Source organism: Magnolia sinica, chromosome 10, assembly GCF_029962835.1.
Source record: "Magnolia sinica isolate HGM2019 chromosome 10, MsV1, whole genome shotgun sequence".
Classification (NCBI taxonomy): Eukaryota; Viridiplantae; Streptophyta; class Magnoliopsida; order Magnoliales; family Magnoliaceae; genus Magnolia; species Magnolia sinica.
In genome coordinates, this window is record NC_080582.1 from 33,455,403 (window position 1) to 33,527,491 (window position 72,089).

Here is a 72,089-nt window from a genome sequence, read left to right on the forward strand (position 1 = left end):
AAGCTTGTAGCGTATTGGGATGATTATCTTGCTTTGATTCTTACTTATGTTAAACGTCATTGATTTCTAGTTTGCATTTAAGGAATATTTTCAGTTTTTTACGATTCATTATGAGTCAAATTACAATAGACAATGCGATAGCTTTGAATATCTTCTTTTCTATTTTAAGATAGTGAGATTGGTGAAATTTGTGATTCACTCTTGTCTCCTGGACATGGTGGATGGACGAATTCCCTTCCAATCATTACAATACTCTTTCATGTATGAACTAATTCAATGAGAAGTTCAGATTGTCCTTTAGTTGCTTATCTTTCAACTGGATATGATAGGACTTCGATTCCAGTTGTGTTTATTGAATCCAGTGAGGTAGTATCTTAATAGCTACAAGTGGATCCTTGATGCTCTGTTCCCTTTTGATTATTAATAATACATTCATAATTATTCTCAACTATTCCAGATTTCAATTTAGATCTTTTTCTAGTTCTAGCTCTAATTATTTTTAGAATACGTATAAGTTTAGTCCATGTGGATTTGACCTCTATCTCATCGAGTTATTACTATATCGAGACCCTACTCTTGGGGCTGTGAATAGGTTTTTAGCGCCATTGCCGGGGACTATGGCTATGCTTTTCTGAGATTAATTAATATTAGAATTAGGTTAAGATTAGGGTTAATTTCTGCCTTGTTTTTAGGTTAGAATTTTTTGAAATTATTTTTAGAAACTAATTTTCTTTTATGTTTTGTAGAATCCTAACATAAAAACTCTAATCGGGTAACTTCTCACTAGTTCTCTTTTATCTTTTTAGATTTCTTATTTTCTAAAGTTTTTAGTTTTCTTTTTCTTAGGTTTTAGTTGTTTGGAATTTGAGGGTTGTGAGTGTTTCATGCCTGAGTGGGTTCATGATAATACTTTCCATCTCTTGAGTGAAGGAGGATTAGTCGAAGAGTTGCCTATCCATCACCAGATTAGCCACCACTTAAGATCCTTTGAATTAATTGAAGTTATGGCTGTAAATCAACCTCAACATCCAGTTGAGGAAGTTGAAGATGAGAATGAGGTGCATCATGCATCCCTGCCTCATACTCTACAAGATTATTTACAATTGACGGGGGTGAGTACACCTTCCTGCATGATATTCTCATTGAATGTAGGAAACATGGATGTTAAACCCGGAGTGATACAACTCCGTCTTAAGTTTCATGGGCTAGAATCTGAAAGTCTATACTTGCACATTAAAGAGTTTGATGAGATAGCCACCACATTACACTTTCCAAACGTGTTTGAAGACACAATGCGATTCAAATCGTTTCCCTTCTCATTGAATGAGAAGGCTAAGATGTGGATGCATTCCTTAAAGCCATGATCTATCGGCACATGGGCTGAGATGACCTGAGAATTTCTCAAAAAAATTTCTCGTTTCTTAAAACTAACACTTTACGGAAGGCAATCATGAGCTTCACCCAAAAAGAGGAAGAGACCTTCTTCCAATGCTGGAAAAGGTTCAAGGATCTCACGAATCCCTGTCCATATCATAACTACAAAATATATCGAATGATAAGCTTTTTCTATAATGGATTAACTTTATCGATGCACTAGTTTGTAGAGATAATATGTAACGGTGAATTCATGAACAAGGAGGTCTATGATGAGTAGGATTACCTTGATCAATTGGCAGAAAATGCGCAATCAAGAGACACCTCCTCAAGACCCACCACTTCTAAGCCTAATCAATCAAACGAAAGGGGAGAAATTTGTGTTTTAAAAGAGGAAGATGATATGAGTGCAAGGGTGGCCAATCTCACATGGAAATTCGAGGCCATGGAACTTAAGAAGGCAGAACCTATCAAACTCGATAAGGGTGTGGAAGTTGTTTGTGGTATTTGTGCTTGCAACATACAAACAACTAAAAATTGTCCTACTATTCCTACTTTTAAAGAAATATTGAACGAGCAATCAAATGCGTGAACAACTACTAAAGACCTTTTACAGGACCCACCTCAAATACATACAACTCCAGCTGGAGGAATCATCCACATTTCAGTTGGAGGAATGGGCAAACAACTAACCCACAACACTCCCTTACACAATTCTTTAATCAAAAGAGGCCTCAAGAGGATACGGTTAGAAAATTCATGCAAAACCAAGAGCTATTCAACCAGAAAATGGTGCAAGCATTCCAGGATCTCAAGACAATAATGAGAATGTTTGTATTGTCCATTCAAAGGATTGAGTCACACTTAGCGAGTGGGGAGAAAGGGATGTTTCTAGTATAACCTCTCCCTAATTCAAAACCACAATGTGAAATTAGTGACCCAAGCTCTTCAAATCAAATGGAGCAAGTAAAGTCTATCACCACTCTTAGGAGTGGGATGACAATTGACAAATCTATTTTGATGAGGGCTGAAAAGCCTAAAGATTTGAAAGAAGATGCTAATGATAGACCTAACAGTGCTCTACAAGAGGAAGAACCGAAGAAAGTATGTAAGCCGATTGCGCCATTCCCTCAGCGGTTGATTGCACTAAAACGTCTATCTAATTCTCAGGATATTCTAGCAGTGCTTAAGTAAGTGAAGGTCAATATCCCTCTACTAGATGCCGTTAAACAAATTCCTTTTGTAACATCCCGAATTTGTACAGCTCGAGTTCATACTCATGCTTGAGAATTTCGGGTATTAATAATGTAAAAATTGGATGCTTCAACATCGCACCTTGTTTTTTATTTTTTATTTTTTTTTATTTAGATAAATCACATCCGGTTACATTTATGAGAATAAAATTAACTGTATTTATTATTCTATTAGAATAAAAAGCGTACAAATAATTCTTTAATGCCCTCTCAATGGGAGCTTATTACATTATCAAAGTTTATAGCAAAAAATGAATAAAACAATTCATGGTGTTATCTTTCTTCTTTTCTTTTCGAAAGAATCTTCAATAAAATGATTATCGCCCATATCATCAACCTGTAATTCACTTACAATATGTATATGGTTGGAGAGGGTCAATGTAAGGCCCATATCCTAGACTGTACCATTCCGTATACTCATACAGTTTTCCCGGTCGAATTCCGGCAACCCGCGACCTGTAAACATTTGAAGTCCTCATTTCGATAATATCGAGTGAGTTTATTGATAACAGGGTTCGATTTCATCGAACCATGTGTTGATATATCGACAAAGGTAGAAAACTTAAAGTTTTTCCTGATTTTGTAAATTATTTTTCTCACCTAAAACCCTAAGAATTTCTATTCATTTTTAAGGGTTTTATATACTAGGTGTTTTGGGACATGGGATGTGAGGCTAAATTTACCTTTGATGAGTTTGGACACACATCCTGTTGAGGCAGATGCTTGAACAATCTTCCTATGGGGATCCCATGTCTTGCTGACTCAACACTCACAATAATTAACAAACTAGGGCACTTTCACCCACATGTGCCACACGGTAGGGTGGGCCCACCTTGATGGATGTATTCTAATCAATCGTCCGTCCAGCACCAGGTCAGGACGTTGGACCCTTTTAAAAAAATATAAAAATATAAAAATAATATATATATATATTATTGTATCATATATATATATATGTATATATGTATGTTTGTCTGGGATACCTCCCACCAACTGCTGCTGACATGTTGACGTCATCAAGTGGGGTCTGATCATCCAGACTGTCCATCTACGTGGACCCCACGACCATGATGCATGTGGTTTATATCCACACCGTCCATTTTTGGGATGTGTGGACCCCAGTCATGATCTATGGTTTTCATCCCAACTTTTCATCCATCTGGACTGACGTCAACAAGTCCTGTGGGCCCTAGCAACATGTAGCTTGATGACGCTAGCAAGTTCTGGGGCCCCTGCATGATGTAAGTGTTGTATCCACCATCCATTACTTAAACGGTTAGCCATCTTGATGTATGTGTTACATCCAAACCGTCTATCCAAACGGTGAGCTCGTCTTAAGGCTTGAGACTAAAAATGAGGCAGATCTATCATGTGGACCACATACAGAAAACAATGGAGAATTGAATGCCTACCATTGAAATCCTTTAGGGATCACAGAAGCTTTGGATCAACATGATATTTGTTTTTCCTCTTAATTTAGGTCTTTGTGAACGTATGAACAGATTGGATGAAAAATGAATGTTATGGTGGGCCCTGGTGATTTTAAAGGTGGAAATCATTATCTCCACTATTATTGTGGTATGGTCCAGATGATCTTCCGATGTGATTCATTTTTGGGTAATGCTCTAAAAAGATCTCTAAAATAGATGAATGGTGTAAATGGCGAGGCCCATTGGTGCAGCCCATGTGATGAGGCCCACCTTGATGTATTTGTGGCCATTCATGAGGCCCACCTTAATGTATTTGTGGCCCACCTTGGTGCATTTGTGGCTCATTCGTTAAGGCCCACCTTGATATAACTGAGGCCCATTTGATGAGGCCCGATGTGATATATATTAGCCCATATGATGAAGCCCACTTGATGTATATGAGGCCCATTGGTGTGACCCATGTGATGTGGCCCACTTGATTATATGAGGCCCATTGGTGTAGCCCATGTGATGTGGCCCACTGATGTATATGAGGCCCATTGTGATGTATTTGAGGCCCATGGGTTGAGGCCCAATGTGATGCATATAAGGACCATGAGTGAGGCCCAATGAGACATATATGAGGCCTTTATGTGGGGCTGAATGTGATGTATATGAGGTCCATTGCGATTTGTGATTCTACCATGACGTATGTAATGATGTTTATGGCGGGCCATGACTTGGGAGCAATGATAGTTTGACGTCCACATTGTAAGAGCAATGATGGTTAAATGCCCACATTGTAACTCTCCCTAGGGCCCATTGTTAAGCCCTTGTTGTGTGGAGGCCGTCCAGGCCCATTTTCGTTACGAAGATAGTTCATCACCATATAACATTCTTAGTACAACTCTATGATTCATGCCCATATGCATCATATGTATGCTTGATATGAGAAGTGATTGATCATAGCATATGCCATTGGGCAGATTATTTATGAGACTCACTCATAGGAGTTTTTCACATGAGCAGGTGATACGCGCAGGATTGCTGCATGATTGGATAGTTTGATTCATGCATCTCGCATCTATGTGACATGATTAATGTATGCCCTAATGACATCAGGGCTGTGGCCTCTACAGGCATATCGTGGGTGTCATGTTCAGACATTGGAAATACTGTTACTAGCATTGAGGCGCCATAATTGTCCCTGGGTGAAAATCTCTAAACCCGATGGTACCGAGTGGATACATAAGCGCAAAAGGGCCATATATAATTACGCCGCGTCTCTCACTTTATCGGTTAGTTGGAAAGAGGTGTGACCTTATCCACTTGAGTGAGGGAGAAATTTCTAGGTTGAGTTTGACCGGCTTGAGGAATGGTCCGCTATCGACGAGTCGGGCTTGATATTGGCAGGTAAATAGTGTGGTCTCTTCCACTTACCCAGTTGTGTGCTCGGATAGGTACAACAAGCTGGCGTAGAGTGTACTAGACCACGGTGATTGTCCAGGGTGAGAACTGTCCTAATATTTGATGCTTCAGTGATGAGTTGCATGGATATGTAGATTCGGATGAGGATTGGTATTCTTAAGTTGCATCTCACATCGCATGGCCTTGATATGGCCGACATCATTCATGCCTTGCATCGCATGGCCTTAATATAGCTGATAACATTCATGCCTTACATCGCATAGCCTTAGTACAGCTGATGGCATTCATGGACTTACTAGCATTTCGGCATTACTATGATATTGCATACTTGCATTTCCATGGTGTGTACATACTTCCACCACCCTTTAAGCTTTCTATAAGCTTATGTACGACCCTTATGTGCAGGTGATGTTAGGATGCCGTAGCAACATTGAGATTGGAGTGTGCAGCGGACTTATGGAGCTTCCGATTCTGTTAGTGTATTACCCTTGATGCGCATTGTACCTTAAAGGTTTTTATCATAGTGGATTTTATGATGGTGTCTTGGTTATTGTTCGTGGGTTATGCTGTCACAGAATGAATTCATGTTAAAAAATCCTCCTTGTAGGATCCCGGGATTGGAACCTGGTATATGGGTGCCAGGAGCTAAGAATGGGGTATTACGGAGGCTATCGGCTCCGGATTCGGTGATTGAGAATTTTATGCACTCAGGAACCTGGTATATGCATGCCTTTGAGAGTTCTCAAGGTTAATAGGTGCATTTGTTCTTCCCTATAGGACATGCCGCCCAGGAGAGTGACCCGAGTGACTCTTGCTCCACCACCTGAGGCTCTCGCTCCACCACCTACGACTCCCACTCCACCACCAGAGATCCCTGCTCCCCATCTTGAGGATGTCGTTCCTCCACCTGAGACCGGTGCGAATCTGACCATACCCGTGACTGCCTCCCAGTTACGGCAGATGTTGTAGGCTGTGATGGCTACCTTTCAAGGACAGGGCATACACCTCGTTGTTTCACCAGCCCAGGCAGAGCAAGAGCACGCGAGTGCCCTTCTTCGAGAGTTCCGACGGCTCGATCCCTTGCATTTCTAAGGTGAGTCAGATTCGACAGTAGCCGAGAGATGACACTTCGAGGTGGAGAAGATTTTTGATATGATAGCATGTACAACCCAGGAGCAGGTCTGGTTAGTCGTATTTCTTCTCCAGGGTGAGGCCGAGCACTGGTGGACCTCCGTTACCTATGTTGTAAGGCCTAATTTCGTCTGGACATGAGAAGATTTCGTAGACTGATTCGACCAACAGTACTTCCCCGACCACATTCATCGGCAGCAAGCGTTAGAGTTCGAGACCTTGGTGCAGGGAGACATATTTGTGGTGCAGTATACGGCTCGTTTCATGGCACTATCGAGGTTCACGCCGTATTTGGTTGATGATGAGGAGCGAAAGCCTGGCCGTTTCAAGAACGACTTACGTTACGATCTTCGAGGCCATATTGTTGGGCATGAGGTCTTAACTTTTCAGGCAGTAGTGCGGAGGGCTCAGATTTATGAGACTGAGTGGACCGGCACGCAGAGCGATCGAGATGAGAGGAGATACCAGAAGAGGCAGGACCCCTTCGGTAGCTCCCAGCAGCAGCAATGTCGTTAGCAGCAGAGGCGCATAGGCCACCTATTCGCCAAAGCACTAGCAGTACCAGCGACACCCCCGACATCACCTCAGAGGCAGCTTCCCGGTGCCTATTATGGATGTGGTGGGATAGGACATCGTAGGTGGGAGTGTTCCCGATAGCAGCAGCAGCAGTCGAGAGCACTACAACAGCCTCCACAGTAGTAGCTGAGAGCACCTCATCAGCCTCCACAGCAACAGTGAAAGTAGCACCCACCACTGAGGCCCCCTAAGCAGCAGTATCAGCACCAACCTCCAAGACCTCAACAATAGAGGCATCAGTTATGACCGCCTCAGCAATAACAGTAGTAACAACACCCTCAGAGGGGATAGACACCTCCCCAGCTAGCTTAGTCTAGGTTCTACGTGCCTCAGTAGGATCCGCTGTCATCTGGAAGAGTTGTTGAGGATATTCTTCCCCTCTCTGCATGCATGGCACGAGTTTTGTTTGATTCTGGTGCTTCCCATTATTTTATGTCCGAGGGATTCTGTCGTTCGACGAGATTGCTGATAGAGTCTGCTCGCGAGGGGTTGATCGTATCAACGCCCTTAGGGAAGACTACAGTGTTAGGTCGCTTTTGCTTGTCCTGCCCCATTCTGGTTGGTGATATCTTTTTGCCTACTGATATGTTCGTGTTGCCGATGTCTGAGTTTAATGTCATCCTGGGTATGGATTGGCTTATCGAGTATCACGTTATCTTGGACTGTTTCGCGAGGACAGTCAAGTTCTGTATACTAGGCTTGCCGCAGTTCCAGTTCATTGTTAAGCCTAGAGGAGAGCCGTTATCTTATCTCATTTCATATGTAGTAGAGGAGCCCATAGTAGTGAGCATTGATCAGTTGCCAGTAGTTTGTGATTTTCCCGATGTATTCCAGGAGATTCCAAGATTGCCGCCGCGTCGGCATATTAAGTTTCAGATTAATCTTGTGCCTGGTATTGTGCCTATCTCAAAGGCCCTGTATCATATGGCACTGATGGAGTTGAGGGAGTTGCAGCGGTAGTTGGAAGAGTTACGTGAGTTGGGTTTCATTCGTCCGAGTAGTTCGCCATGAGGAGAGCCGGTACTCTTCGTCAGGAAGAAGGATGGCTCGTTGAGGCTCTGCATGGATTACAGCGAGCTCAACCAGGTCATGATCAAGAACAAGTATCAACTCCTGAGGATTGACGATTTATTTGATTAGCTATAGGTGCACAGTTCTTTTCGAAGATTGACCTATGTTCCGGCTATCATCAGATCTGGGTCCAAGAGGAGGACATCCCGAAGACATCTTTCAGGACACGTTATAGTCATTTTAAGTTCCAGGTCATGTCCTCCGGACTGACCAATGCGCCCGCAGTATTCATGCAGTTGATAAATAAGGTTTTCTGGCCTTATCTCGATCATTTTGTTGTGGTCTTCATCGATGACATTCTGATCTATTCAAGGACCCGTAAGGACCACGAGCAACATCTGTAGATTTCATTGTAGACCCTCCGTACCCACCAGATGTTTGCGAAGCTGGAGAAGTGTGTGTTTTAGGAGGAGGAGGAGGTGAAGTTCCTTGGTTACATGGTGATGAGGGAGGGTGTCGCAGTGGACCCCTCGAAGGTGTAGTGCGTTAGTGGGGCCAACCAATGAACGCAGTGGACCCCTCAAAGGTTGCCGCAGTTTTCTTAGTTTGGCGGACTACTACCAACATTTCATTGAGGGCTTCTCCCGTATTACAGCCCTATTGACCAGGTTGACTCGGAAGGGCATAGAGTTTGTTTGGAGCGACGCTTGTGAGCGAGTATTTATGGAGGTGAAGGACTACCTCATGTCCGCTCCTGTCCTCACTCTTCCCTTCAGGAGTGATGGATTTGTTATATTTACTGATCTCCGCATATTGGTTTGGGTGTTATCCTGATGTAGAAAGAGAGGCCAGTGGCTTATGCATCTTGCTAGCTCAAGGTCCATGAGCTGAACTACCCCACACACGATTTAGAGCTAGCAGCAGTCGTCTTATCACTGAAGGTGTGGAGGCATTATCTCTATGGGGTTAGGTTCGAGCTCTTCTTTGACCATAATAGCTTGAAGCACCTATTCTCTAAATCTGAGCTGAAAATGAGGTAAAGGCATTGGATGGAGCTCCTAAAATATTATAATTTTGATCTCCAGTACCAGCCATGCAAGGCAAATGTGGTGGCGGATGCCCTCAACCATTAGCCATGAGGCCTAGTGGCACACATATTCAGGAGTTGTGGATGCTTGAGAATATAGAAGAGTATCACTTCAAGTTTGGTCTACAGTCTTTTATCATTCAGCTATTGAGCCTGTCGATTCAAGCCTCTCTTGTTGCAAGGGTGATCGACACTTAGTAGATAGACGAGTCGTTAGAGGGATACCAAGCACAGGCTACATCCGAAGAGCAAGCAGATTGGCAGATTGGTTCAAATGGTGGACTTCGCTTCAGAGGCCGATTATGTGTCCTGGATATTCCTGAGTTGCGCAAAAATCTTATGACCGAGGCATATCGATCACGGTTTTCTATCCACCCTGGCTCGATGAAGATGTATCGAGATATGAGGTGACAGTATTTTTGGGTGGGGATGAAGCACCAAATTTAAAGTTTTGTTGCCGAGTGTGACACATGCCAGCGTGTCAAGGCCGATCATTAGAGACCCTTTGGTCCATTACAGTCATTGAGTGTCCTAATGTGGAAGTGGGAGCACGTGTCGGCATATTTCATTATGGTCTTGCCGAAGACTCAACGCCGTCATGATGCCATCTAGATTATTGTGGATCGCTTGATGAAGTTGGTACATTTTCTTGTGATTCATTCGACTTGGTCTCTGGACCGGCTTGCGATGTTATTCATTGAGGAGATTGTGAGACTGCACGGCATTTTAGTCTCGATCATTTCTGACCGAGACTCGAGGTTCACGTCTCAATTTTGGAGTAGCTTTTAGAGAGCGATGGGGTCTGTTTTACAGCTCAGCACTGCATATCATCTGCAGACCGATGGTCAGATCGAGAGGGTCAACCAAATCCTTGAGGATATGCTTCGGGCCTACGTGATTGACTTCAGGGGTAGCTGGGATGAGCATTTGCGATTAGCTGAGTTTACATACAACAACAACTATTAGGTGACCATTGGTATGACTCCTTTTGAGGCGCTATATGGCAGACCGTGTAGAACTCTTAGTTATTAGACCGAGGTTGGAGAGCGGCGTCTCTCAGGTCCCTAGCTTGTGCGCAAACATCAGAGGCTATCAATATCATTAAGTAGAGGATGCACACAGCTCAGAGTTGTCAGAAGAGTTTTGTTGATCGTCGGCATCGTCCCTTGGAGTTTGCTATTGGCAACAGTGTATCTCAAGGTCTCGCCCATGAAGGGCGTAGTTTGATTTGTAGTGAAGGGCAAGCTTACCCCGAAATTCATTGGACCTTTTGAGATTACTAAACGCGTTGGCATTGTGGCCTATCAGCTTGCCTTACCATATTAGTTGTCTAGCATCTACAATGTTTTTCATGTCTCTATGTTGAGGAAGTGTGGGTCAGACACCATTCTAGTGATTGATTGATAGCCACTAAAGGTTCATGAGGACGCTTCTTACATTGAGCAGCCAGTTCGTATCCTTGATCGGAAGGAGCAGATCCTCCGTACCAAGTCATTCCCTTGGTAAAGGTTTAGTAGGGTCACCATTCTATTATTGAGGCATCTTGGGAGCGCGATGTCGAGATTCGAGAGCGCTATCCCCATCTCTTTAATGATTGATTATATATTGTATCTTTTATGTTGTCTCCATTTTTATATAATAATGTTATGTTTCATCTTCATTATGAGTTATGTCTAGTTGCAATGATTGTGAAAATTTTGAGGATAAAATTTTTATTAGGAGGAGAGAGCTGTAAGGCCCGTATCCTAGACCGTACCATTCCATAGGCTTCCACGGTCATCCTGGTCGAATTCTGGTAACACGTGACCTGTAATCGGCTTTTGTATGTGACCCTAAGTTGCATCTTATATATTTATGTCAACTTGACTCAAAACTTGTTTCTTAGCCGCCGCGTTGTTGCCACGGTTCCAACGCCGCTTCTCGTGCGCTGATGCGATACCCAGGCCAAGAGTTGTGGACCCACGTATATTTCGAACAAACGCCGCATGTTGTGAATTCCGAGAGAATCTCTACAACCTATCACATCAATCAATCAATCATAAGTCAAGTACATGTCCTATCAAGCAACCCATACCCTACCCATCTCCTCCCATTTCCAAAGTCAATTCTTTCTCTCTCTCCACCCATCCCTTCCTTACACCCATTACCCATCACTCCATCACCTTTTCATACTATCACTTCTCTCCCTCTCTCTCTCTCTCTCATTCTTTCTCTTCACTCCCAAGCAACCAAAAGACCAATCATCCAAGCCTCCCAAGGAGAAGCTAGGTGTGGCCCACTTCCTTACCCCAAAAACTCTCATCTCCACCATCTAAACTTCATCATCCACCATCAAAGATTGAGCATAGGAGCTAAGGAAGCCAAGGGACCAAGAAGGAGTGCAATAGGTGGGTGATCTTCGGATTTCCACCGTTGATTTCTAGTGGGTCCACTTGTGATGGGACCCACTTGATGTATGCATTTTTCTTAGTATAGGGAGGGCCCATAGTGGTGGGGTCCCTCCCCTTCACATCGTTCTCTCTCTCTCTCTCTCTCTCTCTTTCCTTTTTTTTTTATGATGATGATGATATGTGTGTGTGGCCCACTATGATGTATTTTTATCCATGCCATCCACTAAGTGGGACACATGTGCTGTCTAACCAGGGCCCACCTTGCTATCCACCTGTTCCCCATTTTTGGCAGACCTTGTTGCAGGGAAACCACAAATATTAGCTTCATTCAAAGTAGGTGGGCCACACATGTGGATCCCACCCATAACGCATGCGTTTCATCCACTCCATTCACCGTCCAGCCTGTAAGATGGTGGGGTCTATTGGATGCTTGGACTGTCCACACAGCCCAGCTAGGTGGATGGTGGGCCCACCTTATATATATGTGTCATACATCCACATCGTCCTCTTTAGGATGTGGAACCCACCCACACGTGCCACACGTCTGGAGTGGGCCCACCTTGATGGATGTATTTTAATCCAACCGTCCATCCAGTGTTTAGGTCTGGTCACTGGACCCTTTTCAAAAAAAATATTATATATATATATAATTGTATCATATGTATGCATATATATGTGGTGGGCCCCACGTGGGACTCACCTATTGTATTCGATTAGCTGGGATACCTCCCACCAGCTGCTGATGACGTGTTGACGTCAGCAAGTGGGGTTTGATCATCCAGACCATCCATCTACGTGGACCCCACGACCATGATGCATGTGGTTTATATCCACACCGTCCATTTTTGGGACGTGTGGATCCCAGTCATGATGTATGGGTTTTATCCCAACAGTCCATCTATCTGGACTGATGTCAACAAGTCCTATGGGCCCCATTAGCATGTATCTGTTGTGACCACACCAACAAGTTCTGGGGCCCCTGCATGATGTAAGTGTTGTATCCTCCATCCATTCCTTAGAAAATGGTCCACCTTGATGTATGTGTTACATCCAAATTGTCCATCCTAACGGTGAGCTCGTCTTAAGGCTTGAGACTAAAAATGAGGTAGGTCTATCAGGTGGACCACACTGCAGAAAACAGTGGAGAATTGAACGCCTACCATTGAAATCCTTTAAGGATCACAGAAATTATAGATCAATATGATATTTGTTTTTCCTCTTGATTCAGGTCTTTGTGACCGTATGAACAGATTGGATGGAAAATAAACATTATGGTGGGCCCTGGTGATTTTAAGAGTGGAAATCAATATCTCCACTGTTATTGTGGTATGGTCCAGATGATCTTCCGATGTGATTCATTTTTGGGTAATGCTCTAAAAAGATCTTTAAAATAGATGAATGGTGTAGATGGCGAGGCTCACCTTAATGTGTTTGGGCCATCCATGAGGCCCACCTTGATGTATTTTTGGCCCATCCATGAGGCCCACCTTAGTGCATTTGTGGCCCATTCGTTAAGGCCCACCATGATGCAACTACGACCCATTTGATAAGGCCTGATGTGATATATATTGGCCCATATGATAAAGCCCACTTGATGTATATGAGGCCCATTGGTGTGGCCCATGTGATGTGGCCCACTTGATGTATATGAGGCCCATTGGTGCAGCCCATGTGATACGGCCAACTTGATGTATATGAGGCCCATGGGTTGAGGCCCAATGTGATGTATATAAGGACCATGAGTGAGGCCTAATGAGACGTATATGAGGCCTTTATGTGGGGCCGAATGTGATGTCTATGACGTCCATTGCGATGTGTGATTCTACCATGATGTATGTATTAATGTTTATGACAGGTCATGCCTTGAGAGCAATGGTGACTTGACGTCCACATTGTAAGATCAATGATGGTTAAATGTCAGCATGATAACTTTCTCTAGGGCCTATTGTTAGGCCTATACTTATTGTGTGTAGGCCGTCCAAGCCCAGTTTCGTTATGAAGATAGTTCATCACCATATAACATGCTTAGTATAACTCCATGATTTATGCCCATACACATCATATGTATGCTTAGTATGAGGAGTGACTGATCATAACATATGTCATTGGGTAGATTGTTTATGGGACTCACTAATAGGAATTCCCACATGAGTACGCGGTATGCGCAGGATTACTACATGACTGGACAGTATGATTCATGCATCTCGCTTCTATGTAACATAATTATTGTACGCCCTAGCAACATCAGGGCTGTGGCTTCAACAGGCATATCGTGGATGGCATGTTCAGACACAGAAAATACTGTTACTAGCATCGAGGTACCATAGATGTCCCTGGGTGAAAATTCCTAAACCCGATGGTATCAAAGGATGACTCCATCATTGAGATTGAGTGGATACATGAGCGTACGAGAGCTATATACCAGTAGGCCGCATCTCTCACTATGTCATGGTCAGTTGGAAAGGGGTGTGACCTTACCCGCCTGAGTGAGGGGGCAATATCTAGGTTGAGTTTGACCAGCTTGAGAAATGGGTCTGCTATCGATGAGCCGGGCTTAATATTGGCAGGTGGATAGTGAAGTCTTTTCCAGTTACCCAGTTGTGCACTTAGATAGGGGCGGCAAGCTGGCGTAGTGTACTAGACCCCGGTGATTGTCCAGCGTGAGAACTGTACTAATATTTGATGATCTAGTGATGAGCTGCATGGATATGTGGATTCGGATGAGGACCAGTCTGCTTTAGTTGCATCTTGCATCACATGGCCTTGGTATGGCTGACATGATTCATGTCTTGCATCGCACGACCTTAATATGGCCGATAGCATTCATGCCTTGCATCACATAGCCTTGGTATAGTTGATGGCATTCATGGACTTACTAGCATTTCTGCATTACTCTGATATTGCATACTTACATTTCTATTTTGTACACACACTTTCACCACCCTCTAAGCTTTCTATAAGATTATGTATGATCGTTGCGTGTAGGTGATGCTAAGACGGTGCAACAGCATTGAGATTGGAGCATGCAGCGAACTTTTGGAGCTTCTGATTCTATTATTGTATTTCCCTTGATGCACATTATACCTTAAAGTTTTTTAATCATAGTGGATTTTGTGATGGTGTCTTAGTTATTGTTCGTGGGTTATGCTTATGGTCATTCTTATTACAGAATAAATTCGTGTTGAAAAATCCTCCTTGTAGGATCCCAGGATCGGAACCTGGTATATGGGTGCCGGGAGCGGAGAATGGGGTACTACGGAGGCTATCGGTGACGGATTCAGCGATCGAGAATTTTGTGAGCCCAGTTTATGAGTTTGGGGTGTGACACTATCTCTCTTTTTCTTGGTTTGCTGGACCACCCATTGGACATGTAGGGACGATCTAGACCGTCCAACAGGTGGGACAGCCTTGCTGTCCACCTTGCTAGACTGTTGGTCCGGTTGGGCCGTTAGGATGATGGGAAAACATCAATATCGGCTTGATCTTTAGAGATGTATGGGTTTTATCCTCACCGTCCATCCCCTGTTTACCCAGGAAATAGGGTAAGCGGGCCACCTTCTACTGGACAGTCTGTTATTCCAGCAGTAGGCCCTGATGTAGAAGGCAAATACAAATATCACCCTAATCTAAATGATCTGGTGAGCCACACTGATGTGGACCCCACCTTGATCTGATGTATGCGTGTGATGCATCCACACCGTCACTACCAAAAAAACAATCAAAGGCTAAAGACTATGCTAGTTTTTAGCTACGAATATAAACCGTAGCTCTATTGCTACGACTTAAAACCATAGCTAAAAAAATGCCCAAACCGTAGGTAAAAGCTACCACCTTCACATGTTCATCCAACCTGTATAGCCCCATAAGGGACTCTACGAGGCCCATTAAAATTTGTGTGCTCCATTTAATACGTTATCCATTTTGAAAGAGAATGTTAGGGCAGGAGCCCAAAAAGTAAGTAGATCGAACGATCAAGTGGAACACATGTTAGGAAACAGTGGAGATTAATACCTACCATTGATTGATGGTGTGGTTCAATTGGACCTTTGATTGCCTAGATGTTGGGGTCATTCCCTATAAAAAAATTACAAATTAATGGATGGAGTGAATATATCAAATGCATCAAGATGGACCCCACAAAGCCCATGAAAAATCCATCCGTCCAAATCCCGACAAACGTGTGAACGCGAAGGAGCTGTTACAGACGAAACAATAACTATGGCCTAAGGGACTTTTAGCTATGGTTTTAGACTATAGCAGGGCTGTATCAGGTACAAAATGCACAAAACTGCGCTCCTTTTTCTTTTCCCCCTCTCACGAAATGTTTCATTCTTTCCCACCACTCCTTGGGGAAAAACCCCATTCTCTCTCACGTTCGTCCCTTTCTCTCTCACTCTCGATCTCCTGCGCCTCTTTTCTCTGTCTCTCTCAATCTCCGGCACTATTGTTCTCATCCCTCTCTCTCTCTCTCCCGCGCCCCTTTTCTCTCTCTTGATCTCCCGCACCATTGTTCCAAACATAAAAATCATCATTGACATTCATTAGATTTCATTGTCAGAGAGGATTTTGGTATGCTGCAACCTGTTTAATTTCTTCTATTTATTTGTTTTGCCCTCTTTTTTATTTGTTTTTATTTTTTAATACCTGTTTGGCTGCACCTTAATTAATTGCAAATCAAACCTCATCCCAATTAATTGTATAATGAGGCTTGGATGATGATGATGAGAAATGCTGCAATAAGTCATTGGACTGTAGTACTCATCCAACCAATGACATGAGAAAGGAACTGTTCACTCAAACAAGAAGTATTGGTTGACGGGTTATTGAAGACAGAGCCTAGGGAGTCGTCATGAGATGATCATAAATCCAATGGTGGGATTTCAAAGTGGGATGGGGTAAAGAACAAGCAAGCCCAAAAGGTGTTTGATGTGTGGTTTGGTAACGTTTGCAGAAGGTGTTGTTGTTGGTTTTTTAGAACTGGAGTGTTCATACAATGCCCCATTATAGATGGGCCATAACCAACAATCACACAGGTCAGAAGGTTAGGATCATGTAACCGCTGTGATTCTTAGATATGGTCCATTGGTAATGGAGCTTGACGAATGAACGGTCTAGGTTTAGTGCATACCTGACGGGTGTGCCTGTGGAGCCTTTGTTTCTGAATCTTAATTACACAGATGGGTTTTTCGAATTTTTTGCCTATATACACTCATGTGGTGGCCCACCAGATCAATGATTTCAATCACTAGAACTCATATGGAGTGTTCTATATAGCATTTCTCTTTATTTCAATTACTAGATCAATGTTTTCAATCACTTGATTTCAATGAATATGAAAATTTTGCTTATATTCATTCATGTGGTGGTCCACCAGATCAATGAGTTCAATCACTATGAAGCGCTCCATATAAAATTTCTCTTGATAAAAATATGTTATGGGTTCTTTTGTGTTAGTGAAGAACAACCATGAAATGGCACACTTCATGTCTCTGCTACATGGTTAAACCAGTGATAATGAGGGACCCATATTAGTTTCTCTTGTATTTCAAGTTTTACAATACATCCCTTTAATGGGCCATGGATTATATTTATGCAATGTGGCATATGGCCTTACAATTCTCAGAGGTACTCTTGGTAGGATCCGATGATTTTGCATTCATCCCATTTTTTAAAACTGCTCTGCCTTTTCTAGATTCTAATAGTGTCTTGATATGCAGAACCCAGGCTTTGACTTCTCATAAGCCCAGTTTAGTGGAAATTGCCCTGATCCAAGGACATTCATGGGCGGCATACGTTCTGATTAATGAATCTCGAAAAGCCTCCTGGTTAGTCAGTTATCCACTTTTTGAAAGAGATATCCAAAAATTTAATTGACTACAGTTTTCAGACATGTAGTTTAGTAAGTACTGAGTTATATTAGGAAGCTTGATTCAGTAGATTATGATGTTTGTAAGAAACTGAAATAATTCAATTTCATTAAGTTCATGCTGTTGTCTCTAATGACTGATCACTTGTCCATTTCTGCAGGATTAGGATACGATTCCACTATTCCTGATGCTCCAAATGCAGAATCACATCTCTCAACTAAGACATTAGCTGAGAAAGTTAGTAACCATGTTGAACAGTATTTAGAAGCCATGGAGAAGGTGATTTGAATCATTTAATGTATCCTTGGAGTTTTTTATTGCTCTTTTCAAACTAGACATGCAACCTGTAACATGCTCTTTTCAAACTGGATGTGCAACCTATAACACGCACTAGCTTGGTTTTGGTAAGCTTTCTATCAATGATATTATTCAAATCACAAATGTTTGGTTTGTCATTTGTTTTAGGTTAAACTGAAGCAAGGTCTTAGAACTGCAATGAGCATTTCTCGTGAGGGAAATGCATATTTACAAGTAAGCTTGTAAAATTTCCCCCTTTATCTGGGATTTATCTCTCTGCTGAACTGTAACTGCACTTTTAATATGAAATACAGGACAACTAATTCTAGAAGCTTTACAAGGAAGACTAGCTTCCTGTTCCATTGTAATGAAGACTTCAGTTGTGATTGTTTATCTGCTTGCCTCTTTGTTAGAGCCTTTTTTGTCATCTTTCTCTATTGCGGTAATACATCCAGGCTTTGTTAGAAGAAAATGCTCTTGTAGCCATATTTTTTGCACTGTTCATGCTTGTTTTACTTTCTGGTACTTTAAATAGTTTCACTTTCATCTGGCATTTTAAAGCATTTCTTGTTTGTGGATGCCATTTAGGTACTGAAGCAGCTTAATTTGTCTCCTGAAACACAACTCTCAAATTGTGATGAAAAAGGAGATAACCAAAAATTCGATTCTTCCACAATTTGGGAATTTAATGAATCTCGAAAATCTTGATCTTTCCAATAATAGTCTAACAGGTTCTATACCTTTCACTTTAGTGAACTTGACAAAGCTGACAGTCCTCTTCCGCTTTCAAAATCAAATTTTTGGTTTTATTCCTCCAGAACTTGGGAATTTAAAGAATCTCAAAAATCTTGATCTTTCCAATAATAGTCTAATAGGTTCTATCCCTTCCACTTTAGGGAACTTGACAAAGCTGACAGTCCTCTCCCTCTTTCAAAATCAAATTTCTGGTTCTATTCCTCCAGAACTTGGGAATTTAATGAATCTCAACAAACATGTACATGCTTTGTGTGAAGAATCAAAGTTGTGCATCAGGAGGGCCCTGCTGTGACAATTACCTGACCCAAATTTCAGGCTAGTCCACCCACCAAGCACGCCATATGTGCATGCTGAATGTGGACCAGTGGCAATCTCTCAAATAGTCTCATTGCCTTATTGGTTTCATATGTGTGGCTCACCTGATGAGTTGAGAGGCCCGCCTTTCAGACAAGGTCATCTACACAAGTCCACATGATGCATGGCTAAGATGTCCTACAACGATGGCAGGTTAGCAGCCATGGCTTCTAGTGGTGCATGTTTAGAGCTATTTGGGAATCAGATAGATCTATTTAGAAAATCAATAGCCATATAAGATGAAAAGTTTAGAATGCAATTTTAGCCATCAAACAACCTTACTTTTGGGTGTATTAAATTTCCATTGGTGATAGAATGGCAATCGTACTTGTTTCTTATGAGCTCACTTTCCATCCAATGTGAAACCAATGCAAAATGCACCTTCTGCATTTTTCAAACAGCACCTCTCGAATCATAGGTGGGATTTGTGAGTATTGAGTGGCATGCCAGCTGAGCACTTTCAAGATGCAGCCTAACCTGCACACACAAGATGCAGCCCAGCAAATCTTCATGCTTTTTACTGAATTCTTCTTCAATGTTTGAAGAGTCCCATTCCAGGTTGTACTCATTAGCAATTTCCTTCAAAGGTCTAAGCTTCTCATTTCCCAGTAGTGCTTGATTCAAAATATCTGGGCTGCCACTTATGGGCTAGTGAATTGGAAATTCTGTTTCATCATTTCAATTTTTTTCTTTTTAACCATTCTAATATCATGGCTCATGGATTTCTCTCAAGCACAACCTTTCATTTTTTGACTTCCATGTTGGTTTAGCTATGCTTTTTTATGTCTTGAGAATTTATGGAATATTTTCATTGATGGAAATGAAGTTCCTGTTAGAAGCTGTATTATTTTGTATGATTTTTTACTCTTTGTTAGTTTTCTAAGTTGACGAATAGATGATATTGATTTTTTTCTTTTATTGTTCAGCTCATATTTCATCATAGGTCTTTCTTTTCTTTCTGAGCAATCTTCTTTTATAGGGATTTCGGTACTGTAGTGACTTGTGTGGGACCACAATCCTTCATGATGTTGTTGTTCTTCTTCTTCTTTTTGGTTTGTTCAAACTTTACTGCAATTCTGCATAATATTCTCATTCATACCCATCTCTAGAAATGTGGCTGTTGATGTTGGCACGATATTTTTGAAAATTCTATTTGGTCATTTTAATGGTTTTGAGAAATTGAAACCCATGTAAATAGAATAAATATGAAATCTAATGTTCAACATGGTTTTTTAATAAGATACCACAAACTTTAAAAAGTGTTTGCTAGCTCAAAAGATTGCATTATAGCAAAGTCAAATGGTTGCAGAATTTTAGTGCAAGTTACCTCTAAAGATTGCTTATAGCAAAGTCAAATGTTTGTAAAATTTTAGTACCTTTGTCCTTCCACCTTTGCAGATACCTGCTAGATAGTCAGGGTCAGGAAGTCCGTAGTCAGTTTTTGAAGACCAGGTCAGTGTGCTCCACCTGACCATATTATCATTTTGGATAATTGTATGGACAATGGAGAACTCCCTAACTAAAATTTCTTATTTCAGGCACTTGTTGTCCTCATGCATGATAAGGGACCAAACTGGGAGCTAATAAGTGATGCTATCAACAGTACCCTGCAGTTCAAGGTGAAGTTGTATTTGGATCTTTTTCTTTGGTTATACTTCCTTTAGGGCTATCCAAAGCTGTGAAATTGCTGTAATGACTGCTTTAGTTAAAGTAGGAATATGCCAATATATCCTAGAGGGGGGTGAATAGGACTTTGTAGTATTTCATGACAATTTAAAATCCTATCACTCTAATCCTAAATGTAAGCATGCATTAGGATTACTATAGAGTAACTCTACTAGCTTCCAAGCCTTGTAGAGGATCCAATCATAAAACTATTTGAGAGATAAACAATATGCAAGTCAGTTTATGATGGATATGACTGTGTGTGTGAGGTGTGATCTAAGATAATCAAGTATGAAAGTATTTAAGGAAATCACATAAATAATGAAAGACAATAGCAATCACAAACACAATCATTTTTATAGTGGTTGGACTACTTGTCTACTCCACTTCCGGCGGACGCACTTAGCCCTTTAGTGTACTAGATCTCACTAAAGGAGGTTTCACAATAGTTTCACCTCAAACTGGAGGTTTTTAATCAGGTTCACCACTAACCATTACAACCTAAACTCAGGCTAACACAGCGTGTCTACACGACACAGTTTACACTCCCATGAGCAAGGGTCAATACATAGTACCCGACTTTTAGGCCCCACTGGCCAAGGATCCACACAAGGAACCTAATAGAGGTTGCACAACAAGTTCACCTCTAACTGAAGGTTTTAAATAGGTTCACCTCTAACCAGTTTATGCTCTTCACAGAGTAAGGGTTAACACAAAGTACCCCCATGTACATTCCAGCTGGAGGCCTCCAATGAGGACTTGCAAGGGGTGAGAAACACCTTAAACCCAATCTTAAGAAGGAATGATCACAAGGGTCCTTTGAACTCTAATGACTTACAGATAATTAGATGAGCTCCATTTAGCATGTTGATGAAAATCTCCTCCTTTGATGATGAAGAATCTTCAGCTTCCTTGATCCGTAACTCAGGAGATGTACCAATACATGGTGACGGGTTAGATCAAGGTTATGATGGAATCCTACTCTATTAAATGTTTTCCTATAAGGGAGATAGAGCGATTCCAATCATCTATTTATTTAAGGTATCCCGGCTTAATGATTTGCCATTATGGTGGTAGGTGTAGGATCCTTGAATGTCGAAGTTCATTCCCCAATCCACTTTATTGAATGTCAATGATAAGGGTGGATTGGAGGATGAACTTCCATGAGAGAAAAGGCTTAGGGTATATGATGTAAGGTTAAACACTCAAAAGCTGTCACTATTTTCTCTCTATCCAACAACCAAGGGCAAGCACTCATTAAATAGGGAAAAGGTTCCAACGGATATAAAACGGTCACATTTTTTTACAGAGTTCGATATCATCGAGCATATACTCTTGATAGCATCGACTGGCTGCTTGATGACACAAACTCAAATGTCAAACGCTTTTGAAACCTTTTTCCACCTGGTCGAGGAAATCAAATGTGCGTCGATGTCATCAGATTTCGAACTCTGATTTCATCGACACGAGGTTTTCCTTGACATTTGAAAATGTGAGAGTCTCACCTTTGAAAAATTTCAGGTGTATGATATGATCGAGCATCATTCGATATCATTGGAATTTGAATATTGATGATATCGAGGCAGTGTCGATTCATTGATAATTTCAAGGAATTTTCCTATAGGCTTGCTGGACAATTTGTGTCCACATTCGATGACATCAACCATGCCTCGATATCATCAATATTTGAATATTGATTTTATCTAGTGACCCTCGATCCTAGAAAAAAACAACCTGACAAACTTGCTGGATAGAAATGTGTCCTAATCCGATATCATTCAAGGGATTCCGATATCATCGATATTTGAATTCTGAGGATATATATCGAGGATTACATGATTTGCCTTAGCAGAAGTTTAGACACAACAGACCTGATGTCGATTTTATCGAGTCTCTTTGATGGACTCAAGATTCAAATGTCGATGATATCAAACCCTCTATCGATACATCGATAATTTTGTCTAGAGATTTTTGTAGTTGCTAGACATCTTATGTCCTCATTCTGATAATATCGAGTGAGATTTGAGGACATCGATAACAAGGTTCGATTTTATCGAACCATGTATTGATAAATCGACACAGGTAGAAAACTCAAAGATTTTCCTGAAGTTTTGAAAAAGTTTTCTAACCAAAAACTTAAGATGTTCTTTCCAATTTTTAAGGGTTTTAATTACCTGGAGTTTTGGGACATGGGATGTGAGGCTAAGATTTACCTGTGGCGAGTTCGTGCACACATCCTGTTGAGATAATCGCTTGATCAATCTTCCTATGGGGCTCCTCTGTCTAGCTGACCCAATGCTCATGCTAATTGACAAACCAAGGCACTTTCAATCTCCCCCTTTGTCAATTACATGACAAAAACACCAAAACACCCTAGAACATCTTCTAGACGAACACCCTAAATTGTGTGTACATGAACTTTACACAATTTTACAAAGTTTATCTAGTTTGCACACACACACACACACACATCAGTAGCTGCTCCCCCTAACAGCAATCTCCTCTTGTTATCTTGCAGTTGCTCCCCCTAACACCTACACCAGCATCCATGAACAGATACACACAATTTTCCTTTGGGGATATGGATGATTTGTTCTCCCCCTTTTTGTCAGTCATTGATAAAGGATAACAAAACATGTGATATTGACTAAAGTTAGAGAATATGGGCGAACCAAAATTCAGGGAGCATAAGTACAATAGATAGATGTAAAAGAAACATGTCAAGACAGAAGGTAGGTATGCATAGGAGATCAAGTAGAGCAGTAAGAGAAGCAGATAAAATGGAGATAAGGAGCAAGCATCACACACATCAGATTTCATTGTCGATATGAACCAGAGAAAACAGGGGATTACAAAATATGGCAGTAATGATATATGAGATATGAATAGCTAGATTCCAAAATATCCAAAAATATACATGTAAGTGCTATGGTCTCATGCTCCTTTGGTTGTCAAATTTTGTGGTGTCAAAACCTCTATATGTGTCTTGTGTAGTTTGTTGTTATATAGATGTTCAAGAAACTGCATGAATGCTTTAAGTCAATTACGATGATCTACTTCAAGAAATGTAAAGTCATGTACTTGATCCTCTTCTGTAAGCTTCAATGTTTAGAACTACGTCAATTAGAAGAGCGCTTGTTCAAGTCTAAAGATGATGTTCAAAAATGAAGTACATTCTAAGAAGACAAATCCAAGCTGTAGAAGATCTCAAGATCAAGCTACATCAAGTAGAGATTTTAAGCTTCATAAAGTTCAAAGGTCAACCTTCATCTGATTGAATGAAGTTTCAATGTTCATACTTCATGTCTTAGGTATGATAGACCTTAGATTGACCTTAGGGTAGGTCATTTTGAATACATAATTCATATTGAATCACTTTATAAGTATTTGGTCTGTTCTAAGACTAGTCCTGGACCTTGTTCGACTAGTCCTAGCACTGGTTTGACTAGTCCTAGAAAATCAAGGACCAGTCCTAAGTTTGTTGCAATTGTTCAGAATTTTCTGTTCATCTACGACCAGTCCTGGACTCTGTTCAACCGGTCGTGTGAACAGTGTCGACTAGTCATCCGACCAGTCTTAGTTCTTCGACTCAAACTACAACAACGAATCCTTGAGTCCTACGACCAGTCGTGGGTTTTCTACGACCAGTCGTAGAGGTCCCACTACCAATCGTGTAACCGTTTGTTTCAATCCTGTCACGCCCCGAACTCGGAAACCGGGCTCACAAAATTTCCGATCGCCGAATCCGGCGCCGACAGCCTCCGTAGAACCCCATTCTCGGATCCCGACACCTATTCACCAGGTTCCGATCCTGGGATACTACAAGGAGGATTTATAATCATCAGTCTGGTTCATAACGAGCATAACCAAAAGCATAACCCACGAACAATAACCACAAGAACACCACCATAAAATCCACTATGATAAAAAACTTTTGAGTACAATGCGACTGAAAGGGAAAATACAATGTAACAAAAGAAACAAAACTCCAGAAGCTCGACTGCACGCTCCAACTACAGCGAGACTATGGCTGCGACTGCGTCCTGGCGTCACCTGCACGCATCAATCGTGCATAAGCTTATAGAAAGCTTAGAGGGTGGTGTAAGTATGTGCGCAATATAAGCGTGCTCAAAATGCAAGGTCAGAGTAATGCAGAATCATGGTGATGAGTACATGAATGCAATCAGACGTACCAAGGCTACGTAGTGCAATATATGAATGCCATCGGTCATAACACGGCCATGTGATGCGAGATGCAACTCAAGCATGCCAATCCTCATCATGTATCAGTATAGTTCTCATTCTGGATAATCACCGGGGTTCAATACACTCCAAATGGCACTGTCGCTCTCCTAGCCGCACAGTCTAAGTGAGCGTAAGAAATCTCACTATCCGCCTGACCAATAGTCTGCCAATACCTATTCGGCATGTCGATAGCGGACCCATTCGCGAGATGGTCAAACTCAGCTTAGTATTGCCCCCTACCCTCGGGCGAGTAAGGCCACACTCCTTTCCAACCGACCACGACACAGTGGGAGACGCGGCCTCCTGGTATTCGGCCCTCATGCGCTCACATATCCACTTGGTCTCGACATTGGAGTCATCCTCTGGTACCATCAGGTTTAGGGATTTTCATCCAGGGACATCTATGGCTCCCGTATGCTAGAACCAAACATTTTCGGTATCCAACCCAGCCATCCACGATGTGTCTGTGAAGGCTATGGCCCTGATGTTGCTAGGGCATATAGTAACTACAATCACACAAATGCAAGTGCATGAATCATATTATCAGTCATGCAACAGTCCTGTGTGTACCATGCATTTATATGGGCAACTCCGCTTATCAGGGAGCCCATAAACAGTCCGCCCAAAGGCATATGATATGATCGGTCACTCCTCACATCAGGCATACATATGATGTGGATGATCATGAATCATGGATCTATACTAATCATGTATAAAGGGATGAGCTCAGTGCATAACGGAGATGGGCCTAGACGGCTTACTTTCCACAAGTATGGGCTTATCAGTGCGCCTTAGGGAGAGTTATAATGCGAACATTTAACCAACATTATCCATTCAATGTGGACGTCAAACCAGCATTTCTCCCAAGGCGTGGCCCGTTACAAAATCAATACATATATCATGGTGGAATTACACCATATTGGGCCTTGACCCGTGGGCCTCCAGTACATCAAATGGGCCTCATAATATGGGCCTAATATAAATCAAGGTAGGCCTCAACAAAGACCACCAATACATGAAGATGGGCCTCCACAATGGACCTTAAATTATCTCCAAAACAGTTGGACAGTTGGATGAAACACATACATTATGATGGAGCCCACACTAATAGAGGGTGTGGTTTACAATACTTACATAAGTGGGGCCCACTAAAATGCTCATTTTCCACCCAGCTTAAGGCCCAATATAATGTTTATTTTTCACCCAACTTAAGGCCAAACATAATGTTTATTTTCCACCCAACTTAAGGCCCAACATAATATTTATTTTCCACCCAACTATTCATAGGGTCATGTGGACCAGGGTAGAGCCCACTGTATTTTTTTTTATCATCCAATCTATCCATAAGGTCACGTGGGCCTGGATAGGGCCCACTGTATTTTTTTAATTTTCCATACAGCCTGTTGATGGGGTCATGTGGACCAAGGGCCCACTGAAATGTTTATTTTTCATACAACCTGATCACACAGGGCCACGAGGTGGAGGGGCCCACCGTAATGTTTATTTTTCATACAACCCGGTCTGGACCAGGCCCCACAGTAATGTTTATTTACCATTAACGTTGATGAGGCCACCCAACCTAGGGCCCACTGTGATGTGGTCCACAGATCCGGCCCGCCCATTAGGTGAGTCCCACCTAGTTGACGGTCCAAACCAAGTTTCAGCAACGTTCAAAACTCAGGTAGGCCCCACCAAGTGATTTTATATGTTTTGGCATGTCTTCACACGATTTTAAATGGTGTGGTCCACATGAGTTCCGTATAAGTCTGATTTTTGGTATGGACGGATGGTCCATAGGGACCCATCAAATGCACGGTGTGGATGGTCGAAAGGCATCAAGGTGGGGCCCACAACTGGGGCCGTGAGCCCAGTCCGTCCGTCCGTCGTCGGGCACAGGCAGCGCCTGTGGCGCTCTGACAGCAGCAGCAGCGCCGCTGCATGCTGCTTCTTCCTTCTTTTTTTTTGAAAAAAACCGTTTTTCTGTGGTTTTCCACAGACGGGGCCCACATCAACCAGATCCACACCAGCCATTGGATTCCTTGGTCCAAGACCGACCAAAGGAGTCCAAAATTCGCCCTATTTTTGGCAAATAGAAGGGTCACGGTGGATTTTAAGGGTAATACCAATAGTTCCTATGGTATGGCCCACCAGAAAATGGGGTCAGCCTCAATTTTTTCAGCTCAACGTCTAAAGTGATCTGAGGAGAAGGATGGACGGCTTGGATTGTGTCTATACATCAAGGTGGGGCCTGCATGGGCAGCCTACTCCAAAAAGGCTCCCTTAATAACGTTTTTGTTAGCTTGTGAGTATACACCATTGTCAGTATACACACTCCAAGTTGGCCACGCCCGTCCAGCATCCAGTGACGCTGGATGGTGTGGTCAAACACATATATTGTGATGGGTCCCACATGAACGTGGCCCACCAAATATATACATATAATACATATATTATATTATATATATTATACATATTATATTATATATTATATATATATTATACAAAATATAACATATATATATATATATATATATATATATATATATATATATATATATAAAGCATTGGGTCCATCCAAACAATGGATGGTGTGGATCATCACCTGTAATAGAGTGGGCCACACCGTTTGATGTAGATGGACGGGGTAGATGTAACACATATTGGTGGGATCCACACCATTACAAAGAAAGAGAGAGAGAGATGGAGAGAGATATACGGTGAGATAGAGGAACCCCGCCACTATGGGCCCTCTTGATTAAATCACATACATCCAAATGGGTCCCACCAACAAGTGGGCCCTAAATTTTAAAATAATGACAAATCACCCACTTTATCTTCCTTCTTCTTGGTCCCTTAGACTCCAATGCTCCTTAGCTTTAACTTTGATGGAGGTTGATGGGGTTTAGATGGTTGAGATGGAAGATGAGAAGGTGGACCACACTTGTTATTTGGGAGAGAGCTTGGATATTGGAGCTCTCATGGGATTTGAAAAATTGCTAGAGAATGAGAAGGAGAGATAGAAATAATGGATGAAGGGATGGGTGGAGTGATGGTTGTAAGAAAGGAGTGATGAGAGGTATGGTTTAGTTTGAAATTGGTGGAGAAGAGAGATGATTGTGGTTGAAAATGAGAAAAAGAGGAATGGTGAGGTGGAAAGAGAGTAGACTTTTGAAAAAGGAGGAAATGGGTTGTAGTACTTGAGGTATGATTGCATTTATGGTTGATTGATGGGACTAATTGTGTAGAGATTCCCTCGAAATCCGCAACGCGTGGTGTTTCTTCTAAATAAACGCAGATCGGCATCTTCTTGCCTGGGTATCGGTTCGGTGCGCAAGTCACGACGTTGGAACCGCGGCGACGACGCGGTCGCTATGATACAACTTTTGGATCGAGCCGACGTCGGTGCGCGGGACCTGGCTTAGGATCATGCACAAACACCGGATACGGTGCGAAGGTTGCCAGAATTTGACCGGAAGGACCGTGAAAACCAACGGAACAGTACAGACTAGGACACGGGTCTTACAAATCCCGCTTGAAAGTTTAAAAATTTGTTTCATCTACGACCAGTCGTGGAGTACTTACGACTAGTTGTAGGTGTGATTTTTACATCTATTAATAGATGACAAATTTCAGAGATGGATAACTCAATTCAAGTAAAATCAAGGCATTACTCTGAGATAAGTTTGTGTTTATTTTTAAGCTACATTGTGCTTATTTAATATTCTCTTTTATTAGCTTATTTAATTTGATTTTGTTTCTATATTCTAATCTAAAGTGAAAAGAAGAATTGTTGTATTCCTTCTTCTTGGAATCAAAATCAAATATTGTTAGCCCAACTGGTTTAATTTAAAATCAATTAGAAATTAGAACCATATCAAAGTGAGTATTGGACATTGAACTTCACATTCAAACTTCTACTCTGATTGGTTCTTCCGGGCTACAACAAAAGGAGAAATCCAGGTATTTTACATTTATTGTAAATTCAATTATTTTGGTTTTGTTTGAGGTTAAGCCAGAAAAATCTCATTGTGTTGGTTATCTAAGGAGAGCCAGAAAACTCAAAAAGTGGAGTTTTTGAATTGTGTAAGCCCATATAAAAGACACAATTATGAAGGTTTTAGGTGAACTTGTGAAACCTATTTTGATAGTAAATGCTGATATCCCCTGTGTGAGGATATTAGGAGTGGAGTAGCTGTGTGGCTGTTGTTTAACAGTTGGTGTACACACAGGCGAACCACTATAATTCTTTGTGTCTTGTGGTTTGAATGTTCTTTTAATATTTCCTATCTTTTATCATCCAGAATTGTGGGTTGTATGTGTGATGTGAATGTTGTAATATTTACATTTCAAGAATTGTGGGAATGTTGTAATAGTTTAGACTACTTTCTGCTATTTCCCTTTATTATTCTTCTTCAGTTTGGGATATTGATACTTATCGTTCTAGTAAGGTTGTCCGGCCATAAACCCTTGGTTTTTATGGTTTAAGGTTGTCCTTAGAACAACATTTGTATCAGCCTCTTAAGACTTGAATTTGAGGTTGCTTTACATTCCTGGATTGTGATTTGTTTCATTGCTTTTATTGGCTATCATATTCTTTAGTTTCGGCTGTTAAAAGTTTAATTTGGCATAGTCCTATTCACACCCCCCTTAGGACATATAGCTTAGCCTTTTCAAGTGGTATCAGAGCCTAATAGCTCACTTTTAATTCTTTATTCTTGGATTCATTTCCTCAGCTAACGATCTAAGCTATATATAAAATGTCAAATTTTGATAGTCTTTCAGTCACTAGGCCTCCACCATTTGATGGCACCAATTATGCCTATTGGAAAGCCAAGATGAGGATTTTCCTTAAATCCATGGATGAAAGTGTGTGGCTTGCCACAATGAATGAATGGACCCCTCCTACCACTGAAGTGACTGGTATCGATGGTTCAAAAACAATGAGAATAACAACTTATTTTTCTTGGACCACACTTCAGAAAAGTGAGAGTAGTGCAAATGCAAAAGTGCTAAATGCAATCACTTGCATACTATCACCGGATGAGTTCAAAAGAATTATATCCTGTGATCCTGCAAAGCAAGCCTGGGATATATTACAAATGACACACGAAGGTACATCAATCGTCAAGAAATCTAAAGTCCAAATCCTCACAACCAAATTTGAAGAAATTCATATGGAGGAAAATGAAATGTTTATGGACTTTTACACTAGATTAAATGACATTGTGAACTATATGTGGGGTCTTGGTGATAAAATCCTAGAAAGTAAAGTGTGTGTAAAGATACTACGCTCACATCCTGAATGGTTCAATTTTAAGGTAATCGCGATTTAGGAACTTTGTGATACGGACAATATGAGGGTAGAGGAATTAGTTGGCTCTTTACAACTTATGAGTTAACTTTTAAAGCTCTAAAAGGAAAATCAATTGCTCTTAAATCTTTTAAAAATAGTTTTTAAGAAAATTCTGATTTAGAAAACTCTAAAGATGATATGGCCCTTTGGCGAAAAATTTTACAAAATTTTCGAAAGTAAAAAGAAGGTTGATTTTCAAAAAGAAAATGGTAAGAAATGATCTAAACCTAAATCTAAATCTTGAAAATTATTAAAAGACAGTCAGTGTTACAACTGTAAAGAATATGAGCATTTGGCAAACAAGTGTCCTAAAAAGGACAAACCCAAAAAGAAGGGTATGTTGGCTACTTGGGATGAATCCTCTGATTCTGAAGCCTCTTTTGAATCAGAAGATTTTGAAACCGATTCGGGCAGTGAAGTTAAAGCTCTTATGACTCTAGCCAAATTCACATTTTCAGATAATGATGATTTAACAAGTGAAGAAAATCTGAATAGTGATTGTGAAAATGAAGATGATCTTCAAGATGCTTACAATGCCCTATATAAGGAAAGTTGTAAAATTGCTGTCAAACTTAAACTTCAAAAAGAAAAATTTTTAAAGCTTAAAGAAAATTATGAGTCTCTTGTTTTAGAAAAATTCCATATTTCAGATTGTTTTAAAAAGACTAAATGCGATTTAGAATTCAAAACCTCCCTGATTGAAAATCTTAAATCTGAAAATGACAAACTTAAACTTGAAAACTCTTCACTTTTGAGTTTAAAGGATACATGGAGGTATCCCCAAGGAGATTCAAAGTTTGAAAAACTCTTATCCAGATCTAGAAAATGTGGTGATAGATCCGGGTTGGGCTATGATAAGAATATACCTTCTAAACAAAAGAATACTCCTCCTAAGTTTGTGAAAGGAGAAACCTCTAACTCAAAAGGGAAAAGTACTATTCAAGGTTTTTCTAAAAATGCTAAAACTTTTCAAAAACTTAAAAGCAACTTTATTAACTATAAAAATCAGAATCGAAACCCTTTAGCCGAAAAAATAGTTGATTTACTTAAGGAGCTTTTAAAATCTAACTTAGTATGTCATTCTTACAACAACAGACAGAAGAAGACCAACTACTCTCCTAAACCCAAAACTGTTATGAAATGGGTTCCTAAGGTTACTTGCTTGGTTGCCCACACTGGTTTCAAAGCTACAAGTCATTCAAAGTGGTACCTAGATAGTGGATGCTCCAGGCATATGATAGGCGACAAGGCTTTATTTACCGATCTTAAAGATATGATTGATGGGTCAGTCACATTTGGTGATGGTAGCAACTGCAAGATTATTGGCCAAGGTACGGTTCAACTCTATAATCTTTCCTTATTTAAGAATGTTTTATATGTTGAGGGACTAAAACACAACCTGTTAATCATATCTCAAATATGCGATAACAATCATAGTGTGAAGTTTTCAAATCATGGTCGTGAAATCTTAAACAAAAAGGGTTCTGTAATATTAACTGGTCATAGGACTTCTGAAAATTGTTATATTGTATGCGATGGTAGCTCATCTAATCAATTGTGTTACATGGTCCATATTGATGAAACGAAATTATGACATAAACGCCTTAGACATGTACACTACCGTAATTTATATAGATTGAGCAAAAGAGAACTAATAAGAGGTCTAAATACATAAAGTAGACAAAATATGTGGCGAATGCCAGATTGGTAAACAAATAAGGAGCCCTCATAAGAAAGTGAACTCCAATGCCACATCAAGACTACTCGAACTTCTTCATATGGATCTTATAGGACCAACCAGGTCAAAGAGTCGAGGTGGCCTACATTCTGGTGATCGTGGATGATTATACTAGATTCACATGGGTAGCCTTCTTAAGTGATAAATCAGAAACCCTTGATGAAGTAAAAAGAGTGCTCAAGCGGATTCAAACTGAAAAGGGTTCTCAAGTCAGTAAAATCCGTAGTGATCATGGATCTGAATTTGAGAATAATAGTTTTGAAAAATTCTATAGCGATCAGGGAATATCGCATGAATTCTTTGCTCCCAAACACCACAACAAAATAAAATTGTGAAGAGGAAAAATAGAGTACTTCAAGAAATGGAAAATGTAATGTTGAATAGTATGAAGCTCCCTAGAAATCTATGGGCTGAAGTTATAAATAGTGCGTGCTATATTATTAACCGAGTTTATACATGTAAATATAATAATAAAATTGCTTATAAAATTTGGTTTGATAAGAAGCCTACTGTCAAATACTTTCGAGTTTTTGGCAGCAAGTGCTATATTTTGCGTGACCGTGAAAATCTGGAAAAATTTAACACTAAAAGTGATGAAGGAATCTTTTTAGGATATTCTTTAAGCAGTCATGCATATCACGTACTGAACAAAAGGACTAGTGTGATTCAAGAATCTATAAATATGGTCATAGATGATCATTTGAATACACCTGCCCCAAGTTCAGATAATGATGAGGTTCTTTTAATTGACAAACCAGATACTTCATCAAATCAAACTAATACTAAACAGAGGTCTGTTAAAGATCATCCAACTACTCAGATTCTTGAAAACCCTCTCATTGGTGTGTACACTTGTAGACAACTAGAAGACATATGTAATTACATGTTCTTCACATCCCAAATAGAACCGGCTAACGTAAAAGAAGCTTTTTTTGACGAAAACTAGATAGTTGCGATGCAAGAAGAGCTCATAGGAACTAAGTGGATTTTCAAAAATAAGTTTGATGAACTTGGTAATATTATTCGAAACAAGGCCAGACTAGTTGTACAAGGGTACATTCAAATAGAAGGCATTGATTATGATGAAACCTTTGCCCCAGTAGCTCGTCTTGAGTTAATCAGACTTTTTATATCCATTGCATGCTTTAGGAAGTTTAAAATTTATTAAATGGATGTAAAGAGTGCCTTCTTAAATGGTGATCTACATGAAGAAGTGTATGTGGAACAACCAATGGGTTTTGAAGACCCTAAGAACACTGATCATGTGTATCACCTTAAAAAGGCTCTCTACGGTTTAAAACAAGCTCCCAGGGCATGGTACAAAAAATTGACTAAGTATTTACTAAGTCATAATTTTAAAATGGGCAGTGTCGATAAGACTCTCTTTGTTAAGAAATATAATGATGATATCTTAATGGTTCAAATCTATGTTGATGATATTATTTATGGATCAACATGTACTAACATGACTGTTGAGTTTGCAGATTTAATGAAATCTAAGTTCGAAATGAGCATGGTTGGAGAATTAAACATTTTTCTAGGGTTGCAAGTAAAACAACAACCTGATGGTATTTTTATTTCTCAAACCAAGTATGCCTTGAACTTGATTAAAAGGTTCGGATTTGAGAATGGTAAGAACTTTGATACTCATATGAGTATAACTTTAAGACTCTCAAAGGACTCTACAAGTAAAGATGTGGATCCTAGACTGTATAGAAGTATGATTGGTAGTCTACTTTATTTAACTGCTAGTAGACCTGATATTACTTTAAGTGTTGGTATTTGCTCTAGATATCAATCTAACCCTAAAGAGTCATATCTAATTACGGTCAAGCAGATTATGAGATATGTTGCAAGTACTGCTAAATTGGGTCTTTGGTATCCATATGATACTAGTGTTCAATTGGCTGGGTACTCTGATGCTGATTGGGTTAGTAATATCGATGATAGGAAATCAACCAGTGGTGGTTGTTTTCATATTAGAAATTGTTTAGTTTCTTGGTTCAGCAAGAAACAAAGTTCTATATCGCTCTCAACTACTGAGGCTGAATACATCGCAGTAGGAAATGCATGTACTCAGCTTGTTTGGATGAAACGTATGTTAAGCGATTATGGAATTGCACAAGAATCAATAATATTATATTGTGATAATTGTAGTGTGATAAATATTTCAAAAAATCCAATCCAACATTCACGTACTAAGAACATTGACATTAGGTATCATTATATTCATGAATTAGTGGAAGAAAAAATAATATCTTTAGAATACATTCTGACTGAGACTCAACTTGCTGACATTTTCACTAAACCGCTCAACAAAAGTAGGTTTAATAAGTTAAAATTTGATCTTGGTATGTGCATTCAAAATTGATTATTTATGCATGTATGTATCATAGTGTATATATATATTTGATACTTTATGTGGTTAAATTATAAATTTTTATAAAAAAATACATGTTTTTTCCTGTACAAGACTAGTAGTGGTTGTACTCGACCGGTCAAGGACAGCTCAAGACTGATCGTGGAGCGCGTTGGGTCTTTTATAATTTGGAAAAAAATCTCGTCTTCCTCATTTCCTAATCCTGGTATCAGAGCTAATCATATGCTAGTGTCTATGCTTGTTGGAGAGGCTCCTATCCATCATCTCATTTTCAACAATTCTAATATAAACAAGATGAAATTGGGATTGACTCCTGGCCAACTGGATGTTGGTGAAAGTGGAGCTGAAGCTAGGAATGAAGAAGATGCTAGTGATCTTCCTCCTGATGATATTAACATGGATGACATTTTTTATGAGATAGAATCTGACTTTGGAAATGATCCTGATTATGAGTCATCTGAGTTTGATGCGTGTTTACGTGCTTTGGAAGAGAAGGTAGAAAATATGAATGTTGCCCATGATTTAAGGTTTAAATATATGCACAAGTATCTTAGGCGTATAAATAAGGGCTTTCATCAACTTGATCCTTCTATTCCTGTTCCTTCTTCAGGATCTGATTAAGTGATTATATTGGTCTGTATTAACTTTATTACCTTTTACTTTTGGTGGTGTATGAACCTTAAGTAACTATTTTTTTGTTTGAACTAGCTTATAGTGTGTGGACTTTTTAACTTGCTTATATATTGACTAGTTCATCCATTACTTACTCTCCTGCTAATTATCCTTTTATTTCTTCCTTTGTCATATTGTGACAAAAAGGGGGAGAATTTATTGGGTATATAGATTGATATTTGTGGAAGTAGTAGCATAAAAATTTCTTTTGGATTTATATGTGCCACTCAGGGGGAGTAATATTTATGCTTGTTAACAACGATGCATGATTCATTAACCAGGTTATAATATTTGTGCTTGTTAACAACTAGTGTGCTTGTTAACAACTGGTGCATGATTCGTTAACTAGGCCATAATATTTGTGCTTATTAACAACTGGTGCATTATTCATTAAGTTAACAATTGGTGCATGATTATTTAATCCGGCTGTAACTGGTTCTTTTATATATGAGTTGTGCTTTTCTTCTTTGGAGTGTGTTTTATCACAAATTTGACAAAGGGGGAGATTGTAAGTGCTATGGTCTCATGCTTCTTTGGTTGTCAAATTTTGTGGTGCCAAAACCTCTGCATGTGTCTTGTGTATGTTGTTGTCTGGATGTTTAAGACACTGCATCAATGCTTCAAGTCAAGTATGGTAATCTACTTCAAGAAATGCAAAGTCATGTACTTAATCCTCTTCTGTAAGCTTCAATGTTCAGAACTACGTCAATCAGAAGAGCGCTTATTCAAGTCTAAAGATGATGTTCAAAAATGAAGTACATTCTAAGAAGACAAATCTAAGCTGTAGAAGATCTCAAGATCAAGCTACATCAAGTAGAGATCTCAAGCTTCATAAGGTTTAAAGGTCAACCTTCATCTGATTGAATGAAGTTTCAATGTTCATACTTCATGTCTCAAGTATGATAGACCTTAGATTGACTTTAGGGTAGGTCATTTTGAATACATAATTCATATTGAATCACTTTATAAGTATTTGGACTGTTCTAAGACTAGTCCTGGACCTTGTTCAACTAGTCCTAGCACTAGTTCGACCAATCCTAGAAAATCCAGGACCAGTCCTAAGTTTGGTGCAATTGTTCAGAATTTCCTATTCATCTACGACCAGTCCTGGATTCTGTTCGACCGGTCGTGTGAACAGTGTCAACTAGTCATCCGACCAGTCTTAGTTCTTCGACTCAAACTACAGCAATGAATCCTTGAGTCCTACGACCAGTCGTGGGTTTTCTACGACCAGACGTAGAGGTCCTACGACCAGTCGTAGACACCCTACGACCGGTCGTGTTACCGTCTGTTTCAATCCCGCTTGAAAGTTCAAAAATCCTTTTCATCTACGACCAGTCATGGAGTACTCAAGACCAGTCGTAGGTGTGATTTTTGCATCTATAAATAGACAATGAATTTCAGAGATTGATAACTCAATTTAAGTAAAATCAAGGCATCACTCCGAGATAAGTTTGTGTTTATTTTTAAGCTACATTGTGCTTATTTAATATTCTCTTTTGTTAGCTTATTTAATTTGATTTTGTTTCTATATTCCAATTTAAATTGAAAAGAGGAATTGTTGTATTCCTTCTTCTTGGAATCAAAATCAAATATAGCTAGCGCAAATGGTTTAATTTAAAATCAATTAGAACTTAGAACCATATCAAAGTGAGTATTGGACATTGAACTTCACATTCAAACTTCTACTCTGATTGGTTCTTCCGGGCTACAACAAAAGGAGAAATTCAGGTATTTTACATTTATTGTAAATTCATTTTTTTTGGTTTTGTTTGAGGTTAAGCCAGAAAAATCTCATTGTGTTGGTTATCTGAGGAGAGCCAAAAAACTCAAAAAGTGGGGTTTTTGAATTGTGTAAGCCCATATAAAAGATACAATTGTGAAGGTTTTAGGTGAACCTATGAAACCTATTTTGATAGTGAATGTTGATATCTCTTGTGTGAGGATATTAGGAGTGGAGTAGTTGTGTGGCTGTTGTTTAACAGTTGGTGTACACACAGGCGAACCACTATAATTCTTTGTGTCTTGTGGTTTGAATGTTCGTGTAATATTTCCTATCTTTTATCATCCAGAATTATGGGATGTATGTGTGGATGTGAATGTTGTAATATTTATATTTCAAGCATTGTGGGAATGTTGTAATAGTTTAGACTTTACTTTCTGCTATTTCCCTTTATTATTCTTCTTCAGTTTGGGATATTGATACTTATCGTTCTAGTAAGGTTGTCCGGCCATAAACCCTTGGTTTTTATGGTGCAAGGTTGTCCTTAGAACAACATTTGTATCAGCTTCTCAAGACTTGAATTTGAGGTTGCTTTACATTCCTGTATTGTGATTTGTTTCATTTCTTTTGTTGGCTATCATATTCTTTAGTTTCCGCTGTTAAAAGTTTAATTTGGCATAGTCCTATTCACCCCCCCTTCCCTCCTAGGACATATAGCTTAGCCTTTTCAATACATACTACCCAAGATTGGCAGTAGTATAATCAGCCATCCCAAAACTAAAAAAAATACCCAAAAATAGCCATAGGTATTTAACCCATTCACGGGCATATACATATCCAAAAATAAAAGAACCTGTCAGACTATACAAGTTAGTAATCTATCACATACACTGATGGGATCGTAAGGCATATAAAAAGATACCAATGCCCATATGTGGATATAAGAGAAGTGTATGTGATAGTTCTCGAATGTCAGCACTATGGCAGAGGAGTGGAGGAAGATAGTGCAGTATCGTCACGCCTGCAGGTGATCAGATCCACCAATTGTTGTACCGTTTGTTGCACCCCATTCACTAGTTGTTCCAAGACAGTGAACCGTGCATTCATAGACTCCTTGAGCTAGGTGACATCTCGTTGTATTGCTCTAATCCTAACCTGATGAAGCTTGAACTGTTTTGTATGCCCGAGTTTAATTGAGGACGAAGCTTGTTGGGGCTCAAGAGGGTCACCCTCAACCATTCTAACGCCTTCAGTTAGAGCATCGCCTACACCACCTTCTCATTCTTATTAAATTCCTTCCTTGGCTTGGTCTTTTAGAAATTTGTGAAACTTCAAGTCCATTCTTTGAATATTATTCTTGTTGAAGTGTTGAAGGCGAAGTTCCGGGTCATTAGTTGTTGGAAAACCAATCGCATTGCATACAGTGTGAATGATCCAAGGATAGGGCAAGTGCACATCCCGAGATGTATGAATTGCATATACCAGCTAATGCACAATCAGGGTAGGAAGGTAGATTTGGATCCCTGTAGCAACGAAGTAAACTATCATGGCCATGAACCCGGTGAGATCCGAACGATTGGTGCTGTTAGTATATATATTGGAGGCAAAGATACCATGCAGGATACGATACCGCGGTTCCATGAACTTTAATTTTAGTGCATTGCCTTAATACCAGAGGATATCATGACCATGACAGAGAAATTTGGTAACCATGGACTGGGTTTCAGCACTCTCAAGGTCGAAGTTCGAGAGGCCAACAGGTGATAATGTGAGCCCAAGGATGTTTGCAACCGCTGCAGGAGTAATTTCAACATCATCACCATCAACAGAAATCGTGATGAATGGAGGGTCAGACACCGGCGAATGACAGGAACAATGAAATTGTAGGTCCGCTCATATTGATAAGGACCGCCAAAATCGAGTAGGGGTAGCCATCCAATTTCGGCCAATAAGGGTTCTAGATTATATGGTTGGAGGCATTCTCTGTCGACCTTTCTTTCAAAAACTAACTTCCACCTAGTGTATTTGGCAAGCACAGGATTCACCTATGCTGGAAGTGGGGCCGATGCTTTGTATTGGTACTTGTTGCATGCGGTCTAGCGTGTTCGCTGGCGAGTGGGAGTCCCACGTTCAGTAGCTCTTACCCTTTCCCTTGGAGCAAGAACTTTTTGCCTGGAGGATCGTGAGGATTCTTTGGGACCAGATGATTTTTTTTTGTCCTTCCCCATTTTTCAATACTCACAGAGAGGGATTTGAAGAGTTTGGAGACAAAGGGCAGAGTTTCTTTTGAAAATTAGGAAATACCCTAAACAGAGCAAGATGGAATCTTGATGTAAGGAGGAAATGAAAGGGATATTACCAAATTTGAAGGACGTCTTGAACCCATTGATGAACCTCCAGCTGAAAGGGACGAGCAAGGAGAAGGAAAATTAATTTTTAAAAGAAAAATGCGATTTTTTCCACTCGATCGCCTTTTATCGGGCGGCATACTTCGATATCATTGAACATTGTTTCGATGATATCGATGGACCCCATTCGATATTATCGAGGCTGTCTTCGATAACATTCTCGATCATGTGACTTTTCAATTTTCAAGGAGGCATCGATGATATCGAAACTTGGTCGATTTAATCGAGAGTCCATATGATTTATCGACAGACATATCGAAGGTATATATTTTTCATTCAGCAGCATATTGACAATCTTCTATGTATAATAATGTATCTCTTTATATCAACCAATATACACAGTAAAAATTTGTACAAGCATTGTCCAATTCAAAATTATAAACATCAATATGTTTATATACAAAAAGATTAAGGTGAGAAACCTCATATATATCAATAGGAGATCAGCAAAAATTGCATGTTTTCGGCAACTATCTAGATCTAGATGCATGACCTAGACTCGTGTTTCCATGCTCAATATTTCTAGGTATATGGATCAGTTCTTCCTTCGCCTTTAATGACATAGTAGTGGTTATTTGTGCAACAACCCTTCATCACTGATTTTCTTGATAGGTTAAGGATTTCGCATTCCTGTTTATTAAATGTAACCACATGCTTATTGTCACATATTAGAGAAATGCTCAGAACATTATGTGTTAATCCTTTTAATCAAAAGGCATTCTCATTTTTGAGCGAATTTATTCCTTTTATAATTCCCTATCCAATTACCTTAGCGGTGCTTCCGTCTCCATAGGTGACTATCCCATCAATAAGATCTGAATAATTTGAAAGAAGGGATTTGTCACCTGTGACATGTCTTGAGCATCTGCTATCCAGATACCACTTAGTGTCATTGCCTGTTATATGATTTGAGTGAGTAACAAGGCAATTTTTCTTTTTTTTTACTACCCATTTTGTGACAGGATTTTTAACTATGGTAGTTTCTTTAATCAAGTTAGGCAACTGAATCGTGTTTCCATATTCATTTGTTTTCTTGTTTAATTCAGCCGCTTAATTTAATAACTCCTTCATTCTGTTAGTCATTCTAGGTGGTGATGGATGTGTATTTCTTCTATCCATATTCCTAGGTGTACTCTTGACATTTTGTATTGTTCCTCTGGTCGGTCTATATTTACCGGTATGATTTTGACTAGAATTATGTTGAATCCTCCTAGGTGACTTGCATTCAAACTTATAATGACCATAATCACCACATAAATGATAAATAGGAGTGGCTCTTGGTTTACTTCCTGAAGCAATAGATTTTTCAGTCATTGGTGCTGCATTTCCAGTTTTTGTTTTGAATTTATCATATCCTAAGCCACTCTTGTCCTTTCTGGGTCTTCCCATACCTAAGAATTTTTCTAATTTCTCACCACTCTAAGAAAATTTATAGTTTATCTTAGCAAGTTTTTTGGATTCTTCTAAATCAAATAGGAGCGTGTGATTTTCATTCTGAAGGAGAATGTTTTTATCTTTTAATAGCTCAACCTGCTTGTTTAGTTTTTCAGACTTAGATTTAAGGAAGACGTTGATTCTTTCTAGTCTATCATTATTTGAATGATATTGCTGTAAATCATTAATTAGATGTGTATTAATTTTTAAAGTTTTATCTAGATTTTTTGTAGCAATTCCCTTTTGTTTTCAAATATTCCAAGTCTTTTAAGGATGTTGATGCTATGAATGTAGAGTTGATTGTAAGCATCCTGTAATTTATCTTGTTCTTCTTCTTCCTTATCAGTTTCCTCATTATTTGATGGAAATGATTTATTAGCTTACAGTTCTTTAACATTCTCGGTTTTAGTGGGAATCGTTGAGGCAGTGGAGACCATAAGAATTTTCAAAGATTTCTGGTCTCCATCGCTCTCTGAGTCGCTAGATTCTGAGTTTGACTCTTCCGTATCATCCTATGTGGTTGCCATTGTCTTTCCCTTAGTTTTTCAATTTCGATATTCAGTAGACAGATGTCCAAACTTTTGATAGGTATAACATTGTGGTTCCTTGGACTTTTTACCAGATTCACCTGTGAAATGTTTGTTGTTCATCTGTCTTCCTTTAAATGGACGACCACGATTTTTCTGAAAGAATTTTCTAAACCGTTGAGCCAACAAAGCCACTTCTTCATCTTTGTTTTCTCTTTCACTTTCAATGTCCTCAGTTGTTGTATTCTTTGAGGTTTTGAGGATAGTAGTCTTGGATTTTGGAGTTTGTTTAAAGTGTAGTTTAAATGTTTGTAGGGAACCTACTAGTTCTTCTACTTTCATTTCATCCATGTTTCTACACTCCTCAGTGGTTGTTACTTTAGGATTGAACCGTTCCGGTAATGATCTTAGTATTTCTCTATAGATTTTTGGAACTGGAACTTTTTCACCTAATCCACCCATGGAGTTGCAAATGATGTTCATTTTTGTGAAGAACTCCATGAAGGTCTCATGCTCTTCAATTCTGAGACTTTAAAACTGTGATGTTAGGAGTTGCAGTTTGGATCTCTTCACAGTGCTTGTTCCTTCATGAGTTGTTTCCAACAAATCCCATGCTTCTTTGGCTATCCCACACATACTGATTTGATTGAAAATGTCTTGGGACACAGCACAGTAGATAACATTTATTGCTTTAGCCTCAGCAGTTTAGTTTTCTTTATCGAATGTTGTCCACTTTTCTTTGGCTTTTGGTTTAGTGATAGTTGTGCCATTATCAAGTACTATTTATTCAGTTGGTGGCACATATCCCCTTTTCGCAATATCCCAAACATCATGATCCAAGGATCTCAGAAAGTAATGCATCCTAGCCTTCTAGTATGAATAATTTGATCCATCAAACACTGAAGGTCTAGTGACCGATGAGCCCTCTCATTTGGTCATATTACCAACTTCAGTCAAGATCACTCTCTAAGTGGTGAATCCCTTAGGAGAGACCCGTTCTGATACCAATTGAAATTGCGGTAATGACCGCTTTAGTTAAAGTAGGAATATGCTAATATGTCTTAGAGGGGGGTCAATAGGACTTTGTAGTATTTTATGACAATTTAAAATCCTATCCCTCTAATCCTAAACGTAAGCATGCATTAGGATTACTATAGAGTAACTCTACTGGCTTCCAAGCCTTGTAGAGGATCCAATTATAAAACTATTTGAGAGATAAACGATATGCAAATTAGTTTATGATGGATGTGACTGTGTGTGTGAGGTGTGATCTAAGATAATCAAGTATGAAAGTATTTAGGGAAATCACATAAATAATGAAAGGCAATAGCTATCATAAACACATTCATTTTTATAGTGGTTCGATTACTTGTCTACTCCACTTCTAGCGGACGCACTCAACCCTTGAGTGTACTAGATCTCACTAAAGGAGGTTTCACAATAGGTTCACCTCTAACTAGTACAACCTATACTCAGGCTAACACAGCATGTCTACACGACACAGTTTATACTCCCATGAGCAAGGGTCAACACATAGTACCCGACTTTTAGGACCCACTGGCCAAGAATCCACACAAGGAACCTAAGTTTTAGACCACACAGGTTAAGGACCCACACAAGGACCTAAGAGTTTATGCTCTCCACAAAGTAAGAGTTAACACAAAGCACCCCCACGTACACTCCCGCTGGAGGCCTCTTATGAGGACTTGTAAGGGGTGAGAAACACCTTAGACCCAATCCTAAGAAGAAATGGTCACAAGGGTCCTCTGGACACTAATGACTTACAGATAAGTAGATGAGCCCCGTTTAGTGCATTGATGAAGATCTCCTCCTTTGATGAAGAAGAATCTTCAGCTTCCTTGATTTGCAACTCAGGAGATGTACCAATACATGGCAACGAGTTGGGTCAAGGTTATGATGAAATCCTACTCTATTAAATGTTTTCTTATAAGGGAGATAGAGCGATTCCAATAATCTATGCATTCAAGGCATCCCAGCTTAATGATTTGCCATTAAGGTGGTAGCTGCATCATCCTTGAATGCAGAAGTTCATTCCCTAATCCACTCTATTGAATGTCAATGATAAATGTGGATTGGAGGATGAACTTCCACGAGAGAAAAGGCATAAGATATATGATGTAAGGTTAAACACTCAAAAGCTGTCTCTATTTTCTCTCTATCCAACAACCAAGGGCAAGCTCTCATTAAATAAGCAAAAGGTTCCAACGGATATAAAACGGTCATATTTTTTACAGAGTTCGATATCATCGAATAGGGTCGATATCATCGAGCGTATACTCTCGACATTATCAACTGGCCGCTCGATGACTCGAACTCAAATGTCAAACTCTTTTGAAACCTTTTGCCAGCTGGTCGAGGAAATCGAACGTTCGTCGATGTCATCGGATTTTGAACTCCGATTTCATCGACACAAGGTTCGATTCCTCAACATTTGAAAATGTGAGAGACTTGCCTTTGAAAAATTTCAAGTGTATAATATGATTAAGCATCACTCAATATCATCAGAATTTGAATATCGATGACATCAAGGCAGTGTCGATTCATCGATAATTCCAAGGAATTTCCCTACAAGCTTGCCAGACAGTTTATATCCACATTCGATGACATCGACCATGCCTCGATATGATCGATATTTGAATATCAATTTTATCGAGAGACCCTCGATCTTAGAAAAGTAACCTGACAAACTTGCTGGATAGAAATGTGTCTTAATCCAATATCATCGAAGGAATTCCGATATCATCGACATTTGAATTCCAAGGATATTGAGGAGCTCTTCGATATATCGAGGATTAATGATTTGCCTTAACAGAACTTTAGACACAACAGACCTGATGTCGATTTTATCGAGTCTCTTCGATGGACTCGTGATTAAAATGTCGATGATATCGAACCCTCTATCGATACATCGATAATTCTGTCCAGAGATTTTTGTGGTTGTTGGACATCTTATGTCCTCATTCTAATAATATCGAATGAGATTTGTGGACATCGATAATAAGGTTCGATTTTATCGAACCATGTATCGATAAATCGACAAAGGTAGAAAACTCAAAGATTTTCCTGAAGTTTTGAAAAAGTTTTCTAACCAAAAACCTAAGATGTTCTTTCCAATTTTTAACGGTTTTAATTACCTGGAGTTTTAGGACATGGGATGTGAGGCTAAGATTTACCTGTGGCGAGTTCGTGCACACATCCTGTTGAGACAATCGCTTGATCAATCTTCCTATGGGGATCCTCTGTCTAGCTGACTCAACGCTCATGCTAATTGACAAACTAGGACACTTTCCAGCTGCCTATTTTCTAGTGTTGTAAAGTTTTCAAACTTTTGTTTTAAATGTTGCTATTGCTAAAAAGGAATATTTTTTTTCCTTGTGATTGGAGACTAAAAAATTGATATCATGGTTGTTCCTCAATTATTGCATAGTAGCACATTTTCTGGGGTAGCATGCAAGTATCATCCAAATCTGACAAATATTAACCATTTGATCAGTGACTTTTAATAGAATGGTGAAGATTGGCATTAAAAAGATTCATTTTACAACTCAAGCCATTTATGTGTTAGGACCATCATGGAGTGCTTATGATTCTATTGAATCACTTTTGTTAGGAAATTCTCACCATCTCATCTTTGAATAAGAGAAAGAAGGGCTATAAAAAAAGCCAGATGAAGGATGATTGGATCATCGGATCAGTGTAAGTTTTGTAGGATAGCCCATAAAAAATGCACGATGGACCAAATGAATAGTCTAGATTAATGGATTGAGCTGTCTTAAGTGTCTTAATGTAACTAGGAGCACAATAACTTATAGTGATCTAAGGGAGCTGGAGCATTTTCTAAAAAGAAAAGGGTCAAGCAAGAGAGAGCTAAAGCAAGAGAGAGAAGCAAAAATGTGAGACGGTAAGAGCACAGAAGACAACTTTGATACTCTAGCACTGTGAAGGATGAAACTCAGGAAGTCACAAATGAGGTAAAAGTTGCATACATGATATATATAAGTAAGTCCAATTAAACAGTTCAAATTATTTTTCATGTATAGTAGACCAAAATTTGTAATTATTTGATAATTTGAACATTGGATTGGTGGACACTTATTTGATGGATAAAAATGAAAATCATTCAATGCTCAAATTTTTATAAACAAATGTCCATTAATCAGAGGTTAGGATTGTTCAACAAATATTATCTTGGACCGTCACTTGGAGAAAGTTGTTTCATAATTTGGTTTAATTTGAGTCATTGTGTGCCGCATGTAGATTTTCTGAGTATGGAGCGTCATACGCACCCTGAGTATCATATATCTCCTCAAAAGTGAAATATAGAAATGATCCACTACTATCAAAGCAGAATAACTTATAATATTCTTAGTTGCACTGGGTCACTTTGACAGCACAATTCATCGATCTAAGCTGTTCATTTGATCAATAATAGATTCAATGAGCTACTATGCAAAAATCACAATTGCGAACCTGGCTGGGAATAAAACTGTTGTTTTGCCTGTGACTGCATTTAACGTTATCAATGGAGGATCACATGGTTTCACTATTAGCCCAAATTTTTCGAACCTTGCTAGAAATAGAACTCGGTATACATCTTCTTCTTCTTCTCTTTTTGCTTGGTTTCACTATCTACCTGAATTTTGCATCAACCTGAATTTTGCTTGGGTTGGGCTGTGTTGTATATAGAGGAAGTGCAAAGACAGGGTTGCGTTCCACACAACAATGGTAGCAGATTTTCTATACATTAAATACCATTGAAATTCCTTTTACAAATTTTCTAAGGAACAATGGAACAATGGAAGTTGTTGTTCCAAATTAACAGTTGTTATTTAAATATATCTTAATGTTGTTGTTGTATAAAACAATGGTAGTAGATTTTTGAAGTGTGTGGAATAGTTGTTGGGGTATGAAGGGTTTAATTGAATAGTTGCTGTTGTATAGAACAGTTGGTGAAGGGTTTTATAGATTTTCAGAGAGAGATTTGAACTTAGCTTTGTTCTTTTGCTCTTTTTTCTTGAAATTGAGGTTGGGAGTTTGGAATTTCTGATCCTCGGGGAGAGCGATGGATTTTGATGTGATCTTTAGTCTTTCTTCATGAACTGGAAGTGGGTATTTGGAATTATAGTTTTCTTTTTTTCTGACAAAGATTTGAATTTTCGATGTGTTGCTCTTTCCATGTAAATCTGATTTTCTTAAATCTGATTTTCTTTTAACATCTTTCTTACTATAGATGGGGTGTTAAGAAGCCTCAAATCATGAAAAATTCTGTCACGATCTTATCAAATGTAGGTCTTGGGATGGCCATGTTCAGTCTCGGTAAGATCATTGATATGCTCATCATGATTCTTAGTCCTTGTTTCTCTAATGTTTTAAATTGACATGAACTACCTTTGAAATTTTCAAATTTTCAGGACTGTTCATGGCCTTGCAGCCAAGAATCATAGCCTGTGGGACTAAACTTGCCGCATACGGATTGGTTGCGAGGTTCCTCGCTGGCCCGGCTATCATGGCGATCGCATCTGCTGGGGTTGGCCTCAGAGGCACAATCCTCAGAGTGTCCATTGTTCAAGTGGGTCCATTGCATTTTCAGCTCAATCTTCAAAACACACACAAACACATTTTCAGCCTCTTACGTATAATGTCATAACATGCAATTTCTTCCATTTTGTATGATGAAATTGATTTTAGCCATGTGCAGTAAATTTTCAGATCAAAGCGAAGCTGACAATAGGGTGTTAGTTGATGGCAAATTGATAACCAGTAGATACACATCCATGGAGTTTTCTCTCACAATTGTTGAGAAGCTATTTGGCTACGAGAAGGCATTGGATCTTGCTGTTAATGAAAACTTTAAATAGACATATAACTATTATGTTGGCATTGTACTTTTGTGAATGGAAATGAATGATTGTATATGATTGAATGAATGATGATTGTGTTTGATTGAATGAATGAATGATTTAGCCATGAAGTATTTATTAACATTAGCTTATATGAGTTATCAGGGTGTACTACAATGGTAAGAGCTGCCATTATTATTTAATTTTTTTAATTAAAAACAGGCATTAGCTATGGCTATTAATTGTAGTCCTTTATCTGAAAACCGTAGCTCTTGCTAATTTCAGCCTTTTCCTACGGTTCTCATTCTGCTTTTAGCTACAGATATAATCTGAAGCTGTAGATAATTTTGAGCTACAGAAAATATTGCTACAGATTTAATCCATGCCTATCATTTCAATAGCTACGACTATTAACTGTAGCCTTCTATCTAAAAACCATAGTTGTTGCTGATTTAAGCCTATTGCTACGGTTCTCACTCTACTTTTAGCTACAGATATAATCCATAGTTGTAAATACCTTAGCGCTACAGAAGCAATGACTACGGATTAAATCCATATCCATTGTTCATATGGCTACGGATTTACTCCATAGCCATAACTTTTAGACCTATGACTACGACACCAATGGCTACGGTAGTGCTACGGACTTTAACCGTAGCCATAGGCCTTTAGCTACAGTTTTTATTCGTAGCCTTTGCCCAGTTTTCTGGTAGTGCATCTAAACTTAGCATGGCCAGATGGGCCAGGACCTGCTAGACATCTATTGTCCAGACCATCCAGTAGGCCTGGACGCTGGGAAATAAACAAATATTAGCTTGGTTTAGCTGGTGGGCCATCTACGTGGACCCACCAGATGTATTTTATCCACTTTTTTAGTAGCTATGGGACCCACTGATGTATGTGTTCTGTCCACATTGTCTAGTTGGGATGGTGAGACCTGTTGGATGTATGTATGGTGTCCAACCATCCAACATCTTGACGTGGGACCCTCCATGTACATGTGTTTCATCCACCATCTAGCGGGGGATGGTGGGACCCACCTTGACGCATGGTACATCCACACCAGCCATCCATCCAGTTTTTCAGATCATTTTAGGGACTAGACCGGACAGGCTAGCGGGCAGCAATAGGTCACACTGACTGCTGGCCCACCTTGATTGTATGTGTTTTATCCAGCTGGTCCACCTGGTTGCGGTGGATTAATGGACTGGCCCATCTCTTGGGTGGCCCATGCCTTTGTGGGACCCATTGTGATGTTGTATTGGGCCCGCACTACCCTGGGGCCTGACCCAAATTCCAGGTAGGCCAATCGTCAACTGGGCTAGCAGTCAACAAATTTGCTATGTACACCATGATGTATATGTTTTATCCTCGCCATTTAACCATCTTGTGGCCCACCTAGATAGGGCCCACCTTCTGGTGACCCATGTCCAGAAGGGGCCCACCGTGTGCATGTGTATCACCCAAGCCGTCTAGCTATTTAGATGCCCAATCAAGGTTAGCCCGTTGAGTGGGCTGACCAAGTGGCCCACCTTGTTGTACACGCTACCCATCCATTTTTTTGGGCCATGGGTTACCCCATGAGGCCCACTACGATGTACATGTTATATACACTCTATTGATCCATTTTGGGGGCAGTGGGTTGCCTTGTGAGGCCCACCATGATGTGTGAGTTGTATACGCACCATCCATCCACTTTTTAGATGATATAAGGGCCGTGGGCCCCATTGATAGTCAAATCTAAGTCTTAAATGGGCCATATCATAGGAACAATGGTGGTTAAAGGTCCGCCGTTGTAAACCTCCCTAGGGCCCATTGTTAAGTCCACACCTTGTTAGGTTAACCCAATCCATTGGGCCCCCATTGATGTTAGCGAATAAACACCTTCCCTCATTGGGCTATCCCAACCCATTGGGCTCCCATTGATGTAGCGATGACCACCTACCCATATTGGGCTAATCTAAACCATTGGGTTGCCATTGCTTTCCACTACACCTTATAGGATTACCCAACCTTGAAGCATACCTTATGTACCTACCAGGCCTCCATAGGGAAGCCCAGTTTATCGTATGATAAAGGGGGTGAGAAGGCCCACTTGTTATACATAACTTCACCCTCTTACCTCACCTTATTGTATACCCATTTAACTTGCCCCATGAGGCCTAGTCTTGATGAAAGTATGTCATCTAGGCCATCCATTGTTGTATGAGAGTACATCATCACTTGTACCATAGATGGAAGAATATGTGGTATCAGATTTGGTAGATCCACTGTTGAACCCTACCTTGATATATGGACTAGATCCGTCATCCTTCCATGGACCCCACCGGGCATTCATGTCTATTATTGCCTCCTATGTTTGATAACATACTAGCGTACTTAGTCTAGTAGGACACATTGAGAACATGCTTAGTATTACATCATGATACATGCCCATACGCATCATTTGTATGCCTATTATGAGGAATGATTGATCATAGCATATGCCACTGGGTGAGATGTTTATGGGACTCCTTGTGAGACGGAGTTGCCCCACATGATCATGCGGTACGTTTAGGTTTGATGCATGACTGGATGGTATGACTCATGCATCTCGCATCTTGTGTGACATGATCATTGTACACTCTAGCGACATCAGGGCTGTGACCTCCACAAGCATATCGTGGATGGTCAGATTGGATACCGAAAATATTGGCTCTAGCACGGTGGACATGTAAGATGTCCTTAGGTGAAAGTCCCAGAACCTTTTTGGTATTAATGGATACTCTAGTGTTTAGACTAAGTGGATACATGAGTGCACAAGTGTCGAATACCAGTAGGTCACATCTCTGACTGTGTTGTGGTTGGCAAGAAGGGGGTGTTGTCTTATCCCCCCTGAGTGAGGGGGTGTAAGCTAGGATGAGTTTAACCAGCTCGCAAATGGGTTTGCTATTGACGAGCCAGGTAGGTATTGGCAAACTATTGGTCAGGTAGATAGTGTGGTCTCTTCCACTCGTTGGGTTGTATGGTTAAGGAGGTAGCAACTGGTGTGAAGTGTACTAGACCCCGGTGATATTCCAGAGAGGAACTATATTGATATATGTACTTGATATGAGGACTGACATGTGTACATTGCTTCCTGTATATGACATTTGGCTACATAGGCCTTGCATCTCATAGCCTTGGTGTGGCTGATAGCATTTATGGAGTTGCCAGCATTTCTACTTACTCTGATATTGTATACTTGGTACATGCATTGTGCACACATGCACACATCCTCTAAGGTTTTCATAAGCTTATGCACGACTATGGCGTGCAGGTGACGTTGGATCGTTGTAGCACTGAGGCAGGAGCACAGACAGATTATTTTAGAGCTTTTTGATCATCTCGTATTTCCCCTTCTGCATTGTACGCAATGATTTATTATAGTAGATATGTGGCGATGTTGTTTGTAACTTGGTTATGCTCCTTTGCAAAAAAAAAAAATCAGGCTGAAAATCCTCCTTGTAGGATCCCAGGATCGGAACCTGGTATATGGGTGTCAGGAGTAGAGAATGGGGTACTGTCATGCACCAAACTCGGAAACCGGGCTCACAAAATTCCCGATCGCCGAATCTGGCGCCGACAGCCTCCGTAGAACCCCATTCTCGGCTCCCAGCGCCCATTCGCCAGGTTCCGATCCTGGGATGCTACAAGGAGGATTTTTAACTTCAGTTTGATTCGTAATAAGCATAACCAAAGGCATAACCCACAAACAACGACCAAAAACTCCATCACATTTCCACTATAATCAAAAACTTTACAGGTACAATGAGCATAAGGGAAATACAATGAAGATAGACCAAAACTCCAAAAGAAGATCAGCCACGCGTCCAAGCCTCAGCGCTGCTGCGATCCAACGTCACCTGCACGCAACGGTCGTGCATAAGCTTATAGAAAGCTTAGAGGATGGTGAAAGTGTATGCTCAAGGTGATAATGTAGTTATGCAGTATCAGAGTAATGCGGAACATGCTGATGAATGCTAAGAATCCCATTAGCCGTACCAAGGCCATGCGGTGTAAAGAATGATGTCGGCCATACCAAGGCCATGCAATGCGAAATGCAAGTCAAGCATACAAATCCTCATCTAAGTCCACATGTCAATACGGCTCAAATCTGGAATATCACCGGGGTCTAGTACACTCCAAGCCAGATTGCCGCCCCATCGCGCGCAATAAGGTGAGTGGAAAAGACCTCACTATCCGCCTGCCAATATCGGGCTCGGCTCGTCAATAGCGGACCCATTCCTCAAGCTGGTCAGACTCAACCTAGCATTGCCCCCTACTCTCGGGCGGGTAAGGCCGCGCCCCCTTCCAACCAACCACAACACAGTGGAAAGCGCAACCGTCTAGTAATTGGCACTCGGCACTCATGCACCCACTCGGTCTAGACGTTGGAGCAACCTCTTGGTACCATAAGGGTTTAGGGACTTTCACCCAGGGATATCTATAGCACCCCATGCAGAATAAGATTTCCAGTATCCAATCCTGTTAACCACGATACACCTGTGGAGGCTACGGCCCTGATGTCGCTAGGGCGTACATCACAATATCACACAATGCAAATGCATGAATCACACTATCCGGTCATACAGCAATCTGCGCGTATCGTGCGCTCATGTAGGGCAACACCCCGTGGGGAGCCCATAAACAGTTCGCCCAAAGGCATATGCTATGATCGGAATTTCTCATATCAAGCATACGTATGATGCATATGATCATGAATCATGAAATTAAACATGCTATATAGGATGGATGATGTACATAACGAAGGTGGGCCTAGACGGCCTACACATAACACGCACGAGCCTAACAATGGGCCTTAGGGAATGTCATAATGCGGACATTTAACCACACTATACTTGCAATGTGGACGTCAAACCACCATTGCTCCCAAGGCATAGCCCTGACGTAAACATCATTACATAAGTCATGCTGGGATCGTACATTGCAATGGACCTTAGGCACGTCCCATTGGGCCTTAAATACGTCAAATGGGCCATATCATATGGGCCTTGTATTCATCAAGTGGGCCACATCACTGGGCTGCACCAATGGGCCTTATGTGCATTGCAATGGACTATAAACTGTGGGCTTTAGAACGTATCAAATGGGCCTAATCTTATGGGCCTTATGTGTATCAAATGGGCCTCACCAATTGGGCCCCATGTGCACATCAAATGGGCCTCAACCCATTGGCCCCATTACATCAAATGGGCCTCGACCCATGGGCCCCTAATACATTAAATGGGCCTCGACCCATGGGTCACAAGTACTGAGGTGGGCCTCCCACCATCAATAAATTATATATAATATATTATATATACACACACACACACACACATATACATATATATATATATAAAACATATAATATTATATTTAATATAACATTATATATATATATATATAACATATATTGTATATAATACAATATTATATATATATATATAACATATGATATTATATATATAATATAACATTATATATATACATATAACATATATTATATGTAATATAATATTATATATATATATATATACACACACCAGCACACACATGCACCCACACACACACGCGCACACACACGCACACAGAGGGCTCCACCGTCCAGGCGGACGGTGGAGGTAAAACACATACATCACAGTGGGCTCCATGTGGGGCCCACCGAAATGTTTCTATGCCATCCGACCCGTTGACAAGGCCAAATGGGCCTAAATAGAGGGTGGGAGGAATTTTCACCCTGATCCAAAACTTCTGTGGACCCCAAATGGGTTTCAAAGGTAGAGGTTCAGTCCCACTATTCCATACGGTGTGGGCCACCGGGTCTTGGATCGAGCTGATTTTTGGGGTGGGCCCACGCGATAGGGGCCCACCATATGAACGTTTAGATAGCATATAAACATCAAGGTGGGGCCACTACGCACGTGGTGTGGTCGCTTTCGGCCGTCCGCCGCGGCCAAGGCAGTGGCGCGCTTTCGCTACGGCAAGAATAGTTATTTATTTTATTTTATTTTATTTTTAGATTGGTCGCATGGATTTTGCAGGTGGGGTCCATATCCAGTGAATCCACTCCGCAGTAGCCCTCTATGGCTCGAGACAAGCAAACCAAGCCCAATATTGGGCATATTTCAACGTATAAAAGTTTAAGGAAGGTTTCAATGGCGTAAACCACCATTTGCCACGGTATGGCCCGCCTGAAGGTCTGATGGATCCCATCTTCCAGGTCAACGGCTAAAAAGAGCTTGGGAAGGGAATGGATGGTGTGGATTTAATACATGCATCAAGGTGGGGTCTACACAAGTGCACCACCTCATTGGCTTGAAACCAAGGTAACCATTTTGCACTTTCCAACAGAAACGTCCAGCGTCAGTGGACGCTGGACTTGTAAATACATTAGAGGTGGGCCCTGCTTAGGTGGGCCACCAAGTGATGTTGATGGATGGCACGAGTACTACACATGTAAGGTGGGCCCCACTTATAAACGGGCCGAATAAAAGACCTACTTCATGGTGGGGTCCAACCTGATGGGCCACACAGCTTCACCATCATGACCACAAAGAAAAAATAGAATAAATAATAGAAAAAAAGTAAATAAAAGAAAAAGGGAGAGAGATAGAGAGTGAGACCGTGTGATGGAGGGACCCCGGCACTATGGGCCCTCCCTTGCACTAAATCATACATCAAGTGGGTCCCATTTTATGTGGCCCATTAAAATTAAATCCAACGGTGGAGATCCCTTCTCCACCAAATTAAACGGTCTAGATGACCCTAAACATACAAGAAAATAAACATCATGATGGGGTCCATGGAGAATGGCCCCATCATGGAATGATCATGATGATCCAAGTGGGCCATCGGCCACATCTTAGGGTCCAAAGTGAGATCCAAACCATTGGTCGGTTGGCCTCACTTGGCCCATCTTAAAAGCATCAAAATCTACCCTATAAAACACCCACCACTTGATCTTCTTGCTCCCTTGGCTTCCTTAGTTCCTTGAGCTCCTCTTTGATGGTGGAAGATGAGAAATGGATGGTTGAGATGAGGGATCAAGGGGTAGGAGATGGGCCACACTTGAAACTTGGGAGAAAATGGGAGAGGGTCTCATACGTATGGTGCTCTCTCTTGGATTTGGATTTTTGAAAAAATGAATAAGAGAGATAGTTGTAAAGGGAGAGAGAGAGAGAGAATGATGGGTGATGGAGTGATGGGGGATGGTTTGGGTTGAAAATTGTAAAAAGGTGTATGGTTGTTGTTGAAATTTGGAAAAGAGGAGTGGTGAGGTGGAAAGAATGGTGGACTTTTGAAAAAGGTGGGGATGGGTTGATGTACTTGAGGTATGGGATGCTTTAAGGGTTGATTGATGGGACTAATAGTAGAGATTCCCTCGAAATCCGCAACGCGCGGTGTTTCTTCGGAATAAACGCTGATCGGCATCTTCTTGCCTGGGTATCGGTTCGGTGCGCAAGTCACGGCGTTGGAACCGCAGCGACGACGCGGTCGCTCTGATATAACTTTCAGACTAAGCCGACGTCGGTGCGCGGGACCTGGCTTAGGATCGTGCGCAAACACCGAATACGGTGCGAAGGTTGCCGGAATTTGACCGGAAGGATCGCGGAAGCTAACGGAACAGTATGGATTAGGACACGGGTCTTACAGCTCTCCCCTCCTAATAGAAATTTCGTCCTCGAAATTTACACAACCATCGCAACTAGGCAGAACTCAAGAGGGAGAAGAAATATAACATCAGTATATAAAATCAGAGATAACATACAACATGCAACACAATCAATCATCAAAAAGATGGGGATAACGCTCTCGAATCTCAGCCTCACGCTCCCAAGAAGCCTCCTCAACAGAATGGTGACCCCACTGAACCTTCACCAACGGAATGACCTTGGTCCGGAGGACCTGCTCCTTCCGATCAAGGATACGGACTGGCTGCTCAATATAGGAAGCGTCCTCACGAACCTCTAACGGCTGCCAATCGATAACAGGAACGATGTCTGACCCACACTTCCTCAACATGGAGACATGAAAAACGTTGTGGACGCCAGACAACTGAGATGGTAAGGCAAGCCGATAGGCCACGGCGCCAACGCGCCCAGTGATCTCAAAAGGTCCTATAAATCTCGGGGCAAGCTTGCCCTTTGCTCCAAATCGAACTACGCCCTTCATGGGCGAGACCTTGAGATACACATGGTCCCCTACATCAAACTCCAAGGGACGACGCCGACGATCAGCAAAACTCTTCTGCCGGCTCTGAGCTGTGCGCATCCTCTGCCTGATGATATCAATAGCCTCTGACGTCACCTGCACAAGTTCGGGACCTAAGAGACGATGCTCTCCCACCTCAGCCCAACAACTCGGTGATCTGCATGGTCTGCCATATAGCGCCTCAAAAGGAGCCATGCCGATGGTCGCCTGATAGCTGTTATTGTATGAAAACTCAGCCAATCGCAGATGCTCATCCCAGCTACCCCCGAAATCAATCGCGCAGTTCGAAGCATATCCTCAAGGATCTCGTTGACCCTTTCGGTCGGCCATTGGTCTGCGGATGGTACGCGGTGCCGAGCTGCAAATCGGAACCCATCGCTCTCTGGAAGCTCTCCCAAAATCGAGACGTGAACCTCGGGTCTCGGTCGAAACGATCGAGACCGGAACGCCATGCGCCTCACAATATCCTCAATGAATAATCTCGCAAGCCGGTCCAAAGGCCAAGTCGCACGTATCGCAATAAAATGTGCCGACTTCGTTAGTCGATCAATGACAACCCGGATGGCGTCATGACCGCTCGAGTCCTCGGCAAGCCCATAATGAAATCGCCGACACGTGCTCCCACTTCCACATCGGGACACTCAACGCCTGTAATAGACAAGGGGTCTCCGATGATCGGCCTTGACACGCCGGCACGTGTCACACTCGGCCACAAAGCCGCGATCTGGCGCTTCATCCCTGCCAAAAATACTGTCGCCTCATGTCATGGTACATCTTCGTCGAGCCAGGGTGGATAGAAAACCGCGATCGATGTGCCTCGGTCATAAGATCTCGGCGTAGCTCAGGAATATCCGGGACACATAATCGGCCTCTGAAGCGAAGTCCACCATCTGTACCAATCTGCCAATCCGTCTGACTCTCAGATGCTGCCTCTGCTCGGTAATCCTGTAACGACTCGGCCTCGATCACCCTTGCGACAAGAGAGGGTTGAATCGACAGGCTCGATAACTGCACAATAGAAGACTGCAAGCCAAACTCAAAGTCGTACTCTGCTATATCCTCGAGCATCCGCCACTCCTGAATCATCATGTGCGCCACCAGGCCTCGTGGCTGACGGCTGAGGGCATCCGCCACCACGTTCGCCTTGCCCGGGTGGTACTGGAGATCGAAATCATAGTCCTTCAGGAGTTCCATCCAACGCCTCTGCCTCATATTCAACTCAGACTGAGAGAAGAGGTACTTCAAGCTCTTATGATCAGAAAAGAGCTCGAACCTAACCCCATAGAGATAATGTCTCCACACCTTTAGTGCGAAAACAACTGCAGCCAACTCTAAATCATGCGTGGGGTAGTTCAGCTCATGGATCTTGAGCTGGCGAGACGCGAAGGCTACAGGTCTACCGTGCTGCATCAGGACAGCACCCAAACCAATATGCGAGGCATCGGTGAATACAATAAATCCGTCACTCCCAGAGGGAAGAGTGAGGACAGGAGCGGACGTCAGACGGTCCTTTAACTCCATAAATGCTCGCTCGCAGGCGTCGCTCCAAATAAACTCTGCGCCCTTCCGAGTTAACTTGGTCAACGGGGCCGCAATACGAGAGAAGCCCTCAATAAAACGCCGGTAGTAGCCCGCTAAACCAAGGAAACTACGGATCTCGGACGCAGTCGTGGGCTAGCCCCACTGACGCACTGCCTCAACCTTCGAGGGGTCCACTGCGACACCCTCCCTCGTCACCACGTGACCGAGGAACTTCACCTCCTCCTGCCAAAACTCGCACTTCTCCGGCGCATACAACGGTGTGCGCGGAGGGTCTCGCAATGTAACCTCCAAATCTGCTCATGCTCCTCACGAGTCCTCGAATAAATCGGAATGTCGTCGATGAAGACTACAACAAACGATCGAGATACGGACGGAAGACCTCGTTCATCAATTGCATGAACACTGCTGGAGCATTGGTCAGTCCGAAGGACATGACCCGAAACTCGAAATGACCATAACGCGTCTGAAAGCTTTTCTGAATGTCCTCCTCTCGGACCGAATCGATGATACCGAACGCAAGTCAATCTTGAAAAGAAGTGCACCATGCGGTGATCAAACAAATCATCGATCCTCGGGAGCGGGTACTTGTTCTTGATCATGACCTTATTGAGTTCGCAGTAATCTACGCAAAGCCTTAACGAGCCATCCTTCTTCTTCACAAAGAGTACCGGTGCTCCCCACGGCGAACTGCTTAAACGAATAAAGCCTAACTCGCACAACTTGTCCAACTCCAACGGTATCATATGATACGGGGCCTTCGAAATAGGTGCTATACCGGGCACGAGATCAATCTGAAACTCGGTGTGTCTATGAGGCGATAATCCTGGAATCTCCTATAACACATCAGAAAAACGCAAACCACAGACAATTGGTCGACGCTCACCACTAAGGGATCCTCTATGGCACAAGACATCAAACAAGACAACGACTCTCCTCTGGGCTCAGCAATGAACTGGAAGCCAGGTATACAGAATGTGACTGTCCTCGCAGAGTAGTCCAATATAGCGTGGTACTTGGCAAGCCAATGCATGCCTAGGATGACGTTGAACTCGGACATTGGCAATGCAAACGATCGGCAGGCAAAAAGATATCCCCAACTAGAGCAGGGCAAGACGAGAAAAATTGGCCCAACACTACAATCTTCCCTAAGGGAGTCGATACTGACAAGCCCTCATGAGCAGACTCCAACAACAAACCAGTCGATCGGCAGAAACTCTCGGCTACAAAGGAATGCGATGCACTAGAATCAAACAACACACATGCAATGCATGTAGAGACTAAAAGTATACCCTCGATGACTCCTCCGAATGACTGCAGGTCCTACTAAGCCGCATAGAACCTAGCCTGAGCCAGCTGGGGAGGTGCCTATTCCCTCTGAGTGTGATGTTGTTGCTGTTGCTGAGACTATCGAAACTGCTGCCGGTGCTACTGCGGTCTTTGAGGCTGGTGCTAATGCTGCTTCTGAGGTGGCCTCGGTGGCGGGGGCTTCTATCGCTGCTGCTGTGGGCTCTCTGCTACTGTTGTGGTGCAAGCTGTCGTGGACCTCTCGGTTGCTGCTGCTGATGGGGGCAAGGACACTCTCACATACAGTGCCCATTCATACCGCACCCAAAACAGGTGCCAGTGAACTACCTCAGAGGTGGTGCTGGAGGTGCTACTGGCGCTCAGAAGGCTGGGCGACCTGTGTACCTCTGATGTGGTCGACGTTACTGGGAGTATTCAAAAGGAGCTGCCTCTTCCGGTCACTCCTCTGACCGTGATCAGACTGAGAACCAGCCCACTCAGCCTCAAAAATCTGAGCCTTTCGTACTACCCCCTCAAAAGTCAGGAGCTCATGCCCAATAACACGACCTCGAAGACCGTAACGCAAGCCTTCTTCAAAGCGGTGGGCTCTTCACTCCTTATCATCCACTAAATATGGTGCAAATCGGGACTGCTACAAAACGAGCGGCATACTGAGCCACTGTCATATCGCCCTGCACCAAGGCCTCAAACTCCAATGCTCGCTGACGTCGGATGTGATCGGGAAAATACTGTCGGTCAAACCGATCCACAAAATCCTCCCAAGTCCAAACAAAATCAGTGCCCGCTGCTCGAGAGACTGACATCCACCAGTGCTCAGCCTCACCATGGAGAAGAAATACGGCTAATCGGACTCGCCGCTCGGTCGCGCATCCCATCGTCTCAAATATCTTCTCTACGTCAGCGCGCCATCTCTCGGCCACGGTCGGGTCTGGCTCACCCTGGAAATGCGGAGGATCGAGGCGTCGGAACTCTCGAAGGAGGGCACTCGAGCGCTCCTGCTCTGCCTGTGCTGGAGAAACGACTGGGGGTCTGCCCTGCCCCTGAAGTGCGGCCGTCACAGCCTGCAGCATCTGCTGTAACTGGGAAGCACTCACAGATACGGTAGGCTCCGCACCGGTCTCTGGTGGAGGAGCTGCGCCCATAGGCTGGGCAGCATGAATCCCTGGCAGATGGGTGGTATCCTCAGGCGGGGCAATAGGGATCTCGGGTGGTGGGGCAGGAATCGTAGGTGGTAGTGCGGGAGCCGCAGGTGGTGGAGTCGGAGTCTCAGATGGTGGTGCGGGAGTCGATCGGGTCACTCTCCTACGCGCCATATCCTACAGGAAAGAGCGAAGGTGCCTATCAACTTTGAAAACTCTCGAAGGCACGCTAGTTAAGGGTCGGTAATAAAGGATCGCTAGGTTACCCGAACTTAGGACTTAAATCATTCATAGCAGATATGTAATGTTGTTTTTGGTTATTCCCGAGTTATGCTCTGATACCAACTTCTGTCACGCCCCAAACTCGGAAACCGGGCTCACAAAATTCCCGATCGCCGAATCTGGCGCCGACAGCCTCCGTAGAACCCCATTCTCGGCTCCCAGCGCCCATTCGCCAGGTTCCGATCCTGGGATGCTACAAGGAGGATTTTTAACTTCAGTTTGATTCGTAATAAGCATAACCAAAGGCATAACCCACAAACAACGACCAAAAACTCCATCACATTTCCACTATAATAAAAAACTTTACAGGTACAATGAGCATAAGGGAAATACAATGAAGATAGACCAAAACTCCAAAAGAAGATCAGCCACGCGTCCAAGCCTCAGCGCTGCTGCGATCCAACGTCACCTGCACGCAACGGTCGTGCATAAGCTTATAGAAAGCTTAGAGGATGGTGAAAGTGTATGCTCAAGGTGATAATGTAGTTATGCAGTATCAGAGTAATGCGGAACATGCTGATGAATGCTAAGAATCCCATTAGCCGTACCAAGGCCATGCGGTGTAAAGAATGATGTCGGCCATACCAAGGCCATGCAATGCGAAATGCAAGTCAAGCATACAAATCCTCATCTAAGTCCACATGTCAATACGGCTCAAATCTGGAATATCACCGGGGTCTAGTACACTCCAAGCCAGATTGCCGCCCCATCGCGCGCAATAAGGTGAGTGGAAAAGACCTCACTATCCGCCTGCCAATATCGGGCTCGGCTCGTCAATAGCGGACCCATTCCTCGAGCTGGTCAGACTCAGCCTAGCATTGCCCCCTACTCTCGGGCGGGTAAGGCCGCACCCCCTTCCAACCGACCACGACACAGTGGAAAGCGCAACCGTCTGGTAATCGGTACCCAGCGCTCATGCACCCACTCGGTCTAGACGTTGGAGCAACCTCCTGGTACCATAAGGGTTTAGGGACTTTCACCCAGGGATATCTATCGCACCCCATGTAGAACAGTATTTCCGGTATCCAATCCTGCCAACCACGATGCGTCTGTGGAGGCTATGGCCCTGATGTCGCTAGGGCGTACAGTCACAATATCACACAATGTAAATGCATGAATCACACTATCCAGTCATACAGCAATCCTGCGCGTATCGTGTGCTCATGTAGGGCAACACCCCCTGTACGGGAGCCCCTAAACAATCTGCCCAAAGGCATATGCTATGATCAGTAATTTCTCATATCAAGCATACGTATGATGCATATGATCATGAATCATGAAATTAAACATGCTATATAGGATGGATGATGTACATAACGAAGGTGGGCCTAGATGGCCTACACATAACACGCACGAGCCTAACAATGGGCCTTAGGGAATGTCATAATGCGGACATTTAACCACACTATACTTGCAATGTGGACGTCAAACCACCATTGCTCCCAAGGCATAGCCCTGACGTAAACATCATTACATAAATCATGCTGGGATCGTACATTGCAATGGACCTTAGGCACGTCCCATTGGGCCTTAAATACGTCAAATGGGCCATATCATATGGGCCTTGTATTCATCAAGTGGGCCACATCACTGGGCTGCACCAATGGGCCTTATGTGCATTGCAATGGACTATAAACTGTGGGCTTTAGAACATATCAAATGGGCCTAATCTTATGGGCCTTATGTGTATCAAATGGGCCTCACCAATTGGGCCCCATGTGCACATCAAATGGGCCTCAACCCATTGGCCCCATTACATCAAATGGGCCTCGACCCATGGGCCCCTAATACATTAAATGGGCCTCGACCCATGGGTCACAAGTACTGAGGTGGGCCTCCCACCATCAATAAATTATATATAATATATTATATATACACACACACACACACATATACATATATATATATATATATAAAACATATAATATTATATTTAATATAACATTATATATATATATATATATATATATATATATATATATATAACATATATTGTATATAATACAATATTATATATATATATATAACATATGATATTATATATATAATATAACATTATATATATACATATAACATATATTATATGTAATATAATATTATATATATATATATATATACACACACCAGCACACACATGCACCCACACACACACGCGCACACACACGCACACAGAGGGCTCCACCGTCCAGGCGGACGGTGGAGGTAAAACACATACATCACAGTGGGCTCCATGTGGGGCCCACCGAAATGTTTCTATGCCATCCGACCCGTTGACAAGGCCAAATGGGCCTAAATAGAGGGTGGGAGGAATTTTCACCCTGATCCAAAACTTCTGTGGACCCCAAATGGGTTTCAAAGGTAGAGGTTCAGTCCCACTATTCCATACGGTGTGGGCCACCTGGGTCTTGGATCGAGCTGATTTTTGGGGTGGGCCCACGTCAGATAGGGGCCCACCATATGAACGGTTTAGATAGCATATAAACATCAAGGTGGGGCCACCTGCAGCGCGTGGTGGCTGCATTCTGCCGTCACTTGCAGAGCCGCAGAGCGTGCCATCTGCCTGCTACTGACAGCAAGCAATCGTTATTTATTTTATTTTATTTTATTTTTTAGATTTATTTCGCATGGATTTTGCAGGTGGGGTCCATATCCAGGGAATCCACGCCGTAGCCCTCTATGGCTCGAGACAAGCAAACCAAGCCCAATATTGGGCATATTTCAACGTATAAAAAGTTTAGGGAAGGTTTCAATGGCGTGAACCACCTTTTGCTACGGTATGGCCCGCCTGAAAGTCTGATTGATCCCATCTTTCAGGTCAACGGCTAAAAAGAGCTTGGGAAGGGAATGGATGGTGTGGATTTAATACATGCATCAAGGTGGGGTCTACACAAGTGCACCACCTCATTGGCTTGAAACCAAGGTAACCATTTTGCACTTTCCAACAGAAACGTCCAGCGTCAGTGGACGCTGGACTTGTAAATACATTAGAGGTGGGCCCTGCTTAGGTGGGCCACCAAGTGATGTTGATGGATGGCACGAGTACTACACATGTAAGGTGGGCCCCACTTATAAACGGGCCGAATAAAAGACCTACTTCATGGTGGGGTCCAACCTGATGGGCCACACAGCTTCACCATCATGACCACAAAGAAAAAATAGAATAAATAATAGAAAAAAGTAAATAAAAGAAAAAGGGAGAGAGATAGAGAGTGAGACCGTGTGATGGAGGGACCCCGCACTATGGGCCCTCCCTTGCACTAAATCATACATCAAGTGGGTCCCATTTTATGTGGCCCATTAAAATTAAATCCAACGGTGGAGATCCCTTCTCCACCAAATTAAAGGTCTAGATGACCCTAAACATACAAGAAAATAAACATCATGATGGGGTCCATGGAGAATGGCCCCATCATGGAATGATCATGATGATCCAAGTGGGCCATCGGCCACATCTTAGGGTCCAGTGAGATCCAAACCATTGGTCGGTTGGCCTCACTTGGCCCATCTTAAAAGCATCAAAATCTACCCTATAAAACACCCACCACTTGATCTTCTTGCTCCCTTGGCTTCCTTAGTTCCTTGAGCTCCTCTTTGATGGTGGAAGATGAGAAATGGATGGTTGAGATGAGGGATCAAGGGGTAGGAGATGGGCCACACTTGAAACTTGGGAGAAAATGGGAGAGGGTCTCATACGTATGGTGCTCTCTCTTGGATTTGGATTTTTTGAAAAAAATGAATAAGAGAGATAGTTGTAAAGGGAGAGAGAGAGAGAGAATGATGGGTGATGGAGTGATGGGGGATGGTTTGGGTTGAAAATTGTAAAAAGGTGTATGGTTGTTGTTGAAATTTGGAAAAGAGGAGTGGTGAGGTGGAAAGAATGGTGGACTTTTGAAAAAGGTGGGGATGGGTTGATGTACTTGAGGTATGGGATGCTTTAAGGGTTGATTGATGGGACTAATAGTAGAGATTCCCTCGAAATCTGCAACGCGCGGTGTTTCTTCGGAATAAACGCTGATCGGCATCTTCTTGCCTGGGTATCGGTTCGGTGCGCAAGTCACGGCGTTGGAACCGCAGCGACGACGCGGTCGCTCTGATATAACTTTCAGACTAAGCCGACGTCGGTGCGCGGGACCTGGCTTAGGATCGTGCGCAAACACCGAATACGGTGCGAAGGTTGCCGGAATTTGACCGGAAGGATCGCGGAAGCTAACGGAACAGTATGGATTAGGACACGGGTCTTACAGGTACTACGGAGGATGTCAGTGCCAAATTTGGCAATCGAGAATTCTGTGAGCCCGGTTCCGAGTTTGGGCGTGACACTATTCCTTTTGCTTATCTCATGACTAGCCTTACCACTCATTATAATGTTGTCATTCCTCCTACTGAGACACCTGTGGCAGTCCTTCCATTTGATAACACGAACATTCATAAGATGAATTTGGACTTCCTGCCTGGCCAGCGAGATGAGGATGATGTAAAAGAAGAGGAAGCTCCTTTGCTTGAAGACACATCTATGGATGACATTTTTGTTGAGCTAGAATTAGACGATGAAGCTGATCTGGATTATCAATCTTCTCAGGTTGATGATCGGCTTAGATCTTTAGAGGAAAAAGTTGTTGAGTTGAAGGTATCTCAGGATACTTTCGCTGAAATTCACAAAGCTTCAATGAAGTACATGCGCAAATATTTTCATGTCATTACCAAAGGACTTCACCAAATTGATCTTTCCATACCTCCTCCATCTTCCTTTGGATCTGATTAGCTTATTTGTTATGCATTTTCTAGCTTACTTGTGATGTATTAATTTTCACTATGTGGTTAGTGAACTTGTTAACTCTTGGATCATACTCTCTCTTTATACTCTCTTAATGCTTTCATTACTCCTGTTCTAGACTTAATTACAATGATTATCTCATGGTTCAGTTATGCATTTTCTAGTTCTTCTTTATTCAATTATATGGTGTTCTCATGATCTTTCCTTTGTTAATTTGTGACAAAAAAGGGAAGAGATTTAATATGATGAATATGATTAATATGATTATGATTAATGTATGAGCAGAAAATGTTGGAAATTGAGGGGGACCAAAGAGAAGCTCAAATTGAGGGGGCGTAGGTAGAAATATTGTAGAGCAGAAATTTTACAATTTTGTACTAAGTGTTTTGTCACAAATTTGACAAAGGGGGAGATTGCAAGTGCTATTATGTATAAAGCACTCTTTTTTGTCAAATTTTGATGGGATAAAATAATTTATGATATGGTTCACACAATGTCATGGAAAGTTCACCTTCAAGTGAATTAAGATGGAAAGTTCTCCTTTAAGAACAAGTCATGAAGTTGGATAGTGCAAGCATAAGCACAAGTCATGAAGATGGATAGTTCAAGCTACACTTCAAGTAGAAGATCAAGCTCCACCTTCGACTGCACTTCAAGTAGAAGATCAACTGTTCACTATTGAAAATTCAAGAAGAAGATTCAAGCTTTATACTTCAATGTCCAGTTTTCTCAGGTATAATTGGTCTTAAAAAGACCTTAGACTTAGGTGCTTTCAAATGATAAACTTATATGGGTTTTAATACTTTGGTTAGGCTTTGGTTCGACTAGTCTAAGCCTTGGTTCAACTAATCTAAGCTGTTGCTCAACCAGTCTAAGATTATTTTTGACCAATCCAAGTTTTAAACTAAAAAATGGATATTTCTAGTGGTTTCTCGACTAATCGAGCAGTATGCTTAACCAGTCGAGAGGCGCCTTTGACTAGTCGAGGGATACTCAACTTGAAGTCCAGTAAATAATTTTTAGCACCCTCGACCAGTTGAAGCCAGTACTCGACCAGTTGAGTAAGGCCTTCGACCAATTGAAAGTCTGTTTTATCCGATTGTGCCCAAAATTTAAAATTTAGTTAGTTCTTAGACGAGTTAAGGGAGACCTTAGATGAGTCGGAGTAACAACAATTCAGCTTATAAATATAGCCTTCTCTTAATTCAAAATTACTCATCCAAGCTAAGAAAAGCCTTCACTTTGAAAGAGAGAAGTCCCCACTATCATCAAGCTATTTACACGGCATTTTATATTTTGTTTATGTAGCCTTTATTTTTAATTCCTTGATCTCTTTTCATGAATCTTATGTTTTGAAGAGAGTAATCACTCTTCTTTTGAGATTTAAGGGATTTAAACAAGTAGCCCGAGGTTTGAATTAATTTAAAATCAATCTGGAACCTCGAACCCTTGTTTGTATTACTTGGCATTGAGCATTTTACTTCAAGCGAAGCGGTTCTACAAGCTACATCAAGAACGTCTTCAAATAGAAGATAAGTATCATTCTATATTGTTTTTGGTTTCTTTGAGATATTCAGAAAATCTCTTGTATTGGTTTTGACTGATATAGCCAGAAAATCTCAACGTGAGGTTTTGTTTGTGATAGACCTTCTAAAATCACAACTGTATAGGTTTTAAGGTGAACCTATGAAAACCTTATTTATTAGTGAACGCCAACATCACATGGGTTGTGATTATTGGGAGTGGAGTAGGTGTGGCTGTTTGAGAACAGTTGGTATACACACCGAACCACTATAACTCCTGATGTTTGTGGTAAATGATTTAAGTTTTGTATCTGTGGTGAATGATTGTAATTTTTTTATGTACATGTGGTGAATGCTTGTAATAGATAGCTCTTTTATCTCTTGCTTAGTTTGTGATCTTGATCCTTACAAACATTTGTGAAAACAGGTTGTCCTACCTAAAACTTTATTTTTAGTGTAAGGTTGTCCTACGAACTTAGTTTGAATTAATTTCTCATTATTACTGCTATTGAAATTTGTGATTTATTCTGATTTATTTATTATTTCAGTCTTTTAAGTTTTTATTTGGCATAGTCCTATTCACCCCCCCCCCCCCTTCTAGGACTATTAGCTCATCTTTTTCAACTTCGGTCGCACTAACTACATCTCTCGGTTGCAGCCGAATTTCTTCAATATTCATTTGAAGTCTCTGTCTCCTTCAGGCCGCACTGAGCTCTCCTTAGGTTGCATCGATTATGGCTTCGGTCAGACCTAAGTGTCGAACCGAATTGACTCTGAAAATTACTATTTCTTATTGGACTTTTTTATGCACATTCGGTTGGACTGAACCAACTTAAGGTGGGACTGAACAGTCTATCTTTTTATGTTATCACATTTTATGATTTTTTAGTATTTTCTCCATTCGTTATCCTTGGTTTTCTTGGATCTTTAGAATGTAAATTTTTTAATAATGTTCTCCAAATTTCTAATTCTTCATTGATAATTCTTTTGAGCTTTAAATCTATTTTTTAAAACACATTCTTCTTTAGGTCCAAAATTCCGTCGTATGTAGAAAACATATATAATTATATCAATTTAGCACTTAAATATTAGGAACGCTAATGTAATTGAGAAGATAAATATGCAATATTTAGGTGTTATTAACTTCACCACTAATCATGAATTATACCACCAAGTGTTGAATGGTGTGTTAATCAAAAGGCATTACATCTTCCTAGTACTCTAGGTTTTTCCAAATATCACTTGGTGTCAACATACCATGGGAAATTGTCAGGCAATCTTCAACCTCCTCAATTTATAAGCAAAAGATAGGCTCTTCTTAAAATTCTATTATAAGTTTCCACTCAAAAGCTCCTCTCAAAATTTCTAGCATAGATGTATGCATGATAAGAGCATTTTTGAATTAATTCTTTGAGCGTGGCATGTACGTGAAGGTGATCTCATTGAATTATGTAATCAAATTCTCCAAATAAACATGATACATGATTAACTTCTCATCTTTGGTCTTTTAGTTGCCATTTGTCTAGTTAATGATAAGCATGGTGGGACCCATGGAAGCACATATAGTAGAATCAAGGAAAGTAATCGCAATCGCACAAACAAACCCAATAAGAAGGCAATTCAAATTTTACATGGAAAAACCCTTGTGAGAAAAACCACAGCACAAAGTGACGAGTAATGCACTATGAAAACAATATTACAAGATAAAGTAGATCTTATCGATTCAAACAACCCTTGAATCTCCTTTGAAACCCTAATTATGCCCTTGAATCCTTTAAAACAACTTAGAAAGCCCTAATCCCCTTAATCCCTTACCCTAATCCCGATTACACATGGTATATATACTACCTAACCGGAATAGGAAACAAATCGCACACTTACACAATTCTGCACACACGTTTGATGGCATCGACAACCATCAAGGACCAGTAGCATCGAAGATCCTTCGATGCCATCAAGTAACAACCTCCAAAATTGTTGAGCAATCAACTAGGATTTTTTACAAATTTTCTCAATGGGATTGAGTCATCTACCACTGACATTGATAAACTCTGTTACAGACATATTTAAGACATTAAATAACAATCTCCACATTGTCTTCAATCTTCAGTTTCCATTGCTCCTTTGCCATCACCATTTCTAATTACCTTCCATCATAGCTTCATCATCGTTTCTCATGCACGCTCTGTCCTCATTATGGCTTCACTAAGCCTAGAGAATTTGCATAGAACTTGAACTTCTCTGTGGGAACCACCTTCGTAAGCATGTTAGTCGAATTCATGCTTGTGTGTATCTTCTCAAGAGCCATGCCTCCTTCCTCAAGCACCTGTAAGATAAAATGATGACACACATCAATATATTTAGTACATCAGTAATAAACATAAATTTTTTCCAAATTAATCGCACTTTCGCTAATTAACTGGCACGACTTCTTGTTGAAGCTTCAACTAATTTATCATTCCCCTCAACCAAACTACTTCCTTAAATGCTTCCATCACTATCTTATATTCAACTTCAGTTGTGGAAAGAGCCACCATAGACTGAAGCTTTGATATCTAACTAATCGCTCCACCCGTTATCACAAACGAGTTATCGAAAGTCGGCCTTCTATTGTCTACACTGCTTGTGTAATCATAATCTACATAATCCATTAACTTATCCCCTGATTTTTCAAATGTCAAGAAATAGTCCTGCGTACCTAAAATATATCAAACTAGTCATTTCACTAGTTTTGCTTGCCGAGGTTAGACATATAATAGCTGATAGCACCCATCACATGTGAAATATCTAGTCTCGTATAGACCATATGAGAGACTTGTTCTTCTTGATTATGATCCTATTTAAGGATGACTCTTAGTTCATAACAAGTTTATTTGGGATTTTGAGGCTTTGTTCCGAGGGTACTTAGACTCATAGTTTCTAAATTCGACATCTTAGCAAGTTTAATGGGGAACTTAGATCTGGGTTTCTAATTCCTCATTTTCCTAACTTCTTTGGGAGACAATCCTAAGTATAGATATCTAATTCATGATTCTATCATCGGCTTTTAAAGTTTATGATGGTTCATGCCCTTAGGCTCAGTTAATCTCATTCTCATAATTTGATACCAATTGTAACATCCTGAATTTTCATGGTCCAAGTACATACTTGTGTCCATGAATTTTGCGTGTTAATAATGTAAAAATTGGATGCTTCAAAATTGCACCTTGTTTTTTTTCTTTTTTTTCTCTTTTTATAGATAAATCACATCCAGTTACATTCATGAAGGCAACCATTCATGATACTAAAATTGACTATATTTATTATTCCATTAGAATATAAAGGGTAAAAATAATTCTTTAATGCCCTCTCAATGGGAGCTTATTATATTATCAAAGTTTGCAGTGAAAAATAAATAAAAGAATTCATGGTGTTATCCTTCTTTTTTCTTTTTGAAAGAATGTTCCATAGAATGATTATCGGCCATATCATCAACCTGTAATTCACCTGCAATATCTGTATGGTTGGAGAGGATCAATGACCTACTCATAGTGATGGTTATCCTTTAAGATTAATAATAATTTAAGATATTCATGGGAATAATGCGAAGGTTCTGATACGTCTCATACTCCACCATTATGAGTGGTATCAGTATGTGCCAACTAAGAGGGCCACTACTCGAAATGCATTACGTCCATGTTAATATATATGAACCACTATATATGAGGCATATAACATATCACTTGCATCAACAGAGAAATGAGTCAAACTATGAGGGTTTTAAAATTATAAGACCCATGCCCAAGCCATAAAGGGAGGTAACACAAGGTTAACCTAATAAAGGAGAAGAGTAGCACTAAGATAACTCAATAAATGAGAAGAGTAGCAAATAGGCTAACTCAATAAAAATAAGGGAGATGAGTAAAATACCAACTCAATATAGAGTGAAAGCACGCGTCGCTCTCAAAATTGGCAAAGGGCAAGGCTTGTATCCATCATCCCACATAAATTTATAAAAATCACACATAATTAAAATTATTCCTTAACCATAATTCATAAAAAAATTTGATAATGTAAAATTAATCAATTGCATAGAAAATCACAGTAATATGAAAGTATGCAAAAACAAGATAAATCATATCAACTCAAATTAGTGTAAGTTTAAAGGAATCCCTCACCTTAGCCTTATATTTAAACCCTAAGTAGATCTTGATGTAGGAAAGTTTCTAAATGTATCATGACATCACTTGAACAAGAGGGAGACACCACACGTGTAGAGGAGGAGGATGGGTGACTAGGGTTTCTCTTTTTCTTCCTCTTTCTTGGATGTGGGATCATGGGTGTGTGAGAGGAGGAGACGCACTCCTTTTACAAAGAAGTGGGCGTGTGAGAGGGGGTGTGTTTTACATCCCACTTATATTGAGTTTCTCCAATTTGACCTTTTCTAGTGAACTTTCTTTAAATTTAATTTGTCCAATGTATCGGGGTTGTTGAATAGGGACAGGGTATATAATTTTCTTGGTGATCTAAAATTTAGATGGGCCTATCCTGAAAATTCTCCTAAGGGGTGTTAAAACGAACTTAATATCAATTAACGGTCCACACTTAATGATCAGGTCCCAATTTTGAAAGAAATGTATAGCTAGGATAATAAAATAGTTGGACAAAAGTTGGTAATTGATCAATGGTGGAAAAGGTTTAAATCTGAAATTTTACCTTTTGCACCAAAATGAAGGAATTAGCTTCAACATTCAATGGAGTAGGACTATAGATCAGGGTATAAATTTTGTATAACATCGTACTAATATGAAACCAAAGTGTGGTCCAAATTTGAGTTGCAATGGACAGAAGGAAGTAGTTAAATTGGAAGATCCAGATGTATAAGGAGTTGGTAAGCCTCGAAAGGATAACTTTGCACCTAAGGAAAAGCCTACCAAAGTGGGATCTTCTTATTACATTTGGTCCATATTATGTGAAATTCAAGTCATTCATATGAAGAAAAATATCCTACTATGACTAACCATAAGGTTTCTTCACTCTATAGACACCAAAATCAACGGTTAAGGGGCTGATTTATCAATTTGGTCATTTTTGAAATGATATAAGAGCTAAAATTTGACTTGTATGGTTAATTTATGATACATAGGCATGGTATAAAATTTTACATCAAACGGATCATGAGAACTATGTGATATAGAATTCAAGGGTCTACGTTAATGGCATTTTTGTAATTATGGCTGATATAAGAGTTTTGAAAAATCTAATGGTTCTATATGGTTATGATACACTTCTAAGTAATTCTTATAAAAAAATTTATATATAAATCATTACGAATAAAAAAATTATTCACTAAATTAATTAAGGGAATGTACATATATCAACTAACATAATGGATATTCAACGGTAAAATGGCTTGATCTATGGATGAAGATCATTTTCAATGGTCAGATTCATGTTAGAGAATAGATGTAAGGTTAGGATAGCTAGATTGGTATCATACATATGTATATATTAAGTTAAATTTCATGGTAACACTCGAGAACTTTTAATATTCAAAGTATTGAAAAGTTCAGGGTGTTACACATTCTCTCTGAGCATATCCATTCATTACCAACCTTGCCATGTACCTATCCTGTGTCTTCTTTAAGATCCACTTGCACCCGATTGATTTATGAATGAAGGGAAGTTCCACCACCTCTCACATCTCATTCTTGTACAGTGAGTCTATCACGTCATGCATTGTTGCTTTTCACTTTTGACATTTACATCGTCAAGAGCCTCTTGAAAAGTAAATGGATCTTCCTTATCTGTAATGAGGACAGATGCAACATTTAAGTCATCCCAATATCTCGTTGATAACTATTGAGGGTCAAATATTACATATTATTCCCCATTTATTACTTGTTTTTATGAACATGATAATGTTTAATGTTCAATTTTAATCATGTTTGTGTTGTAAGGTGAATTTAAGAGCTTGGATTGAAAAGCATGTTAAAAGCATAGATTTAACACTAAAGAATCACCAAAGTAAAGGTTGGATCTTAGAAGACCAAAAATGAAGAATTCACATGCCAAAGATCTAAAAAAATGAAGTGAGGAATGAAGAGAATTGAAGACTTGAAGTGAAGAAAAGGAACCTTGAAAATCTGCATCATTTGACTAGTCTAAGCCCATCTTCGACTAGTCGAAGGCTCCTGCTTGACCAGTCGAAGATTCCTTGACTTGAACTCCAGTGACAAAATCCTTTAAATTCCCTTCATCCTCAACTAGTAGAGGGAAACCTTCAACTAGTCGAAGGTTTTCCTCGACTCATCTAAGGTTACGCGGACAGCACATGGACTGCATAAATTTGAGGCAGTTTCTGGATTTTT

The 72,089-nt window shown here is 40.9% G+C and overlaps 1 protein-coding gene across 4 annotated transcripts; it reads left to right on the top strand.

The window, feature by feature from the left end:
- The first annotated feature begins 20,161 nt into the window (after positions 1 to 20,161).
- LOC131257430 (probable auxin efflux carrier component 1b) lies at positions 20,162 to 46,996 on the top strand. 4 transcript variants are annotated; one of them, XM_058258288.1, is made up of 5 exons: positions 20,164 to 20,385; positions 20,472 to 20,552; positions 46,330 to 46,415; positions 46,511 to 46,668; positions 46,798 to 46,996. In XM_058258288.1, the coding sequence occupies exons 2-5, from the start codon at positions 20,524 to 20,526 to the stop codon at positions 46,798 to 46,800; spliced, it is 276 nt and encodes a 91-aa protein (XP_058114271.1). In that variant the 5' UTR covers positions 20,164 to 20,385; positions 20,472 to 20,523; the 3' UTR covers positions 46,801 to 46,996. The 4 variants fall into 4 exon arrangements, with proteins under 4 accessions (XP_058114268.1, XP_058114269.1, XP_058114271.1 ...); XM_058258285.1 differs by lacking the exon at positions 46,798 to 46,996 and having other exon boundaries at positions 20,162 to 20,385; positions 46,511 to 46,779; XM_058258286.1 differs by lacking the exon at positions 46,798 to 46,996 and having other exon boundaries at positions 20,162 to 20,552; positions 46,511 to 46,779.
- The last annotated feature ends 25,093 nt before the right edge of the window (positions 46,997 to 72,089 follow it).

What these genes read in the sequence shown, in the direction of transcription:
- LOC131257430 (XM_058258286.1), top strand. Translation starts at nt 20,524, where the DNA reads ATGCTATCAACAGTACCCTGCAGTTCAAG. An exon ending in ACAGTACCCTGCAGTTCAAG is followed by an intron (nt 20,553 to 46,329) that starts GTGAAGTTGTAT and finishes TTCTTACTATAG; the next exon opens with ATGGGGTGTTAAGAAGCCTC. An exon ending in GATGGCCATGTTCAGTCTCG is followed by an intron (nt 46,416 to 46,510) that starts GTAAGATCATTG and finishes TCAAATTTTCAG; the next exon opens with GACTGTTCATGGCCTTGCAG.